Here is a 72,089-nt window from a genome sequence, read left to right as displayed (position 1 = left end):
CCTCCAGGAGGGCAGCGAGGCATTCATCTGAGAAACGCAGGGCCGACTGCCCCACCAGCCAGTCCTCCTGCCTGCCATGTCCACCCACTGCAGTATCCATGCACAGGACTTCCGCGTCTTTCGGTGGCAGCCTTCCAGGAGGCCACATTTGAATCGGCCACTGGGTCACCATCGGAACTGGTGGACATTAAGCCTGCCCCTGCCTGCCTCTTCACGCTCATTCACAGGCCCGTGTCTCACACTGGGCAAGCCTTATTTGGCCGGCCTTTGTAAAATTGCGGTGTGCTGCTGATCGCTGGCGGCAGGTGGCTTCCTGACCGCCCTCGCCAAGCACCCCCTGCGAAGGGTAAAAATCTGCCTTTAAAGTGAGGACGTACTGTAAGTCATTCTCCGTTGAGCTATACTACCTGGAATACAACGTGACAAGCCACGCCACTTGCCCAGACAGGTAAAACAAGAATCTTTCAACTGAGCTTGGGTGTTATTTTTCTTAAGTAACAGATTGCATACGTGGGTGATGCACCTTTGCAATTGTTTACTTCTGTACAACTGCAGTGCTCAGCAAAACGCAAGATGTCTCATTACAACAGACTAGAAAGTTAGATTTGGGGAACATGCCACTTTATTTTAGCAGCGGATGCAGTTTCAAGCTGCTAAATTAAAAACCTGAGCTGAAGAAATTAAGAGGTCAGTTTTCTTTTTGTTGCTAAGGGACATTAATATTAGCCAGGGCAACAAGGGTGTATGTATGAAGTGTTGATGTTAAGAGAAGGCACTGTGGCAGGAAACAGTCAGCCAGGCCTGGACAATGACAAATTACATAGGGGATTTGGTGCATAGTAGAAAACCGATGGTCTAATGACAACATCAGCAACAACTATAGAGCTGCTATTGGAGAAAGAAATTTTCAGGAATGGCAGGAATGAATAAAGAAAGTGCTTGAATCTTGAGAAAATAATGTATTTTGTACTTACAAAGGATACTGCCATATACCCCTATTACTCTTACGTGGAGGTATTCTGTTACAATTATGAAATTTAAAAGGTTATTATGTTTTAAGACTGTTCCTTCTGGTTTGAGATTATTATATATTGGGGCTGTAGCTTTAAATTTAGGCTAAATGAAGGGAGTCCTGTGACCTGTTCTGCAGGCTGCCTGACAGTAGTTGTTAGAGATCAAAGGAGAGCTTAAATTGTTTTACTGGGAAGAAGGTGCAAGGTATTTACGCTAGCAGTCAATGGCTGCAGTCTCTGAGCATACCATGAATAGGCCCTGAGTCTCCCAAAGCCCCAGAAAGGTGTTATAGCTGAGAACAAAAACAGGATTACCTGGAAAAACTCAGCAGGTCTGGCAGCATCAGCGGAGAAGAAGAGTTGACGTTTCGAGTTCTTATGACCCTTCGACAGAAATGTCAACTCTTCTTCTCCGCCGATGCTGCCAGACCTGCTGAGTTTTTCCAGGTAATTCTGTTTTTGTTCTGGATTTCCAGCATCCGCAATTTTTTTGTTTTTATCTAAGGTGTTATAGCTATTGAGTTTAAACACTGATGCTGTAAACTATCCATTTCATCCAAAGGTGAAAGGGAGTAGGGATCAACGATAACTAATTCGCATTTCTACTTAGATACAAAGCTAATGTGTTTCCCATTATATTTTAAAAGCTTACATTGGATATTCTACCGGTTAAACCTATATTTATGCTGCAAATCACAAGGAGGCAGGGGAGCAAATGAATTGTGAAATGTGAAATAACAGGGAAGAGGTTCAGAAGAAGAAAAAGTAAAGCTTTTTGCATTTTAAGCCTTGAGAAGAACCATGAAAGATATGATTGATCAGTCTGTTTTTAGAAGGCATTGAGGAACCGATGACAGAATGCTGACCAGAACATTGTAAGAGGTTTTAATAGCCCCCCCAAAATCAAAACATCAGAAAAAGCAGATGGGACACCTGTGGGGAAGTGGAAATATTGTGTGAGTGTTGTAATTGCAATATATTATTGGGACAGAGTAAAAACTTTACTCTGCATTTAACACTGTGTGGGAAAAATGGATCAGGATTTAGATTTGCATTTATGGCTTTTTTAAGCCAAGTATCATTTGATTCTAAGTCATCTTACAAAACTGATCTTATTGAAAAGCCTCCAAGTACATTCAGCCATCAGAGGGAGGATGGTACAGAACTGCTCACTACTCACTTCTTGGCTTAACTCCAAGAACTGAAAGCGCATGATGATGCGTTAATAGCCATTTTCAGCCAGGATTTTTGACTAGTATGTAAACAGAACATGTATATGTACAATTTGCTGTTAATCAGTTGGAGAAGAGTTAAAAATGAAATCTCATTCATTGCGCTGAGAATTGCAGTGTGCTCATTGTCTGCTGATGAATAGTGTGCATAACAGATTCAAGTTGTCAGAACGGACCCAAGGAATTACTTTTTAAAGGGAAACTGAAGTATTTTTGATTGCTTCACAACAATTTGGATTTGAATAGTTCTCTCCTCTACTTTGAGCTTTCTTAGAAGTGAAGAGAGGTGGATGTATTTATACAGAGGCAAACTCTCAACAACTGCCATGGCCCAGTGTGGTCAGAGTTAAACTACAACATATATTTATGTAGCATTTTTAATATGAATGTAATTTACAGAAGTATTCTCAAATAAAATTTGATCCTTTGCCAAACAAGTAGATACTAGGGCAGCTAACCAAAAGCTTTTTTTTATTCTTTCATGGGATGTGAATGTCACTGGCAAGGCCAGCATTTGTTGCCGATCCCTAATTGCCATTGAGAAGCTGGTGGTGAACCAACTCCTTGAAACTCTGCAGTCCATCTAGTGTAGGTTGTGGTCAAAGCAGTTAGTTTTAAGGAACATCTTAAAGGAAGAGATGGGGGTAGAGAGCCATGAGGTGTGGGGAGGGAATTCCAGAACTGAGGGTTTAAATAGCTGAAGGCACAGTTATCAATGGTGGAGTGATTAAAATCAAGGATTTTAAAATCGGGGATCTAAACATAGACTGGGATAGTAGCAGTATAAAGGGCAGGGAGGGACAACGTAGCCAATGGCCAGTCTCCAAGTTGAAGTATCAAATGAAGTAAGGTGTGGAATGTCTTTAATATGTTAATGAGTAAACATGGTTGGGATCTTAGCATGTAAGGTGTAAAGAGAATTTGCATTTGTAGATAGACAAAGGGGGATTTAGTTTTCAAAGGGATCTCCATCTGTTTACAAACAGCCAGACCAGCAAGTTGTGGAATGTGTTTATTTTTCCCAAGCGTTATTGACAATATATAGTGGCAACATGAAAATATTTATATTATGAGAAAGATGAAGTTCGAAAGACATATGGACAATGGAATTTACACATTAAAAGGGAGAAACATATATAAAGAAGAATGAGGCTATGTGTCAGGAAAAGCTTTGTAAGATCTAACAGAAGTATGAGAAGCCTCCGGTATTTGTGTATTAAGCCTGCTGTCTACAGAAACTGAAGCTGGGAAAAGCCACTTTAAGTTCCATTGTCCAGGGTATTGTGTTAACTTGCTGGATCTATCTAAAATCTATTTTTTAAACCATTGCCTTAATGGAAGTGTAACTGGAAGCCAGGTTAATTAGTGATTTTAGGAGTTAATATAGTTGTAATTTGTAGACCTACATACGTTTGAAATCTTTTCTTTTGTTAATAAATATATTATACATATTAAAAAATCTCTAGAGTCTTGGTGGACTTATTACTTCTGAATTCAGGGCATGTATCTCGAAACAAATACAAATTGCAAAACCATTGTGATAGCAAGATCAAGTTTCCCTTGTGGATTTGATCTGCCTGGCACACATCATCTGCCATGTTGTAACAATCAGTAATAATCACTTTTAGGGGACAGTGATCATTGTATCATATGGTTTAAACTGGCTATGGAAAAGAACAAAAAATAATCCAGAGTAAGACTAATTAACTGGAGGAAAGCCAGCTCCAATTTGGTAAGAACGGATCTGGGCTGAATAAATTGGAATCAAAGGTTAGCAGGAAAAGCAGTAACTAAAAAATGGACTATCTTCAAAGAGGAGAGAGTTTGGGTACAGTCAAGATATATTCCCACAAAGCTGAAAGGTAGGGTTAACTAATCCAGAGTGCCCCGGATGACAAAGGAGATAGCAATTAAGATGAAGATGAAAAAGATAAATGTCAAGTGGATAATGCAAGTGAGAGCCAGGCAGGGTCAGAGGGGAAGTGATAAAGCAAATAAGAGAAGCTAAGAAAGAGTAAGAAAAGAAGCTGGAAGCTAACATAAAAGGGAATCCAAAGTCTTCTGTAGGCATATGAACAATAAAAGGAGTGCGGCTGATTAGGGACCAAAAAAGAGGATTTACGCATGGAGGAAGGGGGCATAGCTGAGGTATTAAATGAATTCTTTGCATCAGTCTTCACCAAGGAAGAAGAGGCTGCCCAGGTCATGGTGAAAGAGGAGGTAATTCAGACACTTGAAGGATTTAAAATTGATAAGGAGGAGGTATTGGATAGGTTGTCTATACTTAAAGTTGATAAGGCACTAGGATCAGATGAGATGCATCCAAGGATACTGAGAGAAGTGAGAGTGGACACTGTGGAGGCACTGAACATCATTTTCAGTCTTCCTTAGACTCAGGGTGGTACCAGAGGCCTGGAGAATTGCAAATGTTACGCCCTTGTTCAAAAAAGGGTTTAAAGATAAGCCCAGCAACTACATGCCAGTCAGTTTCACTTCGGTGGTGGGGAAGCTTCTAGAATCAATAACTTAGGACAAGGTTAATAGTCACATGGACAGATGCAGGTTAATTAAGGAAAGCCAGCACAGATTTATTGAGGGAAGATTGTGTTTAACTAACTTGCTGGAATTTTTTGAAGAGGTAACAAAGAGGGTTGATGAGGACAATGCTGTTGATGTTGTATACATGGAAGTCCAAAAGATATTTGATACAGTCCCGCACAACAGACTTGTGAGCAAATGTATAGTTCATGGAATAAAAGGGATAATAGCAACATGGATACAAAATTAGCTGAGTGACAGGAAACAGAGAGTAGTGGTTAATGGATGTTTTTCGGATTATAGGAAGATTTGTAGTGGAGTTTCCCAGGGGGCGGTGTTAGGACCTTACTCTTCCTGATATATATTAATGACCTAGACCTTGGTGTACATGGGACAATTTCAAAATTTGTGGATGACACAAAACTTGGAGGCATTGTAAACTGCGAGGAGGATAATGTAAAACTTCAAACGGACATAGAGTGTTGGTGAAAAGAGTGGACAATTGGTAGATGAAATTCAATGCAGAGAAGTGTGCAGTGATTCATTTTGGCAGGAAGAACATGCTGAGATAATATAAAATAAAAAGTACACTTCTAAAAGCGGTGCAGCAGCAGAGGGACATGACAGTATATGTGCATAAGTCATTGAATGTGATGGGACAGGTTGAGCGAGCGGTTAATGAAGAATACAGTATCCTAGGCTTTATTAATAGGGGCATGGGGCACAAGAGCAAGGAGGTTACATTAAACTTATATAGAACACTGGTTCAGCCTCACCTGGAGCACTATGTCCAGTTCTTGGCACCACACTTCAGGAAGGATGCGAAGGCATTCGAGCGAGTGCAGAAAAGATTCATGAGAATGATTCCAGGGATGAGGAACTTCAGTTATGTAGATAGATTGGAGAAGTTGGGATTGTTTCGCTTAGAAAAGAGAAGGTTGAGAGGAGATTTAATAGAGGTATTCAAAAGCATGAGGGGGCTAGACAGTATAGATAGAGGAAAACTTCCCACTGGCAATAGAAGTAATGGCGACGTGAGGAAAAACAGTGAGTAGCTAAGATCTGGAAGCCTGAGAGTGCGGTGGAGGCAGGTTCAATTGAGGCATTCAAGAAGGAATTGGAATATTATCAGAAAAGAAAGTATGTGCAGAGTTATGGGAAGAAGGCGGGGGAAGATAACTAGGTGCATTGCTTATTCAGAAAGCTGGTGGGGGCATGATGGGCTGAATGGCCGCCTTCTGTGCTGTAGCACTTCCAATTAATACTAGTTGATCACAAGCAGAATGTTCAGGTTTATAACAATCTACCTGGAGAGCCTGAGGTCTTGCAGGTCTCAACATGGAGTCCCAGTTCAATGAGCTAAACTCAGGGAATTTGGTGAACAAAGGAATTCTAAGGATTTTTGGTTTCAATCTTTTTTTTCTAAAATTTAGATACATTTTGCATTCAACTTAAAGTTAACCTTAACTTGTAGTATCTTTAACCATGTTAGTCGGTGGTGAACAAGATGCCTACAAGTGGCAGTTAGTTAATTAGATGGCTAGTTAGAACTGGCAATTACCCTTAACAGGGGCTGACTCAGGTCTTTGAAGTTTTTGCTAGCATAAATACAGGAGGTTTTTGCTAAAGCACAGAGTCTCAATTCTACAGGGTATTAAACTCAAGGAATTTGATGAATGAAGGAATAGGTGCTGTTGTGATATTTTTAAAATAAACTAGGACTAGTCCGAGCTGGGGAGTGAGAGATGGTGAGACCTGAGAGCTGAGATCTAGAAGCATGAGTTAAAATGAATGGTTCAAACAAGGTGCTATCTAGATTCTAAAGGAGGAAGTGAGATTTGTTTTCTTCAGATCATGAATGGGCAGCTGAAAAGTGTTGCTTGCAATCCCTGTGCAATGTGGGAACTTCAGGGCATTTAATGTGTCTTGGGGGAACATGCATGTAGGACGTGCCTCCAGCTGCCCGCAGTCAACCTCAGCAAATTGTGGAAACGCAATTGTTGTTGGAGGGGACAATCAAGGGGACAGTCGGGTGCATGGTGTGTTATCTCCCTGGTGCCAGGGTACAGGACATCATGGAGAGGGTGCAGAATATTCTGCAGGGAGAAGGGAGTGAGCCAGAAGTTATGGTACATGTCAATACCAACAACATAGAGAGGGCAAGTATTGAGGTCCTATGGTCATACTTTCAGGAGCTAGGGAGGTAGTTAAAAAATAATCACTGCATTACTCCCAGTGTTACATGTTGGCGAGAGTAGACATAGGAAGATAGGGAGAAACAATGGTTGGCTCAGGCATGGTGCAGGAAGGAGGGCTTCAAATGCTTGGGGCAATAGGACCACTTCTGGAGCAGGAGGCACCTATTCAAGAAGGATGGGTTGCACCTCAATAAGACTAGGACCTAAATCCTTGCAGGAAAGTTCACTAGTCTGGTTGGGGAAAGGTTAAAAATAAGTTCATAGGAGACTGAACACAAGCATATAAAAGTAGAAAAAGGTACATAAAGGAGTGCGAGTGCTAAATAGCACTAGAGAAGAAAGTAGTACTGTATTACATAGGAGCAGACGAACAAGGACTGTAAAGACAGGTTTATATTGTATGCATGTGTGCAAATCCACAAAGTGCAGTGAATAAGGTTGGTGAGCTCCATACGCAAATAGCTGTATGGGAATATGATGTAGTGACAATAACAGAAAAGTGACTTCAAAATGTTGAGGACTGGGTGCTTAATGTTCATGGAACAAAGTGTTCAGAAGAGATAGGGAAAGAAAAAAAGGAGACATAGGGAAAGAAAAAAAGGAGATGGAGGGGCAAGGCTTATTAGGAAAGACATTTTAGTGTTGGCAAGGCTGAGTGTCCTTGGGCAAGGAAAGAATGCATTTGGTTAGAGTTGAGAAGCAAAAACTGTACGGTCACTTCTCTGCCTGAAGACAAGTCCAATCCAAAGCACCATGATCTCCACCATGGGTAGGACAAGGAGGCACGTCCCAAATCCACTCCAGCCAGAGATCGAACCCTGTGCCACCAATCTGATCCACACCAGCTGTTTTGCCAACTGACTCTCCAAGGAGTGTGAATTGCTGTGGCAAATTACATGTTGTAGCCTGGAGTTATGGACAGTGATGGTAGAACCCCAACTTCTTTCCATCACATGGCTGACCAGGAATCTCTCCCTCTCTTACCACCTGCTATTAGCATGTGTTGGAAAGATTAACAAGTTGATACTTAACCTGCTCGGTCATGTCATGAAAGCATTTTCATGACTTGAACCTGGAGTTTCTGGCTCAGAGGCAGGTGCGCTGCCCATTGCACCACAAGATCTCCCTATGATCACACTACTGGGGTTTTTCTATAGCCCCCCAAACAGTGAGAGAGAAATGAAGGGGCAAATCTTCAGGAATTCAGAGATGTGCTAGAATTATAGAGCTATAATGGTGATATTAGGGGACTTTTATTACACAAATATTGATTGGGATAATGTTAGAGTAAAGGGAAAGGAATGGGAAAAATTTCTGAAATATTTTCAGAAGAACTTCCTTGATCAGTATATTCTCAGTCCAACTAGGAAGGAGGCATTACTGCATCTGCCACTGGGGAACAAGGTGGGCCAAATGGACCAAGTGTCTGTGGGAGAACATTTTGGTAAAAGTGATTATCGTATCATAAGGGTTAGATCAGCAATAGAGAAGAGCAAGGATCAATCCAATATAGAATTTCTAAATTGGAAGAAGCCTAACTTCAACGGGATGAGAGGGGATCTAGCCAAGGTAAAATAGAATCAAATTTTGTCAGGAAAATTTGCAATGGAACAATGGATGATCTTTAAGGAAGAGGCGTCGGAGAATTGGAGAGTGGCAAATGGGATGCCTTTGTTCAAGAAAAGGTATAAAGAAATTCTTAGTAACTACGGCCAGTTAGTTTAACATCAGTGACGGGTAAGGTTTTAAAAACAATAATCAGGGGAAATAAATCAGCAAGCACTTAGAGAGGTTTGAGTTAATTGAGGACAGCCAGCACGGATTTGTAAAAGACAGATTATGTTTGACTAATCTAACTGAATTTTTTGATGAAGTAACAGAAGGCTGATGAGGGAAATGTAGTGGATGTTGTCTATATGGATTTTAAGACAGTGTTTGATAAAGTACCATGTAAAAGGCTGGCTCACAAATCTGAGGCTCATGGAATAGGAGAGTAAGTGCTTGGATAAAAATTGGCTTAAGGACCGGAAACAGCGAGTCATTGTAAATGGTTGTTTTTCAGACTGGAGGATGGTAGACAGTGATATTGCCCAAGAGTTAATACTAGAACCACTGGCTTTTTGATATAGATAAATGGCTTGGATATTGGAATACAGAGTAAAATTTCAAAATTTGCCAATGCTGCCAAACTTGGAGATGCAGCAAACAGTGAGAATGTTATCAATCGACTACAGGAGGCATAGGCTAACAGAATGGGCAGACAAGTGGCAGATGTGGGGAGGTGATTCATTTTGTCATAAAGGATAAAGAGAGGCAATATTGACTTAACGTCACAGTTTGAAAGTGTCTCAGTGTCTCAGCCAGAGCGTACACCTCCCTCAGTAGCCTGGGTCAGTCTGCTTAGAGTATGAATGCTGACACCAATGGAATATAAGATGAGCTGCATACCCTTAACAGGATGGTCGTGTTGTTGGCACAGCAGTTGCTGGAATGGATGACTGATGTCCACCAGCAGGCAGCCTCATCAACTCCACCTAAAGGCCAAGCCAAGACTGTTCAGGTCACTGAGGAGCACAAAGATACCGAGAGCTACTCAGTACCTTCATCTTCCTCCACCCCAGCAGCCCCTCTGCTAGAGCTCTCATTTGCTGCACGTGTACCAGTGACCACAGCTGTCCATACAGAGGTGCAGAGGCTGCAGTCTGAAGCAGGTCCCCAAAGGATGTCTGCATGATGTGGCAGGCCACCACATTCCTCATTGCTGTATAGACAGAGAAATGAGCTGCCTGCCTCCACCACCTCCAAAGCAACATGTGGGGCATTTCGTAGGAGTGTACAAGAGTGAAGGGCAGTGTCTCACCTGGGGTACTAATGGGTTCACTGTAGTTACATTTTTCATATTGTACATAGCACATTTGAGCAATTCTTGAATATATTTGCTTACATTTGTACATGACCCGGTGTGTGTTTGTACACCAGAGAGCTCAAAAAGAATGGTGACATTATGCAGAGGGTTCTTATCATTAATAATGAGAGTGGCATGTTGACATCCATCTTGACGTGCCATCAATGGGAGCAATTTGATGCTATTAAGGGGTTCTTCCTTCTGTGTTTATCAAAAGAATCCTGAGATTAAAAGCTCAAGCATTAGATGCCCCTTGTATCATTCATTGTCCTTCCAAGCTTGACTTCAAGGGGAGCTCAATGATCAGACTCCATGAGGAAATGCTGGGCAGCAGGTGAATCTCACACATGAGTGCTGGGTGTAATGCATTCATGTGCACAGCAGTGTTACACATTGGCTTAGGCGTAGGCGTCACAGCTCGAGAGGCCATGTATCGTGCAGGTGATATTGGCTGTTTGTTATGCCCACTGCTTTGACTGCATTTGCATTTCAGGTGTCATACGATGTGCTTTTTGCAGCAAGCAGAGATATATAGAACCTGGAATGTTGTATGTGGTGCCCACTTCAGAAACTGGACCATTGGCTGGAATGGATAGTGCCATGTTCTGTTGTTGGATGTCTGTGATCTCATCTTGCACAAGTTGCTTTATCTGCATGTATGCTGCAACATACAATCCTATCAGCTTGTGTAGCGTTTTAAGTCTTAAGTTGTGTCACTATCAGCATTGTGGGTGTGGTTTGATTTTGGACAATGCTGTGGGCCCCTCGTTTATGGTTATTGGTGTTCATGTGAGGGGCCAGGTTGTGAATGACTTGCGGCCATGTTTGTTTGCAGTATGATGAGTCCATGGTTATGATGCAATATGAATGTGACTGAGTCCAACTTATTGATGTTTAATCTCTCCCTTGTGGGAGATGAGCAGTTCCTTGAGTAATTGTGAAGGTAATGTACAAGGTACTTTAGGTGACATACTTTCAGGGCCTGGCTATGGCAGTTGTGACATTGGAGGACCTTTTGCGAATCTATTTTGCACAAGGACCCGTCTGGTAACCTGCACCGAGCCAACTCTGGCTACGTACCATGCCTCCCAGCTGGTCTGCCATTGGCAGTCTCCTCATCCTTATCTATTTTGGAATCCTTGGAATAGACAGAGCCATTCTTCTCCCCCTCATCTTCCTCCGCCTCAGAGGTTTACCCATGGCCTTGTTGCCATCGATTTCTAGGCTCCTGCATTGCGCAATGTTGTGTTATTCTTGATACTCTTGCTGGGGCATATTTCAGAGCTCCACCTGAGCAATCGACGTACATTGAAGTGCATCACTAAAATGCCAACTGCCCGCTCGATGGTACTCCTGATGACAATGTGGTTATGCTCTCCTCTTTGTGGATTTCTAAAGGGAGTTATTAACCAAGTTCTGAAGAGGCAGCCCTTATCTCCTAGAAGCCAGTCACAGATCTGCATTGGTGACTGAAATAGCTGAAGAAGTTGGGAACTCCTTAGTATGAAGGAGCTGTGGCAGCTGCCAGAGAACCTTGCACACACATGAAGGAAGACCTTGTTGTGGTCACAAACTACCTGCACATTGATCAAGTGGAAGGACTTCCAGTTGACAAGGTGTCCACATGTTGAGCTGGGGCCTTTATGGCAACATGGGTGCAATCAATAACACCCTGCACCTGAGGGCAGTCTGTTAATTGGGCAAATGTCATGGCTTTCTGTGTCTGAGACACCAAACCTACAGGGAAATTAATGTGATCTCCACATGAGCAAACACGGCATTAGTTACAGCCTTAATGCAGCTGTGGTCTGCTGACTGGGATGTACTGGACAGGTCTCCTGATCCCTGGAAAGATCCTGAGGCATACAGATTGAGAGCGACAGTTACCTTCACAGCCACTGGCAGGGCATCGGGGTCGATGGATTGTGGCTCGAGTTACTGCTGGACCATGTGATGTGTCTGTCAGCGCCTCACGGCTTAACCTCAGTCGCCTTTGGCACTGGTCCTCTGTCGTGTTGAGGTAGGATGTCCTAGGTTTGAACACCCCTCTCACAGGGTAGTGCCTGGTTATCCTGCCTCTCCCCCTCCTCCTCCTCCCTGGTGTGTGGGCAGCAGCCTCTTCCTCCTGACTTTCTGTCCCCCCTCTGGCCTCTGGTTGCTCACAGTGACTGGCTTCTATGTGCAGAGGTGCCATGCTCATCTTCCATATTCCTTCACACAAAGTGCTATGTGCCCTTCTCCAGCACAAAGCATGAGTGCATGAGTCAGTAGGGGCAAATATAATTGCCCTGTGCCACCAGGAGCCCCACACTCCTAATGCCTTGGGTGAAGGGCAGACAGTTGGAATTGATTTTGTGTGGGGTAGCGAAGACAAGTTTAAAGCTAATGCCACAGGGTATCCTACCTTTCCAAAGGGGTCCCCTAGCTATCCAAATAAATGCACCAAGTTCAGACCTGCTCTTCAGTAGAGGCAGCTGATGATTTATATGACAGCCACCCCCGTGAGCTGTGCATGTGCGAATTGCAAACAGCCCTCGTTCCCGCCCCGCGGAAGTAGAATGTGTTTGGATGGTGGGACTTATGATTTTTGGGCACTTCCGCCATTTTTGCTATGACGGGGTGGCTCTTTCCATTCTCATCCCGCCGCTTTTTAACTCTTAGCTACTCTGTTACTTAAATAAAAGCCAGAGGAATTTCACGCCCTTTTTCAGGAAACATTTGAAACACAGATCCTCTGTTTTCCATCACAGGGTTGCTGACAATCAGAGACAAGGTTAGCACTGCAGGTACACTAGCCTGAAGTTAGCAAGGCTTCTTATTATATAAGCGTCCTTAGTTCCCAGTGAAGTCTCCGGCAAAATGAAATTCGGAATTAATATGAGATACTGTAATTTTAATATGCAGCTAACAAGTCCAATTTTAGCTTACATTTATTTAAGCAATCAATTTCATACACCTTTCTGTATTTGATCTTTCTTAGAAGCCTAATTTTTGACATTCTGTCAGCTGTGGCTCAGTTCATCAGAGTCAGAAGTCATGGGTTTTAACCCCTACTCCAGAGACTTGAGTCCATAATCCAGACTGACACTTCAGTATAGTGCTGACAGAATGTTACCCTGTTGGAGGTGTTGCTTTTCGGAAGAGTCGCTAATCGGATGCCCAGTTCTCGGGTGGATGTAAAGGATCCCATGGCACTATTTTGAAGAAATGCATGGGAGCTCTTTGGTGTCCTGGCTGAGCGTTATCCCTAAGTCAACATCAATTAAATAGATTGCTCGATCATTTAACTCATTGCTGTTTGTGAGACATTGCTGCCTGAAAATTAGCTGCATTACAACAGTGGCTACACAAGCATTTCAGTAAAGTACTTTGGGACATTATAAATGTGCTATATAATGCAAGTTGTTTTCTGATTTGTTGGTTCGTCAAGCTTGGTAGCACAGATTGAAAATCGGTATCTTGTTAATGAGCTGGTCTTTAGCCAATTTATAGTCTCCATAAGGTCCCATTTACTCTGTCTGGATGGCTTCCTGTTTTTCTGTCATTCAGTATCACTGCAGTATGTTCCTTATTATAGAGCTGGGCCAAATTCAGTGCAATTGTAACAAGGAGCATATTGTCCACCTAGCTTTCAAATTGCCCTGGTCAAAGATCTGACCATGGCCTTGACACACTGTGCTAATGAGCTGTTGGCTAGACAGTCTGCAGTAGCTTGAGAAATATTTTGTCCTACTACACATTGACTGAGGTAGGCTAAGTAGCACTTTGAATAGGATGACTCTCCATTATAAATTCTGTGAACAAATATTAACAAGCAAGACATGTGCCAGCTCTATAGCAAGACTGGCCTGTGTCATTCTTATCTCCCATTTGTTCAAATTTGCTTGCTCAAAGTCAAAAACAATCATCTCTTTACCATAGCAGCCGTCAATTCACCACATTGAATTGTTTACAACTCTTAATATGGAGTTTTGCTTTCCTAAATTGCACTGCGAAATGTTCAGGCATGCACTGTACATAAGGTTGCCAACTCTTGTTGGACTTATTCCTGGAGGTTTCATCAGTCGCCAACTGCCTCTATCTCGTCAAACAGCCTTTTTTCTCCATCCACAATATTTTTACAAATAATAATAATAAAAAATGAAAGAAAAAGCACAATTTATTTTAACACTCCTGTTATGTTCTCCCTGAGTTGCTTGCAGAAATGTCTAGGAGATTAATCTTAAATTTCTGGAGACTCCCTGTCAACCCTGGAGGGTTGGTCACATTAACTGTATGTGATTTTCTTATTGTTAAGGTTGGAAAATCACGCACAGGATGTACACTCTGCTTCCCAATATGCACTCATAGCAGGCAAAGCTCCCCATCAGCAGTTTCCAGTTAGAACAGTTCCACCATTTAAATACATGGAAAACAGCCAAACTCATTCTACATTACTGTATTAATCTATTCTTTAAAGGTACATATTTAATATATAATTTAAAATAAAAAGAACCTCATCTATGGCTCAGTGGCTAACACTCTCATCTTTGATTTGAAGATTATGGGCCCAAATCTCAGTCCAAAGACGAGCCCATAATCCAGTCTGGCACCCTAGGGGAGGACTGAGGGAGTGCTGCACTGTCAGAGGTGCTGCATTGTGGATGAGACACTAAACAGAGGTCCCATTTGCCCTCTCAGATGGACATAATAAATCTTGTAGTTCTAATTGAAGAAGAGCAGGGGAATTCTCCCTGGTGCCCTAGCAAATATTGATCCCTCATCCTGCAGCAGTAAAAACAGATTATGTGATCATTGGCTCTGTGCTGTTGTGGGATCTTGCTGTGTGCAAATTGGCTGCTGCATTTAAAAACACTTCATCATTAGTCATGAAATGCTTTAGAATGTCCAGGATTTGTGATAAAAGCAAGTTCTTTGTTTAAAATGCAAGCTCCCTAGATTAATTTGAGCTGTATGGGGAGCTTTGCCTACTGTGAGTGCATATTGGGAAGTGGAGTGTACATTCTATACGTGATTTTCCAACCTTAACAATAAGAAAATCACATACCGTTAATGTGACCAACCCTCCAGGATTTATAAATGGATAGGCAAAGTTTACTCATAGCAGCAAGTCCTCTTCGATTCCCAAGCAAAGTTAAATGCAACAGTGCTTTCAGGGATTAAAATAACATTACAAACTGACTTCCAAGAGATGCTGTAAACTTATTTTTTCCCTCACCTTTTATTGTTGTTTTGAAAGAAGTAGACAATTAGTGTTGTTGGCCCTGTCATATACCTATATTCCTTTTGTGTTTGACAAAGCTAGGTTGAGGAAAGCAATATGTTTGTGTGTCCACGGGGTGCAAAGCCTGTTAAAGAAGTGGTGCTGAAATATTTCTGAGGAGATTTTGACTGATGATCAAGAGAGAGAGGGTGAGGGGAGAACACACTAGGACACATCTGATTGTTGGTGAATCTGTTAGAGTTGTGCCTTCTCTTGCCCCCTCCACTCATCCACCCCTCCACCTCTATCTGCCCAAATTAGTTTCTGGTGTGTAAATTTCCAGGAGTGCCAAACTTGTAGATTTGGGAGTGGATTGAGTAGCCAAGTGCTGGCTCTGTAGCCAGCTATTGCAATTCAAGTATGTTCAGGCACACATTGAGAAGGAGATTTGGTTCTTTGCTTGAGTTCTGTAGACATCTCACGGTGTATTGCTGAGGCAGAGCCACTACTTGGAGCTGCCACTGAAAGCAGTATGATGAAAAGAGTGCTGCTTTTTTGTTTTGGAAAGCACTGGGCTTGGAATGGGCAATGCTATCTGTGCCATCCAGAACATCAAAGAGCTACACTGGTTGGAAAATCGGAGGTGACAGTATTCCTGTGGGGAACCTCCATGCATGCTGCCAAAATAGTTTCAGCAGATAGAAATCTCACCCTCTTCTATTGATTTTAAACCAGGCAGCTTGACCTGTCCTGCCCAGTCAACTCCTCCTGCTCTGGTTCGGCTGCCAGGCTGCAGGCCTTGACCAATCAGGGTCAAGCTGCCTGGTTTAAACTTTAAACAATGCTTGGCAGTTAACTGTCAGTCACCATCACTGGTGCATTCTCCATGGCAATGCCTCTACCAATCAGAGTCTACTTGCCAATCAATCAGCGCTCTCTTCACAGACAGTATGAATTGTTGTTTTACCCTTATATTCTTGCAAAGTTTCCTGATGAGTGCAAGACGAAAAGCTTCGACATGTCTCTTTTTTCAGCAATACTCATTGTTAAAATTGTGTGTGTGGGTGTGTGCCTCACAAAATGTAAATGCATTAAGCTACAGGGAGAAACATGGATATGATGTTTGCAGTTAGGCAGTAAATTTCAACACGATTATAATATGTGGTGAAGAGTAAGGGTGTGATGGTGCGTGAGAGGTTGTGCAATTTGTCCCTACTAGACTTAACTTATTTAATCTAATAACATTCTTTATTAAGATAAAGGGGAGAGAATTGAACTCATGGCCACTGTTGTAAAATCAATGATAGACCTCTCACTTTCACAGAGAGATTTGCTGCTTTTGAACTGGTGTTGCAAGTGTTTTGAAGACTACATTGAGTTAAGCGACTTTCAGTCATCCATGTGTTTACTTGAAAAAGGTGATGGATTACTTAAATATGCAGCTCGGTGGGCTTGGAGGACCCCAAAGGTGAATCTCAGGTAAATGGGTGGAGCTTTGCATTGCATAGGCTTAATCGAGTTGTTTAGACCAGCCTAACTGGCACTCCTTAAAGGCCCAACACTGTTGATTTAAAATGCTGCCTGTTTCGTCTTGAATCCAGGGTCTAGAATGGGTTTCTTTAAGGTTTACCTGTTTCCTTATGAATAGCCTGTTATTTGTAAAAACCATTCTTGTTTATTCACAGATCCATATATATCTCAGTAACTCGACGCGAGGTTATACTTCTGCTTTCCTTCAGATCTCAGTTACTTCATCATGGTGACATTGCATCATACTTACATCAGCAATTACTTCAGTATCAGGTGCTCCTGATAACCCTTTCCTCCTACATTTCCCCCAAAGTCTTTATCCCAACTATGTACATCCTTTTACATGAACTGCACTCTCACTTTGCAATAAGATTGTCTTCCACCTGAATGGTTGTAGAGTTTCTGCTTGTTTTTGGTTCCTTGTCACCATTCAGGTCTGAATAATAAGTACAAGGTTCCATTAGTTTCCTTCCCAATGTTATCAAAGCTTTTTGATTCCTTCTTATATTTTTTTGGTCCCTTTCAATCCAAAGGATCTTGGCAATGGGGCTTTTTCTATTACTATGCCATCTTTCTGTTAATCTCATATCCACACTTTCTTCCCAGGTTTAGCACTTTCAAGTCTTGTGCTCTGTGCCTGAGGTTGAAATTATGAACTTGACTGTCTCTTTGTTGCTCCCAATGCTTCCTTACTATCTCATGATCATCTGAGGTAATGTTAGGTTGTAGTGTTTGTTGTAGAGCTGGAAGTTGTGTACGCAGACACCTTCCCATCAATAATTTTGATGGTGAGAGCCCATTTCGTAGCAGTAGGGTTCTGCAGTTAAGAAGGGTTAAGTTCAATTCTTCATTTTTTTTCAACAATTCCTTGTTTGTTTGAGCTCCTCTTTCTGCTTCTCCATTTGACTGAGGATATCTAGGTAAACTAGTCACGTGCATGAAACCATATTCCTTTGGCCTGCTTGCCGACGCGCAAAATGACATGGGATGACGTCAGGCAGAACTCCTGATGTCACCCCGCGTCATTTCAATTTTCAGGTTGGTGAGAGCACAGCCGAGTCAGCTGTGCGCCTGCTGACCTGTCAACGGCCAATTGAGGCCATTTAAAAAGTAATTGACTTAATTAATGGACCTGCCCATCCAACCTTAAGGTTGGCGGGCAGGCCGGGAGCCCTGGTGGGCTTCAGGAAAAGCATGAAACCTCATCCACAGGCGGGATGAGGTTTCATGAGGGTTTTAAAAAATTTAATAAATGTTTGATTTAAAGTGATGGACATGTCCCAACTCATGTGACAGTGTCACATGAGGGGACATGTTAGGGAAATTATGTTTGTGCACCTTTACCATTTTTAAATTTGGTGCCGATCTCCCCGAGGCAGCACTTAGCCTCAGGGAGATGAGTGCCCTCTTTTGTGCACATGCGTGAAAGAGCGCACTCTTGGCTGAGGGAATCCCCCCCTGCCTGCACAGAGAGTGCATAGTGCTTCCTGGTGGACATCACACTGGGTGGGCCTTAATTGGCCTGCCCACATAAAATGGCGGCGCGCCCCCAATCGGGAGCGCCGATCAGAGGCACGCCTTCCCGCACCTGCACCTGGACTCCACCGCACCCCCCCCCCCCCTGCCAAATGGGGGGGATAATTCTTCCCCATGTGTTGTGAGGAGTCTTTTTTCGAGATGTAATGACTGCCTCTGGCATGATGCTGTGCAGTCTACTCACTTCAAACCACCTGGAGTACTAATCAATGACGATGATGAAAGCCTTACCTTTGCACACAGAGAGCGGATCTGTATGAGAAGGGCATCAGCGGCGGGAAATAAAAACTGGCAGCAGAGAGGGAGGCCCAGCACGTGGAGAGCTGTATGAGAAGGGCAGTGGTGGCGGGAGATAAAAAGTGGCGGCAAAGAGCCGAAGTGTGACGTCAAAGTGTCAGGAAGATATTAACTGTATATAAAGTTATAGGAAATTATTTTAAATTGAACTTGTAGTAGGGTCTATGTCTGTGGGTGTGACTTAATTGGATTGAAGCCAGCTAGTCTGGGTGCTTTGATGTATAGTAGTTTTGAAATGTTAAACAGTAAGGTAGAGGGTATATTTGCATTTTGTTGATAAACCATTCAAAGACTGGGGTGAAATCTTGTAACTAGCTAGGAGACAACAAGCAATATGTTATATTACTAATAAAATTGGTACTATGAAAGGGGTCTTATTGTTAGAAGAGGTGGAGTTCAAAGGGCCTGGTGATACGATAAGAATTTGCATTCAAAGGGAAGGCTCGGTATATACAGAAAAGAGGTTTGTGTGTGTAAGTCAGAGGCATGTAAGATCGAAGCCGCCTGTAAGCCTACAATGGTGCAAAGGAACTAAATTGAAAGGAAATTAAATTTGTAAGATAAAATGTGCTTTGCCTGGTGTCTGTTCATGCCTATGGGTTATTGTTGCCTTAGGGAAGATTTACCTGGGAGAGAATAATTTGAAGATTTGTTTAATAGTTATTATGATAGTAATTTGTAGACATGTGTATGTGTTTATTTCCTTGTTAAATTAATAAATGTTTAATCTAATTTATATAAAAAGCTTCTTGAGGCTTGGTGGGTTTCATTTCTGAATTCCAGAGTTGCATCTCAAGTATACCAATTGAAAATATAGGTTATGACAGTTGTTTAAAGATTCCCTCTGGCATTTTAAATAACTCAGCCTTTAACAACTGCTCTGTCATAACAATAGAAAAACAGGTGGGTGATGGTGGGTATCTCTCCCGTGTCTCTTTTGATTGGCCAAGTGATTTAAATCAGGAGACGTTATTACAGATGAAGAGTACAGTTAAGAAATTCACTTATAAAATATTTAACATCCAAATTAATTAAATAGAATAGGGATGGCTGGCCAGGTGATGTTTTGCAGCTGTAGTACGTGGGAGCTGCTGGACTCCAGTGCAATCCATGGTGACCACATCTGCAGTAGGTTGTTGGCTGTTCGAGGAGCTTCGGCTCAGAGTTGATGAGCTGGAGTCCGAGCTGCGAACACTGACACATCAGGGAGGGGGAGAGTTACCTGGATACTGTATTTCAGGAGACAGTCACACCCGTTAGATTAATTACATCAAATTTGGACTGTGGTCAGGAACAGGAGGGTGTAACTGCGAGTGAAGCAGGATGAGGATCCAGAATTTGGCCTTGGAGGAGCCTCAGCCAGTGCCCTTGCCCAATAGGTATGAGGTTCTTGCTCCTGGTGTGGACAAGGGCACAGACTGCAGGGAGGATGAGCGAACTGACTACAGCACCATGGTACAGAGCACCATTCTAGTATGGGGAGAAAGAGAAATGTAGTAGTAATGGGGGATAGCACAGTTAGGGGAATAGATATTGTTCTCTGCAGCAAAAACAGAGTCCCAAAGGCTGTATTGCCTACCTGGTGCCAAGGTTAAGGACATCTCTTCTGGGCTGGAGAGGAACTTAGAGTGGGAGGGGAAGGATCCAGCTCCCGTGGTCCACGTAGGTACCAACAACATAGGTAGAATGAGGAAAGAGGTTCTGCTGAGGGACCACAAGCAGCTCGGGGCTAAATTATAAAGCAGAACCACAAAGGTAATAATCTCCGGATTACTTCCTGAGCCACATGCAAATTGGTTTAGGGTAAATAAGATTACAGAGGTAAATGCTTGGCTCCAAAGATTGATGTGGGAGAAATGGGTTGCGATTCGTGGGGCACTGGCACCAGTACTGGGAAAGGAGAGAGCTGTTCCATTGGGAGGGGCTTCATTTGAACCATGCTGGGAGCAGTGTCCTGGTGAATCGTATAACTAGGGTTGTAGATGGGACTTTAAACTAATTAGTGGGGGAGAGGGTTCAATTGAAGGGAAGTTTAAAAAAATAAAAAAGAAATGAGAGAGCCGAGGTGCAGGGTAGTGAAGAGGTGAGCGATAATTAAAATGTGACAGGAAGTGCAGAAAATATAAGCAGAAGAGTGCAGCAGAAATTAGAACCAGAATGAGTAATAATGGTAAAAAGTCAAAGCTTAAGGCTCCTTATCTCAATGCACACAGCATTTGTAAAAATATAAATGAGCTGATGGAACAAATAGAAATAAATGAATATGACTTGATAGCTATTACAGAAACTGGGTACTCAATAGAGCATTCGACATTCCGTAAAAATAGGCAAAAAGGAAAAGGAGATGGGGTAGCTTTGTTAATAAAATGAGGTATCAGTGCAATGGTGAGTAGTGATATAGGTGCAAAAGGTCATGATGTGGAATCAGATTGGGTGGAAATAAGGGATAGCAAGGGGAAGAAGTCACGGTTGGAAGTCGTCTAGAGGTCTCCGAAGAGTTGCCTAGGACAAAGTATGAATCCGGAAATATTGGAAGCGTGTAAAAAGGGCGCTACAATTGTTATGAGTGATTTTAATCTGCATATTGACTGGACAAATCAGATTGGCAGGCGTAACATGGAAGATGAATTTATAGAGATTTTTTATTCATTTACGGGATGTGGGCTTCGCTGGCTGGGCCAGCATTTATTACCCATCCCTAGTTGCTCTTGAGAAGGTGGTGGTAAGCTGCCTTCTTGAACTGCTGCACTTCATGTGGTGTAAGTTCTTCCACAGTGCTGTAAGGAAGGGAGTTCCTGGATTTTGATCCAGCAATAGTGAAGGAACGGTGATATATTTCCAAGTCAGGATGATGAGTGACTTGGAGGGGAACCTCCAGGTGGTAGTGTTCCCATCTATCTGCTGCCCTTGTCCTTCTAGTGGGGACTGGTCGTGGGTTTGGAAGATGCTGTCTAAGTAGCCTTGTTGAATTCCTGCAATGCATCTTGTAGATGGTACACACTGCACTATCCAGGCAAGTGGGGAGTATTCCTGACTTGTGCCTTGTAGATGGTGGACAGGCTTTAGGGAGTCAAGAGGTAGGTTACTCATCGTACAATTCCTAGCCTCTGACCTGCTCTTGTAGCCACAGTATTTATATGCTAGCCCTGTTCAGTTTCTGGTCAACGGTAACCCCCAGCATGTTGATAGTGGGGGATTCAGTGATGGTAATGCCATTGAACACCGAGGGGTGATGGTCGGATTCTCTCTTGTTGGAGCTGGTCATTGCCTGACATTTGTGTGGCGCGAATGTTACTTGTCAGCCCAAGCCTGGATATTGTCCAGGTCTTGCTGCATTTCGACATGGACTGCTTCAGTATCTGAGGAGTTGCGAATGGTGCTAAACATTGTGCAATCATCAGCGAATATCCCCATTTCTGACCTTATGACGGAAGGAAGGTCATTGATGAAGCAGCTGAAGCTGGATGGATCTAGGACACTACCCTGAGGAACTCCTGCATGATGTCCTGGAGCTGAGATGCCTGACCTCCAACAGCCGCAACCATCTCCCTTTGTGCTTGGTATGACTCCAGCCAGTGGAGACATTTCCCCTGAATTCCCATTGACTCCAGTTTTGCTAGGGCTCTTTTGTACCACACTTGGTAAAATGCTGCCTTGATGTCAAGGGCAGTCACTCTCACCTCACCTTGAGAGTTCAGCTTTTTTGTTCATGTTTGAACCAAAGCTGTAATGAGGTCAGGAGCTCTGTGGCCCTGGCGGAACCCAAACTGACTATCAGTGAGCAGGTTATTGTTAAGCAAGTGCTGCTCGATAGCACTGTTGAAGACCCCGTCCATTACTTTATTGATGATGGAGAGTAGACTGATGGAATGGTAATTGGCTGGGTTGGATTTGTCCTGCTTTTTATGTACGGGATATAACTGGTCAATTTTCCACATGGCCAGGTAGATGCCACTGTTGTCGCTGTACTGAAACAGCTTGGCTAGGATCCTGGCAAGTTTTGGAGCATAAGTCTTCAGTACTATTGCCAGAATATTGTCAGGGCCCATAGCCTTTGCAATATCCAGTGCCTTCAGTCATTTCTTGATATCATGTGGAGTGAATCAAATTGGCTGAAGGCTGGCATCTGTGATACTGGGGACGTCTGGAAGAGGCTGAGATGGATCATCCATTCGGCACTTCTGGCTGAAGATTGTTGTGAATGCTTCAGCCTTATCTTTTGCACTGCTGTGCTGGGCTCCTCCATCATTGAGGATGGGGATATTTGTGGAGCCTCCTCCTCCACTGAGTTGTTTAATTGTCCACCATCATTCATGACTGGATGTAGCAGGACTGCAGAGCTTAGATCTGATCCGTTGGTTGTGGGATCGCTTAGCTCTGTCTATCATTTGCTGCTTATGCTGGTTGGCACACAAGTAGTCCTGTGTTATAGCTTCACCAGGTTGATACTTCATATTTAGGTATGCCTGGTGCTGCTCCTGGCATGCCCTCCTACACTCTTCTTTGATCTAGGGTTGATCCTCTGGCTTGATGGTAATGGTAGAAAGGGGGATATGCCAGGCTATGAGGTTAGAGATTGTGTTTGAGTACAATTCTGCTGCTGATGGCCCACAGTGCCTCATGGATACCCAGTCTTGAGCTGCTAGATCTGTTCGAAATCTATCCCATTTAGCACGTTGGTAGTACCACATAACACGATGGAGGGCATCCTCAGTATGAAGGCGGGACTTCGGCTCCACAATGACTGTGCGGTGGCCACTCCTGCCCACACTGCCATTGTGGCATGTAGGTTGGTGAGGATGAGGTCAAGTATGTTTTTCACTCATGTTCGTTCCCTCATCACTGGCACAGATCCAGTTTAGCAGCTATGTCATTTAGGACTCGGAACTCGGTCAGTGGTGGTGCTACCGAGCCACTCTTGGTGGTGGACATTGAAGTCCCCCACCCAGAGCACATTCTGTATCCTTGCCACCTTCAGTGCTTCCTCTAAGTGATATTCAACATGGAGGAGCACTGATTCATCACTTGAGAGAGGGCGGTACATGGTAATCAGCAGGAGGTTTCCTTGCCCATGTTTGACCTGATGCCATGAGACATCATGGGGTCCAGATGTTGAGGACTGTATACCAATGTGCCGCCACCTCTGCTCGGTCTGTCCTGCTGGTGGGACAGGACATACCCAGGGATGGTGATGGTGGAGTCTGGGATATTATCTGTAAGGTATGATTCTGTGGGGATGATTATGTCAGGCTGTTGCTTGACTAGTCTGTGAGACAGCTCTCCCAATTTTGGCACTAGCCCCCAGATGTTGGTAAGGAGGACTTTGCAGGGTCGACAGGGCTGCAATTGCCGTGGTCGATACCGGGCGGTCTGCCCGGTTTCATTCCTTTTTTATGACTTTGTAGTGATTTGTCATAACTAAGTCCTTCGCTAGGGCATTTAAGAGGCAACCACATCACTGTGGGCCTGGAGTCACGTGTAGGCCAGACCAGGTAAGGATGACGGATTTCCTTCCCTAAAGGACATTAGTGAACTGGATGGGTTTTAACAACAATCGACAATGGTTTCATAGTCATCATCAGACTTTTAATTCCAGATTTTTTTATTGAATTCAAATTCCATCATATGCCGTGGCGGGATTCGAACCTGGGTCCCCAGAGCTCTGAAGAAGAGCCATACAGACGCGAAATGTTAATTCTTTTTTTTTCTCCACAGATATTGTTAGACCTGCTGAATTTTCCAGCATTTTCTGTTTTTTCCCCCAGAGCATACCCTGGGTCTCTGGATTACTAGTCCAGCGCCAATACTACCTCCCCCCATGGATTACCTCCCCTCAGGCATCAGGGATTTTTTCTTAGAGCAATACGTTGCAGAACCTACCTAGGAATAGGCTATTTTAGATCTAGTAATGTATAATGAAGTAGGATTAATATGAGATCTCGTAGTTAAGCATCCTCTAGGTGGTAGCGATCATAACATGGTAGAATTTCAAATTCAGTTTGAGGGCGAGCAAGTTGGGTCTCAAACCAGTGTGCTCAACTTAATTAAGGGTAATTACAAAGGAATAAAGAAAGAACTGTCTAAAGCAGGCTGGGAAAATAGACTAAGGTGTAGGTCAGCGGATGAGCAGTGGCAGACATTTAAGCAGATATTTCATAATGCGCAGCAAAAATTTATCCCGGTCAAAAAGAAGGACTCGATGAGAAGGATAAACCACCTGTGGTTAACAAAGGTGGTCAAGGAGAGTATCTAATCAAAAGTTAAGGCATACAAAGTGGTGAAAACTAGTGATAGGCCAGAGGATTGGGAATTTTTTAGGAACCTGCAGCAGATGAGTAAAAAGCTAATAAAGAGGGAGAAAATTTATTATGAAAGTAAACTGGCAAGAAATATAAGAACAAACAGCAAGAGTTTCTATGGATATATAAAAAGAGTGGCTAAAGTGAGCGTGGGACCCTTGGAGGATGTGACTGGAGAATTGATAATGGGGGATAGGGAAATGGCAGATAATTTAAACCAATATTTTGCATCGGTCTTCACGGTGGAGGACACTATAAAACACCCCAAAGATATCAGATAAACAAGGAGTTAATGGGAGGAAAGATTTTGTATCACAAGGTCTCTATCACAAGGGATGAAGTATTTGACAAATTACTGGGACTAAAGGCAGACAAGTCACCAGGACTTGATGGCCTGCATCCAAGAGTTTTAAAGGAAGTGGCTACAAAGATAGTGGAGGCATTGGTCGAAATATTCCAGAACTCACTGAATTCCGGGAGGGTCCCCGTGGACTGGAAAACCGCGAATATGACGCCCCTGTTCAAGAAGGGAGGGAGGCAAAAAGCAGGAAACTATAGGCCAGTCAGCCGAATGTCTGTTGTTGGAAAAATGCTAGAGTCCATTATTAAGGAAGAAATATCAGGAGGTTAGAAAAGTTTAACACAATCAAACAAAGTCAACGTGGTTTGTGAAAGGGAATTCATGTTTGACAATTTTGCTAGAGTTCTTTGAGGATATAACAAGCAGAGTTGGTAAAGGGGAACCGGTAGATGTAGTGTATTTGGATTTCCAGAGGGCATTCGATAAAGTGCCGCATAAAAGGTTATTGCACAAGAAAGGAGCTCACGGTATTGGGGGTAATGTATTAGCATGGATTGAGGATTGGTTAACACACAGAAGACAGAGAGTCAGGATTTTTCAGGCTGGAAAAATGTAACAAATGGAGTGCCACAAGGATCAGTTCTAGGGCCTCAGTTACTTACTATTTATATTAATGACTTGGAGGAGGAGACAGTGTAATGCATCCAAATTTGCTGACAATGCAAAAATAGATGGGAGAGCATGTTGTGATGAGGACATAAGGAATCTGCAAAGGGATATCAATAGGTTGAGTGAGTGGGCAAAAATCTTGGCAGATGGAGTTTAAATGTAGGAAAGTGTGAGGTCATGCGCTTTGGTAGGAAGAATCAAAAAGCAGACTATTATTTAAATATAGAGAGACTCCAAAAAAGTGTATCATAGAGAAATTTGGGTGTTATTGTGCATGAAACACAAAAAGTTAGCATGCCGGTGCAGCAAGTAATTAAAAAGGCAAATGGAATTTTGGCCTGTATTGCCAGTGGGCTGGAGTTTAAAAATAGAGAAGTCTTGTTACAACTATACAGGGTGTTGGTGAGGCTGCACCTAGAGTACTGTGTACAGTTTTGGTCCCTGTATTTAAGAAAGGATATACTGGCATTGGAGGTAGTTCAAAAGAGATTCACCAAGCCGATTACTGGGATGAAGGGGTTGACTTATCAAGAACGGCTAAACAGGTTAGTCCTTTATTCATTAGAGTTTAGAAGAATGAGGTGTGATCTTACTGAAACATACAAGATTCTGAGGGGGCTTGACAAGGTAGATGTTGAGAAGATGTTTCTACTAGTAGGAGAATCTCGAACCAGGGGACATAGTTACAGAATAAGGCGACACTCATTTAAAACTGAGATGCGTAGGAATTTCTTCTCAGAGGGTAGTGAATGTCTAGAATTCTCTACCCAAGAGAGTTGTGGAGGCTAGATCACAGAAAGTATTTAAAGAGGAGGTAGATAGATTTTTGAGGGTGTTGAGGGCTATGAGGAGCTGGAATGAAAGAGGAGTTGAGGCCTCGGGCAGATCAGCCATTATCTCATTGAATGGTGGGGCAGGCTTGAAGAGCTAAATGGCCTACTCCTGCTCCTATTTCTTATGTTCTTAGGTTCTTACGTTTGAACTGAAACAAATCCATTTCCAGGCTCTCCCATGGCTGCAAAGGAAAAGTGGACGGTGCCAGTGGTCCAATGTTGACTATCCATTGTATATGTATGGCAAATTAATTCAAAATTAACTCTTCAGTGGAACAACTAATGCTTGATTGCTGGGCTCTTGCTCGGTATTTTGCTATCCCCAAATGACCTTGATGGGTTTTCTGGAGAATTTCAAGTCGAAGTGTTTTAAGGATGATTAGTCTGTCAATGATTGTGAGATGCTTTCTGTGTTCGAAGTATTGGGTTGTTAGGGGTATTATCTGGCCATTTGTTCTAATGATGCTCTTTTACTTAAATGCACTTATCATCCTGCTGTTGTGGTTCTTTAATCTCTTGCGGTCTCTTTTCCGTGGCTGGTAAGTGTTTAGTAATGAGCAAAGTATATGATTCCACTTCCTCAATAAAATTTAAATCTTCCAGTTTGACTCCTTCCACTGGTATGTTTGATAATGCACCTGTTGTTGTAAGGTATTTCCCTTGAATGTACTTGGTAACTGAATCGTATCTCATAAATCTCAGGTTAAGAAGAGTTACTAAAGGCTTGTAATTGGTTTCAATTTTAAACCTTAATCCTATGACATCATGAGAGAACTTCTCAGAGGCCCGTCTGGCTGCTAATGTTTCTTTCTCAATGGTTGCATATCATTTCTCTGTGTCCATAAGAGATCTTGAGAAGTAATCAAGTGCTCTTCTTTGTCCATCTTTTTGTACTTGAAACAACACTGCACCCTAGCCTGTAGACGATTTGTTCACTGTTATAATTGTTGACAATTCTGGATGGTAATGTGCTAGAATTTCTAGTGAAATTAGAAGAGTTTTGATCTTGTGAAACGCATTTTGCAGGTTCATGTTCCAGCTCCACTGTTGACCTTACCTTAAAAGCTGTTCTAACGGCTCATTGACTTCCGCCAAGCTTGACAGGAACTTGCTTATTTGACTCACTATGCTAAGGAACCTTTGTAATTCTGTGGAAACTCTCTAATGAACCTGGTTTTCTGCAAGTCGGCAGTAATTCCCAAAGCTTGCACAATGTGGCTAAAGAATTTTATCATAGGTTTTGCAAATTCACTTTTGTTCTTTAATGTCAAACCTGCTTCTTGTAGAACTTTGAAGTCTGCTCTCACTCAATGGTCATGTTCTTCCCTTGATGAACCGTGTATGAGAATATCATCCATATGCCATATTACTCCTTACATGCCCTCCAGGGTCTGAGATATCGTTCTTTGGAATATCTCAGATGCTGAAGCAATTCCGAATGGCAACCTGTTAAAATAATCATGACCAAATGGGGTTACAAAAGTGGTCAGCAACCTGGATCCTTTGTCCAGAGCAACTGCCAAAAGCCACTGTTAGTATCTAATTTTGTGAAGAGGGTACTTTTTTGCTAATTTGATGAGACTTTCATCCACTGAGGCCATTTGGTGGATCTTGCGCTCTACTGACTTGTTTAATTGAGTTAAATCCACACAGATTCTAACTGGAGCATTAGGCTTTGGTACTGTGACCATTCCAGAACACCACTTTGTTAGTATGGTTACTGCAAAGATGACTCCTTGCAACCATGTGTTCAATCTCTCTCTTGACTTTGACTAAGAGTGGTTGAGGGACCTTCCTCACTATGAAGAGACATATAGGTTTATGTCTGCCTTTAGGATTGCATGATATTCTGTCTTCAGCTTTCCTAAGCCTGAAAATAGGGATGGAAATTCCTTTCTGAATGCACTACTGGACTGCCTGACAACAATTTCATCAAGCTTGCCTCAACTCAGCCTTAAATGCAAGCACGCTTTTCTGCTCAATAATGATGACACCTGGTTCTGCATAACATACAGGTGTCCAATAATTTTTTCATCTTTGTATCATAATCTCACCAAGTTTTGGCCTATTACTTTCAGTGTAATCCTGGCTGGACCTAGCAACTGGATGGAGGATGGCTGTAACATGATACTTTTAAGCCATTTTACTTCATCAGATAATACTGGAACACCTGTGCCAGTATCTAGCTTGAATTCAGTGGTGTGACCATTAACTTCTAATTTAATATCCCAGTAATCATTTTCTGATTCATTAACTTCTCCTAGGAAGGTTATTTGTTTTTCTGTGGCTCTTCCTCTTCTTGGATTTGTTTTGGCCTTGTTATTTTCTCTTTCTTCCTGTGAGCTACTTGTATTTTAGATTGGTAGACATTTTTTAAGTGTCCTAACTTTCCACAGTTGTGGCACCCTGCTCCCCCTGCTGGGTATTGTTCCTGTTTGTGAACAGTTTTCCCGCCACACTCAGCAACTCAACTTTATGATTGGCGTGCTTTTTTCCAATTTTTCGTGGGCTTTTTCTTCACTGCACTTTCTCTTTTTTGTCTGACATATTAAATGGCTTTGCTCATTTTTTTTCCAAAGGAGATCATTTTCCCCATGAACAATTGCTCTGCTTAGCTTCCTAAGCTTGGTTTGCTGCACTATTTGTACTGCCTTTGTGAGAGTTTCATCTAAGACCTCAAACACTATACAATCGCATATTAATTCATCCCTGAGGATCCCACAGTCGCAATTCTCCACGAGCTGGTACAGGTCATTTATGAATGAATCCATGCATTCACCCGGTTTTAGTCTTGTTAGATTTTGCTTGCTCAATGATCAAATTTTTCTGAGCACTGAAGTACACATCAAGTGCCTCGAGGACTTCATCGTATGAGCTTGAAGCCTCTTCGACTCCCTGTCTCGCTGTTATGTCTTTTGCAATAGCGTCTACTGATTAAATTATAAAGTATTGCCTTGATCCTTTTGTTCCTTCTTAAGCAAACCTGAAACTGTTCTGTATCTGGAGAATCTCTTCCTCCAACTGTCCCTGAGTTGAGCCTGTTGCAAGACTTTAGCTCTTTGGAAATGTTCTGGGAGTGGCAATGTAGACTCCATGCTTGTCCTAAGCTCTGGATCTGTTGCTGTTTCAGTAGTTTGCTTCTAGATTGTGATCTGTATTCAAACATGCCTGGATTGTGGGTCTATGTGCCAGCTTGCATCTGCAGCGCTCACAATGCTCCGTTCTCAGGTGAGTCTTCAATCTTTTTTTCTTCTTTTCCAATTTCCAAAGATTTGTAAGTCTTTCAGTCTGCAGTCTTCACTTGAAGTTTTGCTGGGTCTTTTACGGCCTGTCTGCTGCCACCATGTTTCGTCTTGAGTCTAAGGTCCAGGTGGGATTTCTTTAGAATTTTCCTGTTTCCCTAAGAGTGCTACCATAGACTGTTATTCATAAAAACCGTTCTTGTTTATCTACATCTTGTTTATGCACATCTCAGTAAATCTACATGAGGTTGTACTTCTGCTTCCTTCCAGATCTCCGTTACTTACTCATGTGACATTGCATCATAGTTACATCAGTGGTTACATCAGTATCAGATGCCTCTGATGTTAACTCTTTACTCTACACTTCTCACCATGTCTTTATTCCAACTATATACATCCTTCTGCATTGCCTGAAGCTGGATTTGGCTCCAGATCTCAGGTTGGCACACTTCTCAGCAAATACCATAATCAAAGTAGTAACAGAGTAAGAGAGAATGACATGTCAGCCATAAGCTTTTGAGAGCTGTGATAAGAATACAATTTTAAGAAGTTGCATAGAAAAATGTTATAATGACCAAAGTAAGGCAGCATAGCTTTAAGAAATTGTTGACGTTATTTGCCTTTGACTATTAATGACCCGCAGCTTGAAGGATGAAATGTAGGGAAATAGTTGGGAAGAGGAAGTTGTGAGCAAGGAGGAGTTGGCTGGAAAGCAATCCCTGTTATTGTCTTGTTCATTGCTGCTTTTAAACACACAATTGGCATGGGTGAATAAACCTTATTTGTTTTAAGCTCTGGTCTCTGTGTCTGTCTACTGGATCATTGGCCTGTTTTAGCTTGTTACAAATAATAATGTATTGTCAGACATTGAGAGACTGTACACCATACTAGCTTGGTCATTTGCAAATTTGAGATCTTGCTTGAGTTGAATTTGTATAAAAGTTAAATGAGAAAATATGGAGATTAAGCAATCTATTTTTAAATTCCTACTTTATTACTGTTCTTACATTGGCCTTTTGATCTGGTCTATTGTAAAGTAACGTTTTTTAAACTTATGCAGCGATACAGGCATATTAGAATTGCAATAAATTTTCCTTATTTTTAATCATGCCTATATGACTTTTGACCTAACACATCCCGTGTTTCTTATTTTTTTCAGATGGTTAATGAAAATCATTTACAAAAGCACATTCCAGGCCTTCATGAGCAGTAGTTCTGAACTGACCTCTGCTGGACTGAAGAACAAACTTGTCACTCTATTCGAACCAGGGAGCAGTGCAAATCCCAGTAGGCAGCGGAGCTACAGTGATGCCTCGCCACTCAAAAGTTCGATTAGTGGAAGCCCCAGATGGAGGATGGGGCTGGATGGTTGTGATCAGCTGCTTCTTAGTGACCGTTTGCACGAGGGCCGTGTCCAGGTTTGTCAGTAAAACCTTTCATGCTCCTTATACTTTGCTCAGATTCATCATAAGCTTTGCCTTGAACTTGGAAATCTTCAGATTGATCTGACACCTACATTTCTGTTCACTATTGCATTTGTGACATTTGTTTGAACCTTTAGATGTGTTTTAAACATTCTTCCTCTTATCTCATGTGCATGTTGTTCCCGATCCTAGAATAGTACAGCAGGTGCTGTGTTCTGAGGCATTGGTCATTGTTGCTCCTGAATGTGTTGACTCAACATCTGCCTTTTTCTCCCTCACTGAAGCAGATAGATCTGTATAGTCTGGTTCATTGTGAGTTCATGGTATGGGGAACTGTTATCCAGTCCTTCTGAGGAATAGTGTGCCCAAATGGCAGAACACAGGGAGAATGTCTTTGAGCTCTGCAATATAATAACTTGGAGTAGGGCTCCAGCATACTGAAGATATTGGTTATACATTTCATGGTATCGTTGATGCTTAACCTGTATAACTCTCTAGGGTTATTCATTTACTTTAAAATTACTTGATGTTTTGAAACCACAGTATAATATTTGAGGATATCATTGTAATGCTGTAATTTATTGAAGTATGGATGACAAAATTTAGTTTTAAATCCTATTTTGGCTGATTGAAGAAACAGGAGAAGTCATCATTGGATTGAAATCATAATGAGATTTTTTATCTTTGTTCTTCTTTGTTTTGCTTCCCCTTCTGAAGTTGGTGACTGTTGGATGTGGCTCCATGATCACTGGATACTCTCTAGTAATTCAGCCAAATGGCCATGATGTCAGAGCCTTAAATATAGTTGTGAAGAGAAAATTTGACCAGAGAAGGCATCACAGCCAAGACGGTCTTGTAAGAAGACTGATTAACAAGTATATTGTGAATGTTTTCTAATTAGGAGCTGAGCCTATGGGCAGAATCATCCCAGATTTGCACTAAGCGCGGTAGCAGGCAGGTAAAATATCATTTTACCTGCCGGCCACGATGGCGTGTTTGCACGCCGTATCATCCCAAAGCCGCCACATTATTTATGCACTCCTGGGAAACACACTGTTTCCATGGCAGATGGGCTCTCATTCACCTGCTCGCCATCACCTCGCTGCTTCATCATGCTGGGTGCCATATTTAAAGTCCAGACGCATGCACACACCTCAGTGTTTCCAGCCCAAGACTGCTGCAGGAAAGAGGTCCACGAGAGGCAAAATGACTGCAGCCCCAGGTTCAATGATGCATCACTGGAATGTCATTTGGACGCCATACAGGTCCGCCGTGATGTCCTCTACCCCCACTCTGGCCGCAGGATGGGCAGCTGCATCACCAGCTTGGTAGGCGATGGCAGTGGTGATTAGTGCCAATGCTGCACAAAAGAGGTTGGCTATCCAATGCAGATAGAGGATGAATGATCTCATCCGTGCAGCCAGGATATGGCAACCATCTCATCACTCTAAACTCACAAACTCAAGCTCATCACACAATCACTGGCATCTCACTCGCTGCCAGGTCAAAGGATATCACCACCCATTCTGTCACACATACCCTCACATATCCATCTGCCCTCATCTCTGGAGACTGCCTCCTCAGGCCTCACCATCTTGAGGCCATTTGCACAGATCAACATGTGCCCCCACACACACCCTGGGATATCCTGCTTCCCGAGTACAGGTCTCATCCTGCAGCCTCTTCCCTTGTCTGTGCCCACTTCTGCCCCTTCCCCAAGCAAGACCTAGCCCTGCAGCCATTGAAAAGCTACCCACATATGGCTGGTCTGGTAGGTAGAGACCTGCCTGTGAGCTCCCCTAAAAGTGATGATGTGCTGCTTCTGAAGCCTGATGCTGATGACTGCAAGTGCTGACTGAAGCAAGGTAGGCAAACAAACCTTGAAGTCCCAAGCGAAGTGCAGCCTGCCAGGTGCACATCGCTTATGTGCTGTTGTGAAACATGGCGTGTTTTCCCACCAAAGTGGCGGGCGATCCAGCTGTAGGGGTGTGCTGAATCCGGCGGGCTGGCCTTATAATGATGCGCTGATCTATCACAGTGAGGGAAACTAGGCCCAACATTGATGGGTGGAGTAGACGATTGCAAACTGGTTTTATGCCGTCGTGAAACCGATCGCCCCATGCTGTCCGCTCATGCAACCGAATATGTCCCTTGCCGGCAGGCAAAGAAAATCCTGGCCTACGTGTGAGAAGCCTGAAAGAAGACATTCACTCCACATCTTCTAAGGGCACTTCTCTTTTGTAGGATGTTAAGGGTCTTTAATGTGTGACCAGACAATGGCCACAAAATGGGTCTCCATAACGACCATAGCTGAAATGTTATGGATGTGGTTTTGCCACCAAAATGCGTATGCACAAAATGTGCACATTCTGGCACAGCCTACAGTGAACACCATCTTGGCAATCATGTTCAGGTGGGCATTTGGAGTGAGTGCCGGACATAAACTGAGTAGATAGATTGTGAAACAGTCAGTGTGTAATGCTAAGTTGACACCAGTGCTGCTATTTCCAACCTTGCCAGTCCAACTCACCCTCTTCACCACACACAGTTGAACATACAATCAGCAGCAGGAAGGACCCTCGCCTGTGCTATTTAAAGGGGGTCATCAATTGCTTACAGCTTAGTTGCTGATTAAGTGCTGGTTCTGTCTGAGATTGTATGAGCACTTGGTGATTTGCAGAGTTGACTAAAGTCGGTGAAGTCAACAGGATGTGGTGCTAATTGTTGCAAAGATCCTGGTACTGAAGCCAGATGGCTGTGGTCAGACCACTTGGGCTGCACCATGACAGGGAGATGGGACAGAGGCAGCAAAAAAGAGGATAAGCTGCTCATAAGGGAAGAGGAGGAGGGGGAGAAGGGCCCTCAATAGGCTGTCATATTGACCTAGGATCTTCTGGGAGCATTTCCCTATCTCAACCTAAGCAAGGAGCAATCTGTGCATTGGCTCCATGGGCTGGATTTTATTGTGGGGGTGCTATTGCTCTCAGTTGCTGTTGCAAGAGTTGTCCAGAAGCCAACGCAATGAAAAGAAACCTGCCCTGCAGACTTGACATGCATTTGGCAGGTTAAACAGGCTTGGAGCGGGACTGCTGCCTCTCAGTGAGAGGAAGTCCTGCCTTTGAGAGCTACCGGCCAATCTGATTGGTCAGCAGCTCTAGCAGTCCCAGCAATACTGGAATTGAGTGGTCGGTGCTGCTGGGACTGCTAGCGACTCAACAAAGAAGGCAGCCATGCGTCTGGACCCACTAAGCCGAGAGTCTTGGACTAGGAGGGATCGGTCAGCCTAGGGAGGGGGTGAGGGGGGTGTGTAGCGTGTTTTGGAGGCCAGGCGGGAAGGAACAAAGTGGGGGGGAGCAACATCTTGGGGGCTCACCTCTGATATGCAAAGTGCACCCCAAAATGCTGTGCCCATCCTTCTGCCTTTACAAACATTTTTTAAACTAGGCCTGCCCATCTGCTCATGCCAACCATTTTATGGCAGTGATTTATCCAGGTCAATTGCTTGTTAACAAGCTCAATTGACCCTTAAGTATTTATTTAAATATGGTGGGTGGGCTGCCAATTTTGGCACCCACCCACCTACCATATTATGGGGAACTGATGCAGGTGCAGCAAGTGATTAGGAAGGCAAATGGAACGTCGGTATTTATTACAAGGAGAATGGAATATAAAAGTAGGGAAGTTTTATTGCAGTTATACAAGGTCTGGGTGAGATCACAACTGAAATAGTGTGTACAGTTTTGATCTCCTTATTTGAAAAAATATATAATCGCATTAGTAACAGTTCAGAGAAGGTTCACTCGATTCATTCCTGGGATAAGGTGCTTATCTTGTGAAGATAGGTTGAAGAGTTTGGTCCTATACCCAATATGAGAGGTGATCCTATTGAAATATATAAGACCCTGAGGGGATTTGACAGGGTAGATAATGTTTCCACTTATGGAAGAGACTAGAACCTGGGGACACAGTTTAAGAATAAGAAGCCTACTGTTTAAGACGGAGATGAGGGGAAATTTTTTCTCTCAAAGGGTCATTAGTATTTAGAATTCTCTTCCCCAGAAAGCCATGGAGGCTAGGTCATTGAATTTATTCAAGGCAAAGTTAGACAGATTTTTTTGACAGCCAAGGTAGTCAAGGGTTATGGGGGGCAGACGTCAAAATGGAGTTGAAACCCACAACCAGAATCAGCCATGATCTTATTGAAGATCAGAGCAGGCTCAAAGGGCTGAATGGTCTACACCTGCCCCTAAATCCTAGTTTCCTGTGACGGGAAGGTGGTGGGCTTGCCACCCTCCTATTTTGCGTGCCTCGCCCTCCCTACCGGCTGAAACCACACCCAGAAGGGGCACTATAAACTCCAGCCCCATATTTCAAAGGAGGCACTCACAGAAATCTCCCACCTCTTGCAAACAGGCCCGCAGCCTTAGATCAGGGCAAGGATGGGGCTGCTAGTGGCTGTGAGAGTGACTGTGGCCCTGAATTTTTTTGCATGGGACTCTTCCAGGCTGAAGCAGGTGACATGTGTAAACATCTCCCATCTTGCTGTTCACTGCTGATTCCAGGGGGTGATGGATGCTGGTTATGCCAGCTGAGGAGAATTCATTGTGTTCTCTCTGATGCAGAGAAGCAGGCAGAGCATTCACTTGGCTTTGTTAGAATATCAGGCTTCCCCATGGTGCAGGGTGCCATTGATTGCACACATATGGCTTTGGAAGCACCGCATCTTAATGCTGAGGTGTACAGCAACTATAAAGCTTACCACTGTCTGAACAAGCAGTTGATGTGTGACCACGCTCAGCACATCATGTTGATGAATGTCCAGTATCCTGACAACAGTCATAACGTTTTAATCTTGCAATCGTCCCTCAGTATTTGAGACACCCTGTCAAACCAGAGGGTGGCTGCTGGGTGACAAGGGCTGTCTGCTTAACACCTGACTCGGGATTCTGCTTTGCAGTCTATTCAACTCATGGACAGCACAGCATATAATGAGAGTCATGCTGCCATATGAAACACCTCCAAATGGACCATTATAGTGCTGAAGCGGCAGTTCTGCTGCCTGGGTCCTGGAGGAGCCATTCAGTACTTGCCAGAGCGTGTATCCCAGCTCGAGGTGGTCTGCTATCATGAGGACGCAGCCCTTGCCACTGGAGATAGGTTGAGCAACTGGGGAGGAGGAGGAACAACAGGAAGGAAGGAGGCAGCTGGCACACCCACATTTCAACTGGGTTGTCTGTGATCGCCTCATCCACTTACAGTCCCATTGAGTACAGCCACAAGCATACAACAGTGACACACCAACCCATTCATTTTGTCCTAGCCAATATTTTTCCCTCAATTAACATACAAAAACAGATCATCTGGTCATTATCACATTGCAGTATGTGAGAGCTTGCTGTGTGCAAATTGGTTGCTGCATTTTCCATATTTCCCATAAGCAGTTACACTTCGAAAAATATTTCATGGGAAGTAAAGTGTTTTGGGATGTTCGGTGGTTGTGAAAAATGCTCTGTAAATGCATGTCTTTATTTCCAAGTCTTTCTAATTACAAACTCCATTATCTCCCCTTGGTTCTTTTGCCAAATACCTTCAATCTGCATCCTCTGGTTACCGACCCTGCTGCCACTGGAAACGATTTCTCCTTATTTACTCAATCACAACCCCGCACGATTTTGAACACTTTAAATAAATCTCCCCTTAACCTTTTCTGCTTTAAGGAGACCAGCTTCAGATTCTCCAGTCTCTCCACATGATTGAGGTCCCTCATCCCTGGTACCATTCTAATAAGTCTCCTCTGTACCCTCTCCAAGGCCTTGGCAGCCTACCTGAAGTGTGGTGCCAGGCGTAGACATAATACTCCAGCTGAGGCCTAACCAGAGTTTTCTGAAGTTTCAGCATAACCTCCCTGCTTTTGCACTTTGTGCCTCTATTTTTTGAAAGCTAAGGAATTGCTGCATGCCTTCTGAACAGTTCAACCAGTGTAATTGTGATGTGAGGGCATTCAGTGCATGCAGATATAGGAATCGGGAAATCTGCCACTGGATCCCCAAAGTGTTGATTCATCTATCCATTCTCCAGATACTGAAGTATCCGCTGCGCATTTCGAACCTTTTTCTACTTTTTACTTCATCTAACTACTTACACGTATTGTTTTGGATTTCTAGGTGCTTCTCCATATTTTTTGTGGAGTTCCAGAATTATTTTGCTCAGGATTACGCCATGACAGCATGGATACACTCCACTGTCGACTGCACTACAATGCTTTTCGGTGAGTGTATGAATTTATAAGTTACATACTCCAAAGTACAACTAGAGAAGCATTCTTCCCATGGAATTATGTATTCCTTAACAGTTCAGTCATGTGTTCTGAGCCACAGTGCATTAATTGTTGCATTGAGGTCATGAAAGGCGGGCATAACTATTGGCAACATGATTAATATTAAAATTGTGCATAGACCTTAAGATTCTGATACAAGAAAATGTTAGAAATAAAAACAAACAGTTTAACTTATCCGTTCTTAAGCCTCCTGCTTGACCTCATCAGTTGCCAGTATCAATGAATTACATTCCAAGTCTCTCTGCTCCCTGACAACACTCTGCACGTACTGAAGATTCTTTGTGTGTATAACAGCAATTATAGATTTTGTTGAACACCCTGCTTACATTTAACTTGAGAGGTACTGTGAGCAGCCAAGAATTTGGGGAATGGCAGCACCAAGAATTGCTTGGAGGAAAGGTGATAAAAAGCCCCTTTTATTGGGAGCTGGCCAATTGGTTATTTTGAGCTTTCAACTCTTTATCCATAAGCTCAAAAAGAGCTTCTGCTAAAACCATTGAAAAACCTTTATTACAATGAGCGCTTTGTAATGCTGACCTACTGTAACAATTTTGCACTGTTGCAGAGGATGGTATAAGGGGCTAATAAGGCCTAGGACAATGCTGCACCAGCCTTCACAGCACAACAAAACCAACCGAATTCTACTTGCCCACTAAGTCGTTGGGAAGTCCCAGGTTCTATGTTCGGCTGCCGTGGCAACATCGGCATCAGATCAAAGGCTTGTAATTAAGTAGCTGACTTACTTGGCGTTCAACCATTCACAAATGGAGGACTAAAATGCCAGTCACACTTCAACACTTGACTGTTCTGCACTGAACTTAGTGAGTGTAGAACAGCCCTGTATTTATTTTTTGCACTTCGAAGAAACTTTTGCCCTGCAGATTTTACTTTGCTGGAGGAAGTTCTCCTTTTTGACTGTATGTGAATGATTCTGTAGTTTGTAGTGTAGAGTGTTGCTTCACAGTGTTAAATTGGTTTCTGGAATTTGTAGTAAAACGTTACACTCTAGTGACCTGAAGGCACAATGAGCGTCTGTTATTAATTATTGTTTGCCAGAGCCATTCAGTAACAGGATTGCAGTAAGTGATTGTACTTAAAATAAAACCTGGATACAAATAGAATGTTAATTTTGAACAATCTGGCACATCTGCTTGCAGTTTATAATGCCTTTCTCAGTATCTAAGGAGCAGCTTCAAAGTGTTGAGAAATCACAGTTTTGATTCTGAGTTAATTAAACTTGCAAATCCTTCCCTAAATCCAAGAAACCTCCTAATGGCAGCCTCCTGCCCACCCATTTCATTGCTATAACCATCAGAAGCATTTCCGGATATTTCCGATTTTGTTTCTTGAGAGAAAAATGGATGGTAAACTCACAGCCAGGGCAGGAGGTGTAGGACTCAGTGCAGTACTGCAAACAAAGGAAATCTACAGACCTCCTCCTTTTTGAACTGTTAGAATGATAGGGTTGAGGTGGGGGTTGGTGGTTGGTGGTGAATGAAAGTGGACGATGGAATGAGGCACCACGTGTACTATGGCAGCAGGGAGAGTTGGCTGGTTTAACAACTGTTTGCCAACCTCCTGAACAAAGTAACCAGCAGGCTGGTGAGAAGCAGTTGCCCACTGTTAAAACTGTGGCAGTAGGCCATTGTCAGGGAGCCAGAATATGGCCCCTGACTCCTGTTAAGTAGATCAGTGGGGCAAAGCAGGGGAAATCCAAGGCCTGGGAAGCAAGGAGAAAGCCCAGTACAAGGGAGGCCCAAAACAGCCTTCTAGGACCCAGAGGAGTAGTCCTGCTCCTAGCCTATGAGGAAGTAATTAAAATTGTTAAAGCTTATCTTTTTGGGCCTCATTATAGACCTGGCTGTTGCTCTTGACAAGTTTGACCTGGTTGGAGAAGGGGTTGGGTGGGATCCATCATTGGTCCTCTGCTCGGACATCAGGTTAAAATAACAGATCCAGCTTTGATTATGCCATTGTAACCCAATGTACACAAGAGACCCCGTTGGCTCGTGTCAAGTCTTAATCTTTAAAATTACAGCAGGCTGGATCAGGGCAGAAAAGGGACGATCTCTATTTTAACAGCCCCTCCTTGCCTGGTCTCTGTAGGTGGCTGTGGGGTGGGTTGAGGATGGGTGAGTGGAAGGGGTAGGGGGCACTGAGATATGAAAAACTAAAGGACAGATACTGTTGGTAAAAATCTGGAAGGGTTTTTGAGCTGTATTTCAGCACCAAGCTTCATTGCAGTTGGAGCAGGCGAGGCAGCAAATCTAAAGGCATTTTGACCCTGTCATTTTATGATTTTCCACAATCGTTTAACAAAAATGATAACCCAGATTGGCGATGAATCAGCAATGCCCTTGTACTTCTAATCAGCAATGAGGTTGCCACATGGACACTGAACTTATTACATGCAAGAATGAGGTGAAGGGAAATATAAAATTGCAGGTAGCTGTCAAAGGAGTATTTTTCTCAAGATGTGAAATTATCAGTAGAAATGTAAATATTTCTACTGGTGGCTACAATGAAGAAAAATCAAATTACATGACGTGAGGCAGAATAGTCCCAGATTTGCACTAAGTGCAGTAACACTTCGGGTAAAACGACATTTTACCCGCTGGCCGCAATGGCGGCTTTTCACGCCGTATCGTCCCAAACCTGCTGTGTTAATTATGCGTTCCGGAGAATCACACCATTTCCATGGCGGAGAGGCTCGCATTCGCCCGCCATACCATTACCGCGCTGCTTCATCACGCCGGGCGCCATATTCAAAATGCAGCCGCACGCACACACTTCTCAGTGCTTCCAATCCACGTCTGCTGCAAAGAAGACATAGCTCCGAAAGGCAAAATGATTGCAGACCCCAGGTTCAATGACGTGTCCTTTGAGCACCTTTTGGACACCGTGGAGGCTCACCCTGATGTCTTCTACCCCTGCACTGGCCACAGGATGGGCAGCAACATCACTAATCTGGCTTGGGAGGTGGTGGTCTGTACCAATGCCTGCAAAATAGGACAGCCACCCAGTGCAGGAAGAAGATGAATGATCTCCTTCTTTCTGCCAGGGTAAGTCACTCTTCTCTTCACTCTCAACTCACCCAGACAAACCCATTACACACCCACAGGGCCCTCACTCACTGCCAGCTGAAGGGACATCACCATTCTCACACACACCTTCATCGTCCTCATCCCATCCATGGCACCACTCATCACCCACACATGCCAGGCATACTTATCATCTGGCCTTGGCAGGCATCCTAATTACACTCCCTCCATCTCTATCCATACAGGACAAGCTGGCACAGAACAGGAAAGAGAAGTTGTAGACCTGTGAAGGAATGCCAGAAATCAAGGTCCTCACGGACTTTGAAAACAGAGCCATCCAACTGGCCGGCAAGGATCTGTACTGTTCACCCACACCGTCCAGGGACACAAACCTCAGTGGACCTAGCTTTACAGTAACCTTGGGATCACAATCTGGTGAGCACATTGCACTTTCTGGTCTGCAGCAGGTGGCAGCAGGGACTTCCCAAGTGTCTGGCACTCAGAGGACTGCTGAAGGCCAGAACATTGCTGAGTCTGAGTCAGATGATGAGCCCCTGGACTCGGTCATGTCTCAGTTGCTGGAGCTACAAAGCTCGGGAACATCAAGAAGGGATGTTCACTGCATTCCTCATATTGCAAGGCACAATGGAGGAGTCAGTTCACCTTCAGTCTGAGGTGATAGCGCCAGCATGCCAATGTGCTGAGGTCAACACTGGTAGGATGGCGGCCACCATGGAGACCTTGATCCAGGATGTTGCTGCTGCGCAGGCTGAACTCTGTCGCTGGCGCCATAGTTGGCCTCCAATAGTATGTACATGAGAGGGGTGTGGAGCAGCTCGATCTCATTCCAGCTACCCATTCTCCTCAAGGAGTCAGCCAGGGGCCCTTGGGCACCTATAGGGAGGAGGATCAGCAGGTGCACACCCCAGGGCCACCCACCCAGGTGGCTCCAGGAGTGTCCAGCCCATCCGAATCCCCTCTTCCTGTGACCTCAGCAGCTCCAGCTCCACAGGCTGAGGAGGCTGCCACACAGCCTGCCAGAGGACGCCCGCCAAAGTCATCACATACAGGACGTTGCAGTCAGCAGGCTGCCTCCACCTCCGCTGTGGATGTCCATGGTGCACCAAGATGTAACAGCAGGCATAGCAAGGTTAAGAATGTGTAATTTCACAGCCTGGGCACAGGTGTTAACCACGCGTATGTAATGTTCATTATTGTCAATAAACTCCCAAGACTGTCTCTCTGCCTGTGGCTTCTTGTTCTAAAGAGCAATGTTCTTGTCACTCAGATGTGAAACCTTTCTGCACAAGATGAAGGCAGGTGTCTCAGTCCAGGGCCTCTTCCCTGTCCTCTGCGCAGCCTTCAGACTACAGTGATGGCCCAGCCCCTCACTCCCTGGAAGCATTATTGATGCCTGCACCTCCGATGGTGCTGGTCATTGCTGCCAGAATTTCGTGGGCAGGTGTCACAGAGTTCCATCATTCTCTCTGTGGGCTCTCAGCATCTTTTGCGGAGGGGCTGGCCCCCATCATACCAGAACTGTGACCAGTGATGCTGTGCACCTGAAGGGCTCGGGTGTTGAAGGCTACAAAGAATCAGATGCATTTAAAGTTTCACGGCTGCATCTCCATGCTATGACCCTGATCACGGAGTGCAAGCGATCTGCTCTCGGCCGGGCAGGAGTCAGACATTCACAGAGACAATGTGAAGATCTTTGGAATATCCTCAGTGCACGCCATTATCATCCTCCTGCAATCGAGTAGCTATTAGGGCCTCCACTGCATCTCCATGACAGGAGTATTATCATAGAGGGCATGTGCGCTGCCATAAGCCAGACTGGAGTCAAACATTCACAGGTGCAATGTGAGGATCCATGGTGTCTCCTCACTGCATTTCATCATCATCCTCTACAAAGCTGGCAGCTGTGAGGGCCTCCTGAGTGTGCCTGCCTCATCTGGCCAGTGCAAGGGCCTCATCGCTGTCACCATTGTCTTTGAGGACCTCCTCACCCTCATCCCAGTCGACATGCTCCTCATCGGAGGAGACCTCCATCCTCCCCTCAGCCAGATCATCTCCTTTTGCAGTGCCAGGTTGTTCAGGGCACAGGAAATGCGGCCCGCCATTGACGGGCTGGGCGGGCAATCGTGAACTGGTTGTGAAACTGACTTTGGCCTTCTCGCCATATTGTTCGTTCACACCGTCGAGCACTGGTGATTCCACCTGTGATATGGAGAGTAACCACGTCCTAGCAGACTTTGCAATGGGGGATGACACTATGAAAGTTAAAGTAAGACATTCTGATAATGCAAGATAAAAGAAAAATGCTGTGGAGGCTGGAAATCTGAAATGAAAACAGAAATGCTGGAAAATTCAGCAGACCTGACAGCATCTGAGAAGAGAGAAACAGAGTTAACGTTTCGAGTCCATATGACCCTTCTTCAGAGCTGAAAAGAAGTGCAAATGTGATGAAATTTATACAGTCAAACGGAAATCCTGTCAGAGAGAAGAGCAGCACTTCTTCAAGCTAGGCATTTCTGGAAGAGAAGTGGCAGGAGATCATCCTAATTCCGGTGTTCCTATGAAATCCGAGCTTGCTGCCATGCAGGCTCATACTGCTGCCATCATGGCTATGGATACCAGTGCTCAAAGGAGTTTTCAGGGTCTCACAGCAGTCCAACAACCTGATCTCCAGCAGATTATTAGGATTGCTGAGGCACCACCCCAGAGGCTGTGGCAGTGCCTCAGCGGAGCATGAATCCACGGTCCACTGTTAGGATGACACAATTGGTGCTCCCACTGCCACAGTGTCCCTACTGTTGCCTGTCAGCCAGCCCAGATTGCTGATACCCGTGCCGAGGTGGTGCAGTGTGAAGTTGGGCCTTCTAGGCCTTGAGCAGCTCGGGGTGCCTTGTATGTCCATCTGCAGTCTTCTCATTGAAAGTCAGCAGCCATTCTTCAGCCACTAGGGGCTGTACTGCATAGGAACAGTGGACCAGGCAAAGGCTGGCACTAAGGGAATGAACAAGGACAATTCATTGGTTTGTACATGGAATGTTGCAAGTTTTGTTGAATAAAATTGGTGGTATGGAATGGTTATTTTCTGGTGGCTTTTATTTCAGTATTGTGGCTAAGAGGATGTTGTGATGATCCTTACCAGAAGGATGGTAAGGTACGGGATTGTAGTATGGAGGGGTTCTGTTCACAGGTCCTGTCATTCTTTTGAGGTATTGGCAGAACTGCAGAGAGAGAACCCGGGTCAGGATTTTACAGCCCTGCCGTGTTTTTCCCACCTGGCAAATGTTGCGAGCCATTTAAATCTCCATTCAGTTTGGCGGGGCTGGTAATATCCTGCCCGACAGGAGGGGATGTGAAATCCTGGCCCTGGTGTTAGTTAGCACCAGGAGAGTTGAATGTGTTCCTTGTTTTACTCAGGTTTGGCAATAATGAGAGTAAGGGTTGCAGAATTTTAAACAATGGAGGGTGTCCCTGGTTAAAGCCGTATTGCTGAGGGTAAACATGGAGTCTGGGTGCATTGTAGGGAGGGTTACTGGTGTCTGGGAGCATTGGAGGGAGGGTTACTGGTATCTGTCAGCAGTGGGAGAAGAGCGCATCACGAGGTCTGGCAGAATGACTGAGACTGTAGAATGTGTCCTAGCTAAAAGAGTGAGGGTGGTTGGGGGGGAATTAGATTGCACATGGATGAGGATTTAATAACACTGGAGTGTAGATCTTAATTTGAGATAGCACTTGTCACAATAAAGTGCCTTTCCAGTTGTTCCTTGAGGCTTAGAGATTTAAGTTGTGTTTTATTAATTTTTTTGCATTTGTACAGAGGCCAAAATTAGGATAGGGCTACAGTACCATTAAATCATTTTCATTATGTTTGTCCTGTTGTTCTCTTTAGCACCTGTTGGGAGTATTATTAGCAATCGGTATTCCACTAGGGTGGCAGTGATTCTTGGAGGAGTGTTAGCTTCTGCTGGCCTCATTCTCAGCTCATTTGCTACTTGCCTGGAGTACCTCTATCTCTCGCTGGGAGTCCTGACAGGTAAGAATTATAACTACTGTATAAATTTGGTTTTCTGCTATAAAGCCTCTATAAGGTACTCTTAGATTGGGAAAGGTTGGAAAATCAGTGCAACAATGAGAACAGCACTTATAAAGTTGATGAGCTAAAAGGTAACTTCCCACATTGCACCAAGAAGTGAAATGATGATTGGGATTAGAAGACTATCATTGAGCCTTTTTGGCTCTGGAAGATAAAAATGTGGTGGACACTATAAGAGGTGGAAAAACCTTTCTGTATGGGCCGCAGCAGTAACAGTGTCTAAATTAAAATTATGGTTTAAAAACTGTAGAAAGGTGTCTCTGTGGATCCCTACCACTCTTAGTGATTGCCAAAACCTACATGCCAGCTGATATTATTTGGTGCTAGTGGTCAATGATTTGAGGTTCCAGCCACTCGGAAAAATGATGACAAATCTGTTTTGATTGAGCTAGTAAAAATTAAACTACGTTTACTCCATAGAACATAAAAATATTCATTAATTACTGCTGTAAAAGGCTGTCAAATTAAATAGATTTGCTAATCCTCCACTGTTAAATTGATGCGATACTTGGAATTGAAGACAAGCTTTAAAGGTTCTTGTGCTGTGATTCCACTCCACTGGCGATCCTGTTTGTTCCTAGAGATTCCTGCTGAACTCTTTCTCTGGCAGGGAAATCTCCAGAAAGGATCTTGGAAAAGTAATTATGATTCTCTTAAGTCGATTACTTGCTGCTTGGCTTTGCACTTTAAATCCTTGATTCTGGAACAACATGTTGGGATACCATATATGAGGGATTTGACAACTTGTATTTATTAAATAATTTTTGTGTCACAAAGCTTCCCAAAGCACAGGAGCATTAGAAAGCAAAATTTGACACTGAACTACACAAGGAGATATAAGGGCATCTGACCAAAAGCTTAGTCAAAGAGGTAGTTTTAAGGAACCGCTTAAAGGAGGAAAGAGAGGTGGAGAGGCGGACAGGTTTGGAGGGGGAATTTAAAACTAAAGGGGAGGGAATTTTATAGAGCTGACAGAAGTGTGTGGGGTGACTTGATAAGATTCTTGATAGGCAAGGGGGTGAAAGGTTACTGGAGGGTAGGCGGGAAAGCGGAATTGAGGTTACAATCAGATCAGCCGTGATCTCATTGAATGGTGGGGCAGGCCTGAAGGGCCAAGTGGCCTACTCCTGCTCCTAATTTGTATGTTTGTGTGATTTAATTAGGTGGGATGTGAAATTTCAATTCCTGGACATGCAGTGCTGAGATGAAACGCTAAAGTCATTGGCATATTGAGTCTCACACTGGCCCGTGGGAAGTTTGTATTTGTCATATGTTTGCAGGCCGTGAATACTCATTAATGTGAAACAGTTTGCAACAAAGTCTTACCCTCAGGATAAAATCAGCAATGCATGAGAATCTCCTGGCACCCGGCTCATAATCGTGCAAAGGTGATGTGTACCTGTTGGGTTTGTGTCGTTGTGGCCAAGGTAAGCAGGTTTCCACATTGAACTCTGTGGCACAAGGTGGTGGGTGCTGAAATGTTGGTGCTTGGGTGCAGGGAGGTGCGATGGAGGGAAGGGACTAGCATCCTGGGTATGGCGGTCCTGTAAGAGGGTGAGTCGGGGTAGGTGGGTCAAGCAGGGATTGAAAGATGGCTGAAGGGCCTAAAGGGTGGGGTTTTGCGGGTTGAATTGAGGGTTCTGGGTGGCAGAGGGAACAGTCACAGTCAAGGGGGAAGTTGTACTCGGTATGGGGGCAGTCCAGAGTCAGAGTCAGGTATTGGAAGTTCTCATGGGATGGGTTATGGGAGTGAACAAAAGCATGAAGGAGGATAACAGGAGATTTGAGGGTCAGAGTGGCCGCTGGGATGGTCACGGTTGTGGGCAAGTGAGGAGAGAAATGGAATGTGCAGGGACATAATAATAGGGTCTAGAGTAATGAGGGGAGGTTCAAGGGTAATAGAGGAAAGAGGAAAGGTTATGTTGGACAGGTCAAGGATGATGGGACAAGTGTGGGTGTGACAGGGGGAGGGTAGATGGTAGGGGGTTAGGTTTTGAATGTAACATGCACCATTGTCAGTGGTTCACTGAAAATGCACGTTCAACTGCAAGGTTCGCAAATCAAATTGGGAAGAGGGACATTTTGGATAGGTGGAGTTCACGATGTGCACAATTGGCTGATTAAAAGGACTCTAATAAATAGTTAAGCGGATGAGAACTATGGACGAGCAAGCTCTCACACGTATGTCTGCCCTCTTCACACAGTGCAGTTACTGCCAGATCCGTGGGTCTCATTCACCTGATTTTCCTGCAACCTGGGGAGCAAGAGGAGAGAATGTGAGGAAGGAGAGCTCTTGGTGTCCACCAACAGAGGCCACAAAGGCCAACAGCAGGCAGCACCAGAGGGCGAGGCTGGTCCGGACACAAGCATCCAGGGAAGGCATCATGAAGACAGGCACTGGCATGTCAGCATACCCAGAGGATAAGAAGAAACTACCTCCAGATGTCAAAGAGGCGATGCCAGAGACAGTTGAGGATGTCCCAGGAAATGGCCACCAAGCTATATTGAATTGTTCTTCGAGATGTGCAGCCATGGGAATTTGCTTGGAACCCTATGCCAGCGGTGCTCAGGTTACAGTGGCACTCAATTTCCATGCCAGTGGTGGCTTCCAGATCATTACAGGTGGCATCTCACAAGTTCCCACTGATAGGTGCATAAAGAAGGTGACCGATGCCTTATTTAATCATTCCAATGATGTTCTCCACATCAGCACTGATGAAGACAGCCAGGTGGCAAGGTCAGCTGGTATTGGTGTCATCGCTGGTTTTCTTGGATTGCAATGTGCTGTCAGCTGCACTCCTGTGGCCATAAAAGCTCTCTGGGAAGAGTCAGCTGCATTTGTAAATTGTAAGGTGTTTCATTCTGTGAATGTACAATTGGTGTGTGACCACAGGAGAAGAATAATGCAGGTCTGTGCCCATTTCCTAGGGAACACACATCTTGCCAACTCACAGTTCCCAGAGCTTTTTGAAACCCCAGCCAAAGTTGATGGATGGGTCCTCGGTGACCCGGCTATCCCCTGCGTATATGATGGCTGACGTCAGTGAGGCATCTACAGAGTACGACAGAGGAGCACTACAATCAAGCTCATGTGCCCACCAGAGCGAACATTGGGCTTCTTAAAATGCGCTTCCACTACCTTGACCGGTCTGGAGGGGCTCTGAAATATGCATCTAGAGGGTGTCAGAAATAACTGTGGTCTGCTGTGCACTGCACAACCTGTCACTGTAAAGCAGACAGATGTTGCAAGGGGAAGGACGTGCCCTGCCACCTTCCTTTGCTGTGTTAACTCTAAACGTGTGTCCTTTACCACCTAGAATAGAACATGGAGCGTAGCTTTGTCACGTGCACTCGCTAGTGAGTGCAGATACCAAGGACATCTTATGGGTACCTGGGCATCCATGTAGCAGCCTGCCTTGCCCAATTATTCATATCAAGCACCATCTTTAAAATGCTTTGAATGCAACTGCAGCTGTTTCATTTATAATCTTTTGAGAATACTAATATTATAAACTAACTAATAAACAAATTAACTAATGAACTGCCCTTTAAAGAGGCACTGTGACAAAAAAAAAACTTTAAAGGAAACTTAACAAGTTATGTTAAAAGAAGAAACACTCTAACCGTGGCCGTGCCCACCAGTTTCAAAAGGCCTCAAGCATATCGGCGGACATTGCGTGCTCCTTCTCCAAGGGCACCTTGGCACGGATGTAGCTATGGAGGAAAGCAGGCAGTCAGGTCAAATGACCCCCTCAACCATCTGGACCTGTTAATGACTGCCTTGGCCAGGCCCAGGAGCAGGCGAACGAGGAGGTCCTCCACCTTGCTGGCCGCCCTCTCCTGGTGGCCAAAGATCAGGAATATAAGAGCTCAAGTGCAAACAAAACTTGAGGCCACCTCAAATAACAAAACAGGGGCTGCAACCTCGGACAGCCTACAAATACACGGAGCACAGACTCCTTGAGGCCGCAGAAAATACAGGCAGCCTGGAAATCTGTGATCCAACTTAATCTTCTATTGCATGGTACTGCTGAATGCAACATCCCCAATGGTAAAGGGGGAGATTCCCATGTAGAGAGCCTCCCACTGGGGGCCACAGCCACCTCCAGACAGTAGAACAGAATGCCATGACAAGTCTGGATGGTCCACGAAGGCGAGAAATTATAGGGTGCGTTGGGTGGGAAGGTACAAAAGGGATTACCTGTCTCATTATTAGCCACTGAGGGTTAAGTGGGCCAATATCCTCGAAAGTGCATAGATGGGGGAAAAGAGTTTGCCTGCATTTAAAGCCAGAATGATCTTCACAGAAGTAACAATTCACATGAACGTGGAATAAAGAATGCATGAAAATGCAACATACCTCATTCAGGAATAATGTCTGTGCCCCTATCTCCTCTCTAGCCATCACATCGTGAGAAACAGGGCGTGTGCCATGACCGTTACATCTGATACCATGACATGCCCGAACAATTCTCAACAATTATGAATGGTACCAGAAAACAAATCATTTTGTACATTTTTAATCAATTCACATTGAAATTGAAAAACAACCTGTGTCACCTTAGTGTTCATATTTTGTTCAATTTTTGTTTTCTTCCACTACGTCCAGGTGCAACCCCAACATCAGCAGCTGATGTGAAAACACTGCTCAGTATCATGCCCCATTGCCTTAGATGACAGTGGTGGCTGTCCTCTGATGGCGTGAGGCCTTGAGGGCTTAAGGGTCCCTAGTGAGGGTCCCCTGCGCTCATGTAGGGGAGTCCCACTCAGCCTTATGGAATCATTGATGGAAGGGATGAGAAACCGTCGCTAACCCTGGGGTTGTCCTGAGATGCAGGGCCCAGGGCAGCTGGCACATGCTCTGCCTCCATCTGGGTGCAGGATGGCACATTCCTGTCTCCCTTAGAAGAAGGGGTTCTTGGAGAGAGGTCCAGAGACCTCATCCCCCTCTCACTTAGCCACTGAGCCCATGGCTAGAGCAATGGAATTCATGGAGATTGAATGCCTGACCTGGCTCTCTTCTGGCAATGCTGCTCATTTGCACATATACATCATTGATCGCCACACAGGAGACTCCTGCTGAAGATGTATAACTGGCACTTAGCCTTTCAGATTTCAGCTGGCCGTTGATCCATTTCCTGCACTGGAACCAGGAATTGCTTCTCCAAAGCAGTGTCTTCTTTGTGTCTCAAAAAGCAGCTGTCCGTTTTCAGTAAGAAACAGTGAAAAGGTGTTAATACTGTCACCCCATTTCATTGGATTTCTGTTCAAGATTCTCTCTCCATGGCAACCAGATCAGATGGGCATGTGTCTGAGTTTCTGATTCGCATTAAGTTAAAGGAGACATTTTAAAACATAAGCGTCATGTAAAAGACCAGCATTCATAACAATGACAAAACTGACTTTGTATTTTTGGATAATGTCACTGAGGGACAGCATGTAGATAAGAAATAGGAGGGGTCCAAGGATAGAAGCTTGGGGGACACCAGCATTAGCAGAGCAGGAGTGGAAAGAGAAACCATTGGAGTTGATTCTCTGGCTACAATTAGATAGATAGAATGGAACCAGACAATGCAGTCTTACTTGGCTGGATGACAGTGGAGAGGCATTGGATAAGGATAGTGTGATCCACTATGTCAAATGCTACAGACAGGGCAAGAAGGATGAGGAAGGAGAATTTAACTTTGTTACAGTCACACAAGATATCACATGTGACTTTGGTAAGAGCTGTTTTGGTACTGTGGCTGGGGCGGAAATCTGATTGGAAGGATTCAAGCAGCCTTGATTTGGGAACAAGTTGAAGAATTTTGGAGAGGAAAGGGAGTTTGGAGATGGGACAATAATTTACCTGACCTTGGCCTCAACCAGTGAAAATAATTTCTCCCTGTATATCCTTCCTGTTTCCTTATATCGTGATAACTTTGATGAAAATTTAACTTCCTAAATTCCAGGAAATGCAACCGTAGTTTGTGTAATCCCTCATAATATAACCCTTGGAGTTCAGGCATCATTCTGGTAAATCTAGGCAGCACTCCTTCCACAGTCAATAAACATACCCTTCCTAAGGTATAGAGCTCAGAATTGCTCACAGTCTTCCAGGTGTGGCCTAAACAGCATTTTGTGTAGATACAGCATGATTTCTATCCCTTTGTATTCTAGTCTAGATATGGAGGCCAGAATTCTATTAGCCTCTCTGATTATTTTCTCTACCTGTTCATGATATTTTAATGATTTATCAACCTGGACTCCCCCCCTCCCTAATAAATATTTTTTAAGAAAGGGAGTAGCTAAAGTGAGCGTGGAACCCTTGGAGGATGCGTCTGGAGAATTGATAACGGGGATCAGGGAAATGACAGATAATATTAAACCAATATTTTGCATCAGTTTTCACGATGGAGGACACTATAAATATCCCAAAGATATCAGATAAACAAGGAGCTAATGGGAGGAAAGATCTTGTAACAGTCTCTATCACAAGAGACAAAGTATTTGACAAACTAATGGAAATAAAGACAGACAAGTCACCAGGACCTGATGACCTGCATCCAAGGGTTTTAAAGGAAGTGGCTGCAGAGATAGTGGAGGCATTGGTCGAAATATTCCAGAACTCACTGAATACCAGGGAGGGCCCCAGCGGATTGGAAAACCGCTAATGTGATGCCCCTGTTCAAGAAGGGAGGGAGACAAAAAGCGGGAAACTATAGGTCAATCAGCCTAAAATCTGTTATTGGGAACATGCTAGAATCCATTATTAAGGAAGAAATAGCAAGACATTTAGAAAAGCTTAACACAATCAGAGTCAACATGGTTTTGTGAAAGGGAATTCATGTTTGATAAATTTGCTAGCGTTCTTTGAGGATATAACAAGCGGAATTGATAAAGGGGAACCGGTAGATGTAGTGTATTTGGATTTCCAGATGGCATTCGATAGGTGCCACATAAAAGGTTATTGCACAAGATAGGAGCTCACGGTATTGGGGGTAATGTATTAGCATGGATTGAGGATTGATTTACCGAAGAAAGAGAGTCAGGATTAATGGCTCTTTTTCAGGTTGGAAAGATGTAGCTAGTGGAGTGCCACAAGGATCAGTCCTAGGGCCTCAATTATTTACTACCTATATTAATGACTTGGAGGAGAGAGTAGAGTGTAATGTATCCAAATGTACTGACGATACAAAAATAGGTGGGAGAGTATGTTGTGATGAGGACATAAGGAATCTGCAAGGGGATATAGACAGGTTGAATGAGTGGGCAAAAACTTGGCAGATGAAGTTTAATGTAGTAAAGTATGAGGTCATGCACTTTGGTAGGAAGAATCAAAAGGCAGACTATTATTTAAATAGAGAGAGACTACAAAAAAGTGCAGCACAGAGGGATCTGGGGGTTCTTGTGCATGAAACATAAAAAGTTAGCATGCAGGTGCAGCAAGTAATTAACAAGGCAAATGGAATTTTGGCCTGTATTGTTAGGGGATTGGAGTTTAAAAATAAGGGAGTCTTGTTACAACATACAGGATGTTGGTGAGGCCGTACCTGGAGTACTATGTACAGTTTTGGTCCCTGTATTTAAGAAAGCATGTACTTGCATTGGAGGCAGTTCAAAAGAGATTCACTAGGCTGATTCCTGGGATGAAAAGATTGACTTACCAAGAACGGCTAAACAGGTTAGGCCTTTATTCATTAGAGTTTAGAAGAATGATGGGTGATCTTATTGAAACGTATAAGGTTCTGAGGGGGCTTGACAAGGCAGAAGTTGAGAAGATGTTTCCACTAGTGGGGGAATCTCGAACTAGGGAACATAGTGACAGTTTAAGGGGACACTCATTTAAAACTGAGATGCAAAGGAATTTCTTCTCTCAGAGGGTAGTAAATGTCTGGAATTTTGTTCCCTAGAGAGTTGTGGAGGCTAGACCACAAAGTATTTAAAGAGGAGGTAGAAAGATTTTTGAAATATTGGAGAGTTGAGGGCTATGAATAGTTGGCACGAAAGAGGAGTTGAGGCCTGAGACACATCAGCCATGATCTTGTTGAATGGTGGGGCAGGCTTGGGGGGCCAACTAGCCTACTCCTGCTGCTATTTTTTATGTTCTTATGTTCCACTGTTTCTAGCTTTTCACCACTTTTGGTGCAAAGTGGATGATGTCTCATTGTCTGCATTGACATCTTGAACTAGGGGAAGTAGTTACAGAATAAGGGGGCACTCATTTAAAACTGAGATGCAAAGGAATTTCTTCTCTCAGAGGGTAGTGAATGTCTGGAATTCTGTTCCCTGGAGAGTTGTGGAGGCTAGATCACTGAAAGTATTTAAAGAGGAGATAGGTTTTGAAATATTGGGAAGTTGAGGGCTATTCAACTAGCCCTCAGGTACAATCCTGAAATCCTATTTGAAAGAGCTATCCAATTAATAATAAAAACTGCGGATGCTGGAAATCCAAAACAAAAACAGAATTACCTGGAAAAACTCAGCAGGTCTGGCAGCATCGGCGGAGAAGAAAAGAGTTGACGTTTCGAGTTCTCATGACCCTTCAACAGAACTAGATCTGTTCTAGATTCTAGTTCTGTTGAAGGACTCGAGACATCAACTCTTTTCTTCTCCGCCTGTGCTGCCAGACCTGCTGAGTTTTTCCAGGTAATTCTGTTTTTGTTTTGGATTTCCAGCATCTGCAGTTTTTTGCTTTTAACAGAGAGCTATACCTTGAGTGCCCTACCATCCATTCTTAATTAGCACATTCGTTTAGATAATATCACCAACTTCAACACCTCTGTGTTCTTTTGTTCTTTTGTCTGTGACATCTTTTGATCATCTGCTCCTATCACTGCTTGCTTGTCCCTACAACCACACCAACCCCCTCCACTTCTCTCCCCCCACCCAACTACCACCCCCACCCCCCCCCCCCCCCCCCCCCCCCAACCCCCGCCCACCCCCCCAAACTTAAACCAGCTTTTATTTCACCCCTCTTCTTGGATTCACCCAGTTCTGCTGAAGGGTCATGAGGACTCGAAACGTCAACCCTTTTCTTCTCTGCCGATGCTGCCAGACCTGCTGAGTTTTTTCAGGTAATCCTGTTTTTGTATCCAATTAGTAATGCTTGCTTTATCTAAGCCCCACTGCGTCGCTCATGTTTCCATTTCAAAGCCAACATTGGATGGCTCCACACAAGGGTATAGAAAAGAATTGAAAGGAGGGCTCGTGCTACCATGGTGGCCTCAATGCTGACAGACCCCTGGTTTCCCCATCCCCAACACAAGTTTTAATCCCTGGAAGAGAAGTTATAACTCCCACTATTTTATTTAGTAAGTAAAAGTAGTGAGTGCTTTGTGAGTTTACACAGAATAGGGCTGGGTGAAAAAAAAACAATTATTGAGATAAATGCTGCTGTAAAAATCATTGACATGCAAAAGAACTTGCCTACCATGTGCCACTGGTGTCCAGCTGTAAGATCCTGAATTGATATGGACTGCAGCAGTTCAAGTAGGCAGCTCACCACCACCTTCTCCAGGGTAATTAGGGATGGGCAGTAATGCTGGCCTAGTCAGTGATGCTCATATCCCATGAATGAAAAAAAAAATGACTACATATATGCAGTCTTTGTTTTGTTGGGCTATTTCACTCATCTCACAATATTGATGGACAAACCAACTAGCAGACACCCTGAAGTTTCTTGTGCACCTCTATGTGATTGGGGACCTCTATTTGAGAACCATCCTTTGGACTACTGGTGGTAGAAAGCGGAAAGCGGAATCTGGAGACAGCATATGTATTTGTAAATTATAAAGTAATTGAGTGTTTAATTGTATTCAGGTGGTGGGCATTAACTGGGGATTCACTTGTGCTTCTCTATGTAGAAGCAAACTGAAACTGTGGTTGTTGAGTTAGAAGGTACAGGTTTCTGATGTGTATCTCTGTAAATAAAACCTATAAAGTGTGTCCAGATTAGGCTGTAACTTTATGTTGTATCTCCTAGCTTTCTGGAATAAAACATACCTCATAATAAAAAAAATAATTGTTTTCTATTGCAGGTTGTGGATATGCTTTAGCTTATTCTCCAGCCGTATCAATTGTGGGAAAGTACTTCTGTAAGAGGAAAGCTGTGGCATATGGGTTGGCCATGTCAGGAAGTGGAATTGGAACTTTTGTTTTAGCCCCAGTGGTTCAGCTGCTGATTGAACAGTACTCTTGGCGTGGGGCATTACTGATCCTCGGAGGCCTTGTAGCTAATATTTGTGTCTGTGGTGCTTTGCTGCGGCCCCTCCCTCTTATTGAGGATCTGTCCAGTTCGACCATAAGTAATAATGCAAGCAGAAAAAATTCTGAGGAATGCAGCTATAAACCACAATGTGATGACTTTCAACTGCCCAGCCCTTCTGCAGATTCAAGTTTCATCAGCAAAGAGAGTGTCAACAAGCAACCTTGTAGCTGCTGTCCATCGTATAAAGAATATGCCTTCCTCCTGACGCCAGACTTCCTTGTATTTGCTGCATCACTGCTGTTCTTAGCCTATGGCTGCAACACTCCTTTTGTACACCTTGTACCATATGCGATAAGTGTTGGGGTCAGCCAACAACAAGCAGCCTTCCTAATGTCAATACTTGGCATCATAGACATTATTGGCAACATTTCATTTGGCTGGCTAACAGACAGAAGGTAAGGATAAAAAAGTTTTGGATGTTGTCCTGCACTAAAATTAAAGGAACTCGTAGGCTAGAGGATAAATTGCAGCATTGGTGGCACCAAGATTATTGTCAGTGGTATGAAGAGTCAGGTGTCTCAGCCCCAGAACCCAATGATGCCAGCAGCATTTTCTGCTCAACTTATACTGACTTTGTGGTGTAATTTATCTGGAATAGTTTCGGAAATATCTTCTGTCATCTCCCCACCACTTCCACAATTTATTGCTGTGGACATAAAGTACACCAGCTCGTGGGTGAGCACATTATAATACCATACAAGGGCAGAAATCAGCCATCTGATTCCCACCACTTCTACCGTTCTGAAGAATTTCTGCCTCCGTAGGAAGGATTTCGTTGAATTTTTAATTTACATCTTGAACCCATTAACTCTAAGCCACTAATGTACTAAAAATATTATTAATGGAGTACTTTATATACTTTAATAATTCATCTTATACCATTGGCCCGTATAGCCCCATTTGTCTCTTTTTGCAACCATTCTCTCAATTATTATTTTCTATTTAGCCTATCTTTTTGATACCATGTTTTATTAATTAACGCCTTTGACTAGTATATGTCCCTCATTCTTTGCAGTTTCTACTGTTTATCATCAAGTTGTAAACTTTTATAAAGACTGGATCTTAATAGACTTAAATATACCCCTGAGGGCCATTTCTCCAAGCTCATCAAAAATGTATTGATACGAATACATTAATAGGTATCGGCAATGTCAACAGTATCAGATGAGAGAGTATGTGCACAACACTAGAAGAATAGAGAGAGAGTAGAATAAGCTTTATTGTGCACCTGGGAATGCTAAATGATGTCGTTGGACGCTAGGAATAAAAGACTTCCATTCCTTAGTATAGATGCCAGTTAATCCTAGATAAACCAAAGTTTCAAAACATTTTGTGAATCTCCCATATAAATGGCTGGAGAAGGATAATGATTCTCTGTGAAAATGGATTAATCTTCCTCTGCACACTTCCTCTGGGCAGTTGCCTGCGCTGGGAACCATCTGAAAACATGATTTAGATCTGTGTTACACAAATAGTTACCCAGAAAACGCTAGAAGAATTGAAGCCTCTTCTAACCTCTAGGTAACTATTGTGAAGACCCAGACTGACCCCCACCCCCCCCAACCCCACCCCACCCCACCCAGGGGACTCCCCCACACCCCTGAACCCCCAGGGGACTCCCCCAACCTGACCCCCTTCCCGGCCCTGCAAGCCCGACCCAAACCAGCCCAAACCCCCTTGGACCGACCCGACCTGACCCTCTCCCCAACCTCTGACCCATCTCCATCCAAGGCCCACCACCACCACCACCACCCCCCACCCCCACCCCCCACCCCCCACCATGGTCCAAATCCCTCCCACCCCACCCCCCAATTACGGCACAAACAGGCCATTTGGCCCAACCAGTCTATACAGGCATTAATGCTCAACTCAAACCTCCTCCATTTTTCATCATCTAAATCTATCATCATAATCAATGTTTCCCTACCCCCTCATTGGATTGTATAACTTCCCCTTAAATGCATCCATACTATTCGCTTCAACCACTCCCTGTGATAGCAAGTTCCACATTCTCACCACTCTTTGGGTAAAGACGTTTCTCCTGAATCCCCTACTGGATTTCTTGGTGACTATTTTATACTGATGGCGTCTAGTCTTCCCCACATTCTTCCCCGATCAACTCTAAGAAAACCTTTCATCATTTTGAAAACCTTTATTTGGTTGCCCCTCAATCTTCTTTTCAAGGTTTCATCAGAACTGATTTTTATACTTGCTCAGTAACTGTTGTCTAAAACAGTTCTACTAAAGTTTAAGTGTTTGTTGCTTCTAAACTGATAAGGTGTGTAATAGTAGCCCTAGATATAAAGTGGCATGGCAATACCTGACACCACAATAACTTTATATGAAGATCACAATTACAAGCAATGGGAGCAGGGGGAGTAGGCCATTTGGCCCATTAAGCCTGCTCCACCATCCAATAAGATCATGGCAGAACTGATTGTGGTCTCAACTCCATTTTCCTGCCTGCCCTCCACAACTCTTGTCTCGCTTGTGGATCAAAGACCTATCTAACTCAGCCTTGAATATATTCAATGACCAAGCCTCCACTGATGTCTAGGAACAGAACGCCATAGACTAATGACACTTTGAGAGAAAAAAAGCCTCCTCATCTCCATCTTAAATGGGAGACCTCTTTTTTTTAAACTGTGCCCCCTTATCTAGACTCCCCATGAAGGTAAACATTCTCACAGCATTTACCCTGTCAAGTCCTCTCAGAATCTTATGTGTTTCAATAAGATTGCCTCCCATTCTCCTAAACGCCAATCACATAGAATCAAAGTTTCCTCACAAGACAGCCCCTTCATCCCAGCAATCAGCCAAATGAACCTTCTCTGAACTGCTTCCAATGCAGATATATCCCTTCGTAAGTGAGGAGACCAAAACTGTTCAAGATACTCCAGGTGTGGTCTCACCAATGCTTCGTACAGTTGCAGCAAGACTCCCCTACTTTTATACCCCACCCCCTTACAAAAAAAAGCCCAATATTCAATTTTCTTAATCACTCAGTTACAAACCCATTATTAAGTATAGCAGAATTTTTTTTATTCTAGTGCAATGTACATGTTTATTTTGAAATTAGAATTTATTTTAAAATTAAAACTTTCAGTAAAATTTTATGGCTTTCTAGTTCTGTATTTTTCTTGGAATAATTTGGTATTTTAGGGTACATGAAATTAAAATATTTAAAATGAAATCATTACACCTTACTGCAGAAGTCTTAACTCATGGATTAATGCCACCTTCTTCAGTTCTATGTCCAAAGGCAGGTCTAACTCACAGCACCACAACCTCCACCTTGGGTAGGGCAAAGAGGCAGGTCCCGAATCCACCCTAGACAGAACGGAGATCAAACCCTGTGGTACTGGCAGCAATCTGATCCACGCCAGCCGTCCAGCCAACTGAGCCAACCAACCCCTAAAGAGTCCAAATCACTGTGGCAACATCACATTTACATGTGTGCTGTAGTCCAGAGCTATAAATAGTAATGGCAGAGGCTCTAATTTTCTTTCTACCACATGGCTGACCAGGAATCTCTCCCACTCTTACTGCCTGTCATTGGTGTAGTTAGAAGGATTTATATGTTGACACTCAACCTGCTTGGCCACATTATGTGTGTGCATTTCATTGCCATCAAGCCCTGGGATAGGACTTGAAACTGGAGCTTTTGCCTTATAGGTAGGGACATCACCACCATGCCACAAGACATCCCGCAAGCAAATGATATCATCCTAAAATACTGACACTACTTAAAAAAAATCATTTATAAACACTTTTCATGCTGCCCCAAAAGGCTACAAAATTAATTATTTTTGATTCACAGTTACTAATATAGACAAACACGGGTAACCATTTTGTGAACCTTAAGAACCCATAAAACAGCAATGACTAATTTAGCCTTTTTGGAGCTGTTGGATAAGGGGTAAATGTTGAATAGGATACAGGAACAACTGCTTTGCTTTTCAAAAGAGTGTCATGGGATCTTTCGCATTCACTTGACAAGGCAGTTGTAACCTCTATAGCATCTCATCTGAGATAGCACTTTGGACAATGCAACAGTCCCTCATTGCTGCACTGAGGTGTCAGCCTAAATTATGTGCTCAAGTCCCCCAATTCATACAGCCAACATCCACCTCCTCCTGAAGATCCACAAACATGAACACACCAGTATACCCATTGTTTTAGCTTGCCCTTGCCAACAGAACTTATTTTGTCCTATCTTGACTCTATATTTTTTCTCCTTGTGCACCCTCTTCCCACCTACATTTGTGACTCTTCCACTATCCTTTGCCACTTTAACTGAGTCCAATTTTTGACCCTAACCATCTCCATTTCATTCTGGATGTCTGATCCCTTTACATCTTCATGAATCTATACAAACTTCTGGACTTAATATTGACTTCAAGAAATTCTAACCTCTGCCTCCATTTTTTTGAAAAGCAGGTCCCGGTAATGATTTTGCCTTTGCCATTACCAGCTCTTCCAGATCCATCTTTTTCTTTGCCCCATCATCTCTTTTGCCATTGAATCTCTTTCTGCCTTCCACCTCATCAGAGACCTTTGTTCCTCCTTCCTCGTGCCTTACCCTGCCTCCATTTTTCTACTACCCTCTTCCCCTACCTCAAAAGGGTCACCTGTCACTTGTTCCATGTTCTTTCACAGAGTGCTGACCCTTATTCTGCTATTAACACCTTCTGCTTTCTTACCTTTATGCCACTATCAGCACCTTTTTTAGTCTTCGCCACCACCATTAACACTCCCTTTGTCTTGTGTCCATGATACCTTTTAGCCCCCACCTTTCATGGACCTACTACCCTGCTTTACCTTGCTCCACCAACCACCCCCCTCCCCACCCCCCACCTTAAACAGTATAAAATCAATCACATTTCTACTTCTCTTTAGCTTTGAAGAAGTCATGTGGACTCGAAACGTTATCTGTTTCTCTCTCCACAGATGCTGTCAGACCTGCTGAGTTTTTCCAATATTTTCTGTTTTTATTTCATACTTCCAGCATCTGCAGTATTTTGCTTTTACCCTGCCTCTGTACTTGTTTAAAACCTGCTACGTCTCTGTTACCTGTTCTGATAAAAAAGACATTGACCTGGAACGTTACCTTTGTTTCTGCCTCCACAACTGTTGCCTGACTCGCTGAGTGTTTCTCGCATTCTCTGTTTTTATTTCAAATTAACTGATAAGCTTTAAGTCTGTGGAGAAGAATGTGAGTGTAGTTCAATCTGATTTTTATATGGCTATCATGGTTCAAAGTCTTACTTCCACATGCATGGTGTTTTATTTCATTTGAAGAGAAATTTTTTTCTGTTGTTTGGAGACTTGCATCAGTCTGATTTATTGTATCTAGAATCTACCTTAATGGTCTTAATCAGTTTTAAGTAGGAAAGAATGGCCATTACTTGTGCAACAGTTGTCCATACCGAGTGTAATGAAACATACCAGGACATTAGGAATTTACTTATTGGCCACTTTATTCAAACTGGATATTAATATTTTTATTCTAGCAACCCTCTCTCTTTAATTCTGCAGGTGGTTGAAGAAGTACCGCAAATACTGTTACATTTTGACAATTGGGCTGGATGGTCTCTGCTCTCTGTTCATTCCCATTCTGAGATCTTTTCCACTCCTTGTTCCCTATGCCGTTCTTTATGGATACTTTGATGGGGCTTATGTTGCTCTTATCCCAGTAGTAACATCAGATATAGCAGGAAATGCTTTCCTCTCCTCTGCTCTGGGAATAGTTTACTTTATTCATGGGATACCTTATCTGATCGGACCACCAATAGCAGGTCAGTACATAATCTATTCTTCTCCGTCTTCTTGAGTTCTCGGCCCAGGGGTAAGTCCTTGGCAATTATTGACCCAACCATGGCAAAATACTGTGCCATTTAACTACAGGTAGGGTGAGGGGGCAAGTCTACCTGAGCCAGGATGGAGATTGAACCCCATGCTGTTGCCATTAATCTGATCCCCACACCAGTTCCCCACCATCCCCCCTCCACCCCCCACCACCCCACCACTGAACATAACCTAATAAGATTTTCTTTTATTGTAAGTTTATTTTGAATTTTTCACTGGTTTGTTTTATTTAATATTTTAACATGTTTCAGCTAGTGTCAGTTAAACTGTACTTTTGCAATTGGGCAATTGGCAGCCGTTGGATGTAAAGGCCCCAGAGCTCTCACCTGAAGGTGCAACCGCCCAGACAAGGCTTTGTGCTGAATGCTCACCCCTTAGCAGGATGGCAGTATATATGCTGCTGAGCTTTCAGGCCAGTCAAATGTAACATAGACAAAGTAGGCCAAATGGGCACCTGCCAAACCTCCATGGTTTGAGGAGTGACATAAAAAATAATAATATTAATATTAACTTATTTGCTATTCTCTGCCCAAATATTTGACATGTGTTCCAGTCAGCCCCTGTGCCTCTAACATGCAGCCCATGTTCCAGCAGAACCAAATTAATACATTCACCCGAGTCTTAACCAAACCTACCATTCATCACTTCCATGAGTAGTGTAGGATTGGCTGCAGAATTATCTTGTCAACTGTGACGGTTGTTCTGAAAGGATTGAGGGAGATTGAGTACACCTCCCAGTGGTTTTCACTCACAGTCTTTCAAAAGCCGTGGCTGGCTGGGAACTTAACAGCTGACTCACTTGTGAGTGATATTCCTTATTGGTTTTAATAGTAGGGGGATTGTATTATATATCAATAAGTTATTGCTGCCAGAACTACTATCCAAATTGACTTGCATGTCTGAATTAGCTTCCACCTAAGCTTGCACCAATTATGTGGGTTAATGTTATTGTTGGTGCCCTGACACGTTACATGTGCCATGCCCATAAGGTGTAACAGTTCTTTTGGTTGTGGGAGTGGTGTATGTTTGCAATAGGGAAGCTGCAACTAAGTACTGATTTTATTCAAAAACCCTTTTTCCCTTTGCAGGTTGGTTGGTGGATACAACAGCAAGCTATACAGCAGCTTTCCTCGTCAGTGGGTTGTCCATGATAATCAGCTCCACGTTGGTCATTTCTGCTGATTGGATAAGCAAATGCAGAAATTCAGTTGACCTTCAAACTGCTGTCATAGAGTCAGAACCTAGCACTACAACTTTTCAGACTGCATCAAATGATCCAATATAAAAACAAGAGTTCGTAGAACACTGTTACATTAAGAAAATACAGGCAAAAAAATTACTGGCACATAGAAAATTCCTCAAAACGTGGAAACATTTTAAAGTAGGCAATCTTTGTACTTGAATAGCTATTGGTAACGATTTTGTCAAATTCTTTCAATGCCAAAGTATTTTCATATCTGTATATATAATAGTTTTAAAAAAACCATTTTGATCTCCTTCAAACATGTCACAAGTTCCTATGGACTTGCTAACTGCATCTCCACAGATCTATAACAGTACCTATTTTTCCAATAAAAAGGGCCCGTGTGTGGACATGTGACTCCCATAAATTTATCAGATTTTAAGTGATTGTATATCTGCCCAGTGTCAGTTTAATTCTCATACCTCTTGTTGACGCTGGGGCAGTTGAAATTTTTAAGACTGTGATCAACACATTTTTGTTCTTTAAGGTTATAAAGGGATATGGAACTAAGGTGGGTAAATAGATTTGAGGCACAGATCAGCCAAGATTTAATTAAGTGGGGGAACAAGCTCGACGGCTGAATACCTACTCCTGTTTCTATGCTGAAGCTTTCTGTGGTTTGGCTTACTATTAATCGATATGTATTTGGCTATTAAATTGCTTGTTGTGATTTACTTTTGGCAAGCACTGTAACTTCTTACATATAATGTAAGAAAAATGTAATATATACAGACTCCTGAGGCTAAGGGAGGAATCATGCAAGCATGAAAAGAAAGAGATTGATCCATTTGTGTTAAGAAGGTTGGAAGTTGTTCTTGTTACAATACAAAAGGATTTATTAGAACAGATCCAAGTGCTGTCTTTTGGAATTTCTAGGAGTGGCTTTGAATTTTGAAGAGAGTTTCACCTCCTTTTGTATTGAGAGAGAAAATAAGACATCAGAATCCTAGAATGATACAGCTCAGAAGGAGGCCGTTTGGCCCATCGTACACCAAGCCTGTAGAGCTATCCAATTAATCCGCAAACATTCATTCCCTCCACCACAGATGCACAGTAGCAGCAGTATGTACCACCTAAAGGTGCACTGCAGGAACTCACCAAGGCTCCTTAGGCAGCACCTTCCAAGCCCATGACCGCTACTGTCTAGAAGGACAAGGGCACGAGATTGATGGGAATACCACCACCTGGAAATTCCTCTCCAAGCCACTCACCATCCTGACTTGGAAATATATTGCCATTCCTTCACTGTCACTGGATCAAAAACCTGTAACTCCCTTCCTAACAGCACTGTGGAAGTACCTACACCTCATGGACAGCAGTGGTTCAAGAAGGCAGCTCACCACCACCTTCTCAAGGGCAATTAGGGATGGGCAATAAATAATGGCCCAGCCAGTGACGCCCACACCTCATGAATGAATAAAAACACATTTTTAAAAAATTCCATTCCCCTTCTCCTCCATTGTCCTTTATGTTTTTTCTCCTTTCAGGTGTTTATCCACTTATCTTTTAAATGTTCCTATTGAATCTCCTTTCAGGCATTGCAGATCCTAACAGCCCACTGGGTAACACAAAAATTTACTCCTGTCACCTCTGATTCTTCTGCCAACCACCTTAAATCTGTGTCCTGTGGTTTCCAATCATTCTGCTGCTGGAGGCAGTTTCTCAAATTTACTCTATTAAAACCAATCATGATTTTGAACATCTCTTTCAAATCTCCCGTTAACCTTCTCTACTCTAAGGAGAACAATCCCAGCTCTAGTCTTCCCAAAGAACTGAAGTCCTCCCATTGCTGGCACCATTCTCATAAATCTCTTCTACACCATCTCCAAGGCCTTTACATCCTTCCCAAAATATGGCACACAGAGTTGGACACAATATAACAAGCAGAGTTGTTAAAGGGGAACTGGTAGTTGCAGTGTATTTGGATTTCCAGAAGGTATTCGGATTTTGTGCCACATAAAAGGTTATTGTACAAGATAAGAGCTCACAGTATTGGGGAGAGGGTAATGTAATAACACGGATTGAGGATTGGTTAACACACACAAGACAGACAGTCAGGATTAATGAGCCTTTTTCAGGTTGGAAAGATGTAACTAATGGAGTGCCACAAGGATCAGACCTAGGGCCTCAATTATTTACTATCTATATTAATGACTTGGAGGAGGAGGAGGTAGAGTGTAATGTATCCAAATTTGCTGACAATACAAAAATTGGTGGGAGGGCATTTTGTGATGAGGGCATAAGGAATCTGCAAAGGGACATAGGGTGAGTGAGTGGGCAAAAACTTGGCAGATGGAGTTTAATGTAGGAAAGTGTGAGGTCATGCACTTTGGTAGGAAGAATCAAAAAGCAGACTAACATTTAAATGGAGAGAAACTCTAAAAAAGTGCAGCACAGAGGGAGCTGGGTGTTCTTGTGCGTGAAACACAAAAAGTTAGCATCAGGTGCAGCAAGTAATTAAGAAGTCAAATGGAATTTTGGTCTGTATTGCTAGGGGTTTGTAGTTTAAAAATAGGTTAGTTTTGTTACCACTTTATAGGGTGTGGGTGAGGCTGCGCCTAGAGTACTGTGTATAGTTTTGGTCCCCATATTTAAGAAAGGATACACTGGCATTGGAGGCAGTTCAAAAGAGATTCATTAGGCTGATTCCTGGGATGAAGGGGTTGACTTATCAAGAACGGCTAAACAGGTTAGGTTTTATTCAATAGAGTTTAGAAGAATGATCTTATTGAAACGTTCAAGATCCTGAAGTGGCTTGCCAGGGTAGATATTGAGAAGATGTTTCCACTAGTGTGGGAATCTCGAACTAAGGGACATAGTTACAGAATAAGGGACACCCATTTAAAACTGAGATGTGTAGGAATTTCTTCCCTCAGAGAGCAGTGAATGTCTAGAATTCTCTACCCCAGAGAGTTGTGGAGGCTAGATCACAAAGTATTTAAAGAGGAGGTAGATAGGTTTTTGAAATATTGGGGAGTTGAGGGCTATGAGGAGCTGGCATGAAGGAGGAGTTGAGGCCTGGGGGCAGATCAGCCATGATATTATTGAATGGCAGGGCAGGCTTGAGGGCCCGAATGGCCTACTCTTGCTCCTATTTCTTATGTTCTTATGTTCTTATACTCTAGATGAGGCCTAACCACTGTTCTATAAAGGTTCAGTGTGATTTTCTTGCTTTTGTACTCTGTTCCTCTATTGATGAAGCCAACAATCCCAAACACTTTCTTAACAGTCTTCACTACCTGTCCCACCATCTTCAAAAATTTGCGTTCCCTTTAAAATTGTTCCATTTTAGTTTATATTGCTTCTCCTTATTTTTTCTATCAAACTTCACACTCCTCTGCATTAAATTACATTGGCCATGTGTTTGCCCATTTTATCAGTCTGTCTCTGTCCTTCTGAAGTGTGTCCCTCTCCTCCTCACTGTTTACTGCATTTCCACATTGTGCAGAATCTGCAAACTTTGAAATTATGTCCATGATATCCTAGTCCAGATCATTAATATATATGATATTAATGATCCCACTACTCTCTGCTTTCTGCCCATTAGCCAATTTTGTATTCATGCTGTCAATGTTCCTTTAATCCCATAGGTTTAATTTTGTGAACATGTCTATTACATGTTAATTCGTCAAACACCTTTTAAGAATCCATATGTAACATCAACTGCATTACCCTTTTCAACCTTCGCCACTACTTTAATCAAGTTAGTCAAACATGATTTAACTTCAGCAAATCAATGCTGACTTTCATTTATTCGCCCCTTTCCAAAAGTCAGTTAATCTTGTCTTGAAGTATTGGTCTGGGTTTTCAATTACTGACACGCTGGAGGCAGTGGGGTTTTGGAAGTAAGCGCAACGTGCCTGTCAGTGATGGTTTAATCTCACCACTGTATTGGCATGTTCTTTTTGGGTTTTGCAACCAATTGGATTGAGCGGATATGAAGAACATGTGCACCAATTCCAGTATTGAAAGGGATGTTGCAAAGATGACACTTGATGGATTCTGGAGTTGGGAACAGAATGCAAGACAATGACAGAATGGACTGCACGTGCTCAAAGACTGTGCCTTGTTTTAGTGATGCCTTCCTGGATGTGATATCAGGAGTTGTAAAGGCCTCAGGGAGACATTATTCCCTAAAAACAGGTAAACCAGTCAGTGAAGGCAAGTTTGGTTGACGGTAGCAGAGAACGTGAGCAGCAGATTGTGGTGCTACCTTCGTGGATTCAGTGCTGAAAGTGGTTCAATGACCTAATGAGGGCAGGAAAAGTGGGTACAGTGACACATTCAACTATATCCTAACATATGTATCACCCTAACGCCCTCACTCTTGACTTCTCAAGCCTCCTTCAACATATCATTTCTCATACCCACTTAACCACATGGGTGTGCTGATCACTCTCTGACTGTGCTTTCTCACATCCACCACTGATACTCACCCTCATCTTCATGCAATGTCATGCCCTCTACCTCTTGGTCACCCTGAACAATTGCACTTCATCCATTCATTACAGTCCATTCCTCTCACTTAAGAGGTCATTGCTTTCCTCCTTGCAGGAGAAGAGTGCACAGAACACAGGAGGAGTGCAGAGAACTGCAGGTGGCCCTCCAGCCATCTCCATACTGACAGCTGCAGAGTAGGAAGTCCACAGCAGTGGAGTTTCAGAATGCTTGGCTTTTGGAGATGGGGCATTGGGAGCCTCCTACTTACTCGGCGACAGAACCAAATATCAGGTAGCAGCATGGCAGATGACAACACTCACGCTGTTAGCAGGCAGTGAAATATGGCCATGTGGATAATAATCACTCAAAACAGTCTTATCGTGACAGTCTTAATACATGTCTTTTATCTGCTTTACGGATACCCGCAGGATGTGGTCCAGGAAGACAATTATGATCGCTCAGAGGAGATCACCATCGCAGGATTCATGTAGACCATGCATCAGCTCAACAGTCGCTTTGAAGTGTGAGTATTTAAGGAAAATAATTGGTTTTTCACCTGGAAATTCACAACCTAAATGAACAAGATAGCAGAGATAGAGTGGAGAGCCCCTGTCCCTGTCACAGCTGGATGCAGATGCTGAATTTTGGGTTACGTTGGCCAAGAGGAAAATTCTGAAGCAGCAACAAAGTATCTGTGAGGTGTGCCAGCCGCAATGTGCATGCTTACAGAGTGGCTGGAGGAGTCTACCTCAAGCAGAAGAGGCATGATGTAGGCCTCTGCTCTTATGTCTTCATCCATGGAAAGAGTGGCAACCTGCATGGAGCATCAAATAGGTGCTAGCGGGTTCACACCAATGGCCTGCAGACTATGACTGCCACCTTGAACAGAATTCATGAAACCTTGGTGTTCATCAACCCGTTGCTCTGCAGCAAAGTGTTCTTCAGCTCATTGTTAGCAGGGAAGTGAGAATAAGCCATGAGAGAGATGATGGTGAAAGAGAACAAGGAAGTGGGGACTTGGCTCATAGTGCTTCCACCTCTCTTGTTGCTCTCCACTGAGGTCCCATTCCCTGCCCCAGTTAGTATCTCACATGCTGGCTGGAATTTTCGAGCGGCAGGGCTGTCGAACCATTGAAATCTCCATTCACATCGGCAGGACTGGAAGATCGCCTGGCGTGAGGGGCTGGAAAAGTCCGGCCACTGTCTCTTGTCCCCTGATGACTGAGTCTGCAGCTGCATGGGTCCAGGTGGAGCAGTCTTTGGCAGGGCACTCACAGGCTCCAAAACCCAAAGGATGTCGACAAAGATGATATCAGCAGTCAGAGCCAGGATCTGGGCAGCCTGACTCAAAATGAGCTGAAGCCGCAAGGGTTGCAGCATGTAGAAGGGCTAGCAAGAGTGAAGATTTGTAGTTGCTCAAGGGTATGTATGTGCTTGTGTTAAACAATATTAAAATGTTAAATTTCTGTTTAATTTTTGAGCCACTTAACTAATATTTTCTTTGCCACTTTCCTCTGTTGCCTATTTTTACCTCCTGCCTGGCATGTGGCCTTTTCGCTTATGATGAACGTGAACACATGGATTGATACTGAGCAGTGACAGGGTGGGGGTGTGAAAGGGAAGTTTGAGTGACTGCTTTGTGTTGGGACAAGTGGGAGGGTCAAGGAGTGGGTTTTGCATGTGACTGTCAGGTGGGAGGATTGGCAGAACCTACCTAAATGAACCTTGCAATAATGACGGGAATCTGGGCAGCAAGGTACAGCACTTCTGGCTTTTTGGCTGCATCGCATTCCTCCTTCACCTTCGAATCATCTGAAGAAGCTCTGTGCTCTGCGCTTTGTTCCACCTGCAGGCCCAACCCTGGCTGTTGTGCAGTGCTGTGCTCTACAGCATGCCATGATCATTCTGGAGAGCCTGGCTGCTTCATAGAGAAGGGCACCTCCATGTCTGTCCAGGCATCTGAAACACAACTTCAGCATGCTGATGACTTGTTCAGTTATGGATCTGGATGTCATATGTCTTTCATTGAGTCCTGGGCCCCATTGGTTGGTTTCCTCATGGCTGTCATCAGCAATGTTTTAGATGGGCTTCCCTTGTCTCTAAGCCTACTTCCAGACTGTGTGAGCAGATCGGGGTGGGCGAACTGCCCCAGGTGAAAAGCATCATGGGAGCTTATCAGGAATCTTGCTTACGCTGGTAATTGATCTGATTGTAATTGCACACCAGCTGTACATTGATGGAGTGGAAGCCCATGGTGTTGATGGACCAATGCCGGGTAATCTGGGGTGCCTTAAGTGACATGTGTACAGCTGATGAAGACATATACCTGTGGAAAATTCACCAGAGCCACAATCTCTGAAATTGGTATCAACAGTGGTAAAGCTGACATCGTTTGGCCTGGCAAACAAGCCATCACTCATTGTCTTATAAATTTGTAGGCTACCCTCGGCAAGGTCCTGAAAATGTCTCCAGTAGAGCCCTGGAAGAATTCCTGGAAGAGGAAAAGTAATTGAGGGCTGGTGGTTACTTTGACAGCCATTGGTAACCCGTGGCCACCAGGTCCACTTGGCATCAGATCTACTTCCAACAGGCAGCAAATATCTGACAGCAGCTCATGCAATACCCTGAGCCTCCTGAGACTATTGCTGTTGAGGCGGATTGAAACGGATCGACATCACAATCTTCCTATTGTGCACGTTTTGACTGGACACTCACTGTGAGCACACTAACACCCTCACCAGAAATGGGTATGTGTGCCATGAGCACCATTTTGGATGCCTAAGGCATAGTGCCCAAAGAAATGGGTGCTGTGCAGCCAAATTTTGGGGCAGTATTGTAGACAATGATCAGTTAATGGCCTGAACCTTCTGGTCAGTGTGTGGGGGCAGGCCCCACTCCCTGAGGCATAAAATGACGTGCAGTGATGTCAGCCTTGGTGTCCCGACGTCACCACACGCCATTCAGATCTTCGGTGGGTGCACACCGGAGTTGGCTGCGCACCCGCTGAACTATCAAAGACCTATTAAGGCCTTTTAAATACCAATTAAAATAATTAACAGGGCTGCCCGTCCAACCTTAAGGCAGAGAGCCCAGGCAGCCTTCGCATTTTTCCTGGAACCTCATCCACAGGCGGGGTGAAGTTTCATGAAGGGATTTTAAATGTAATAAAATTTTTTATAAAAATTCATTGACATGTCCCAGCTCATGTGACACTGTCACATGAGGGGACGTGTCTAAATCATTTTTTTTAAATTTCAATTTTTCATTACCAACTCAATCTCCCTGAGACATGGAGCTGTGCGAAAGAGCGTAGGTCCTGACTCTCCCTCCCACCCCCACCCTCACAAGGGGCGCTCAGCGCTTCCGGGTGCAAATCACACTGGGTGGGCCTTAATTGGTCCGCCCACGTAAAATGGAGTGCACAGCTGATCGTGGGCAGTGATTGGCTGTGTGCCTGTCCGTGCCTGCCCCTGCCCAACCGCCCCCCCCCGACGGGGAGAAAATTCTCCCCAATATGTTTTGATGGAATAAAAACTGAAGATGCTTGAAATACACCAGGGGCAGAATTTTTTGCTCAGAGGGCAGGCGTGTGCCCAACACGCTTGAGCGTGAAATAGCGTGTGATGACATTGGGTGAGTGTCCTGACATCGTTGCACTCATGCTTTGATCTGCTTCAATCAGCCTCAATAAATTGCGCTCGCGCGATATTCTGGTCGGCGGGTGTACGCGAGAGTTGGCAGTATGCTTGCCGACAATTAAGGGGCCTATTTAGGCCGTTAACGTATTAATCAACCATGATTTTTCACTGCCTGTCTAATATTATGGTTGGTGGGTGGGCGAATCGGCCAGGCAGCCTTTGCCTTTTTGAGGAAACCTCATCCAAAGCGGGGATGAGGTTTCTGATATTAATTTTCAAAAATTTTTGCACGGACCTTTCATCTTGTATATGTCCAGGTGCCTATTTCTGACATGGCGGCATTCTTACCGGATTTTAAAATCTTTTTTTATTGGATTTGATATCTTCAGCTCCCTGAGGCAGCTCTCTGCCTTCAGGGAGCTTTCTATGAGTTCTCCCCTGTGGCCGCACTGACTTCAGCGCTCGCCCTCCTCCCGCACCCCCACCCCGGCAGCGCTGAGTCTTTCTGTTAATTGGCTAGCCAGCATGAAATCTCGATCACGGGCAGCGGCCTGTTTCTCAGCCACTCCTGGGCCCGCTGACCCCAACTGCACGCCAAACTCAAAATCCTGCCCCAGAGTTGTGTTATCATTTGTAAAAGAGGAAGAACATATTTCAGCTGTGTATTCTCCAGGAAACTGACTGAAGGATACACACTGTGAATGCCATCCCCCATCTATACCTTCTGCAGTGCTGATTTATCATTGTATATCTAGCATTCCTTGTTTTGCTTTCAGATTTACAACCTTTCATTGATTTGCTTTGATGGTTTTGGCTGTGGGAGGCATTTCCTGCTCTAGATGTTCTCTTGCTGGTTCAGCTTATGATCATTCTGTTTCTACAGTAACAACAACTAGTATTGTCACTCAAAACATTAACCTGCTTGTATTCTGCATAGATATTGGCAGACGTGCTAAGCATTTGCTGTTTTAATTTAATGTTTTACGTTTCAGTGTAAACTTGGTGGACAGATCTTTGCAAGCCAATCGTGGCGCCAGTGTCACATCTACTGATTTACTAATAACCGTCTGAATGTTGCTACCATAGGATCCTTTTATCTACTCCTCTGTGAGTTTTTTCATTCTTCTTCAGGAATCTCTGGGGAAATATGGTTAACAAACACTTGAGAGAATCACTCTCAAGGAGAGGTGTATAAGGATGGTAAATAAGGATGGGAATGGTGTCTCACTGGGTGGAATTTTATTGCCCTATTGAGGTGGGGGCAGGGCCGGACAATGTGATGGGCTGTTCAGAAGTCCATTGACTTCGACTGGACTGTAAAATCCCACTGGTGTAAAATTCCGTCCACTCTTTTAGCCTTTTAGAATTCTCTATCTCAGAGGCTTGTGGATGCAGAGATTTATTAGTGAGATATGTGGATGCTGAGATTTATTACTAAGATAGAGAGACTTTCAGTCTCTCAGGGAATTAAAGGATATGGGTAGTGGGCAGAAAGAGGAGTTGAGGATGAAGACCAAACATTATCATATTGGATTATGGAGCAGGCTGGAGGGGCCTTGTGGTCTACTCCTGCTCCTATTTCTTATGTTCCTTAAAATCAGTGACAGAAATACACTTTATATTCGGCATTCCCATCCAATTTACCATCAGGAAGGACACTCTTCACATTCAGGATTAACCGAGGGTAGGGACAATGCTGTATAAAAGCTTTGAAAATGAAGGTAAGATTTATGAAACCCTGATGGTAGGGCCTCATATAGCCAGTAGGGATCTCAAAATCACAGGTAACACGCCTGTGACTCTGCAACCCTGCTAGCTGAGACCATGGCCACTGCTTGCAGCACTGAGTTTGGTAAAATATATCTCATGTGAGTCACATGTCAGTAACAGGGCCAGATTCTTGTCAACAGGAAATGTCTTAAAGACAAGAGTGCACATGTAGCTT

At 43.7% G+C, this 72,089-nt stretch overlaps 1 protein-coding gene across 1 annotated transcript; it reads left to right on the top strand.

Moving 5' to 3' along the window:
- The first annotated feature begins 31,104 nt into the window (after positions 1-31,104).
- Positions 31,105-62,208, top strand: slc16a12b (solute carrier family 16 member 12b). The gene is made up of 6 exons (XM_041210188.1): positions 31,105-31,214; positions 37,385-37,488; positions 44,503-44,646; positions 54,726-55,350; positions 60,494-60,753; positions 61,912-62,208. Exons 1-6 carry the CDS (start codon positions 31,105-31,107, stop codon positions 62,106-62,108), a joined length of 1,440 nt encoding a protein of 479 aa, XP_041066122.1. The 3' UTR covers positions 62,109-62,208.
- Positions 62,209-72,089: the final 9,881 nt, after the last annotated feature.

Source organism: Carcharodon carcharias, chromosome 17, assembly GCF_017639515.1.
Source record: "Carcharodon carcharias isolate sCarCar2 chromosome 17, sCarCar2.pri, whole genome shotgun sequence".
Taxonomy (NCBI): Eukaryota; Metazoa; Chordata; class Chondrichthyes; order Lamniformes; family Lamnidae; genus Carcharodon; species Carcharodon carcharias.
This window is presented reverse-complemented; position numbering and strand designations above follow the sequence as displayed.

What these genes read in the sequence shown, in the direction of transcription:
- slc16a12b (XM_041210188.1), top strand. Translation starts at nt 31,105, where the DNA reads ATGCCTCGCCACTCAAAAGTTCGATTAGTGGAAGCCCCAGATGGAGGA. An exon ending in CTGCACTACAATGCTTTTCG is followed by an intron (nt 37,489 to 44,502) that starts GTGAGTGTATGA and finishes TGTTCTCTTTAG; the next exon opens with CACCTGTTGGGAGTATTATT. An exon ending in GGCTGGCTAACAGACAGAAG is followed by an intron (nt 55,351 to 60,493) that starts GTAAGGATAAAA and finishes TTAATTCTGCAG; the next exon opens with GTGGTTGAAGAAGTACCGCA.